Below are 70,391 nucleotides of genomic sequence, written 5' to 3'. Positions count from 1 at the left end.
TATCCGAAGAAACTAGAAACACTGATCAGAAAGGATATATGCACCCCTATGTTCATAGCAGCACAATCTACAATAGCTAGGATTTGGAAACAGCCTAGGTGCCCGTCAGCATATGATTGGGTCAAAAAACTATGGTACATCTACACAGTGGAATTCAAAGCTGCAATAAAAAAGAAGAAATTCTCAGCATTTGCAGCAACCTGGATGGAATTGGAGAACATCATGCTGAGTGAAATAAGCCAATCAATGAAAGAGAAACACCACATGACCTCACTCATTTATGGATAATAAAGAACATTATACACTGGTGAACTGAAAGATAGATATAGAGACAGTAAAGCAACAAGCAGACTGTCAAACTACAGCAGGGAGGGTAGGGAGATCTGGAAGAGATAAGAGATCAACCAAAGGACTTGTATACATGCATATAAGTGCAACCAATTGACACAAAATTGTATGGTAAGATATGTACACAGATAATAATTTAATTTAAAAAATAAGGAAAAAATAAAAAAAAATTTTTTAAAAGCAAAAGAGATAATACAGAATTGGATATATCATTTGTCCAATCTCTCTGATAAATCCAATTTAAAATATTTATTTACTAGAGGTCTGGTGCACAAAATTCGTGCACTTGTGATATGGGGGTCCCTCAACCTGGTCTGAACATTCTCGAAATCCAGGAGCCTTCAGGGGATGTCTGACTGCCAGCTGAGGCCCTCTCTCTGTGGGGAGCAGGGCCTAAGCCATCAGTAAGACATCCTTAGCACTGCTGCAGAGGTGGGAGAGACTCCTACCACCACTGCTGTGCTCACCAGCTAGGAGCCCGGCTTCTGGCTGAGCAGTGCTCCCACTGTGGCATTGGGCCAAAACTGGCTCTCTGATATTCCCTGAGGGGTCCCAGATTCCAAGAGGGAGTAGGCCAGACCGAGGGACCCCACCTGTGCATGGTCAGGGCCACTGGAGATCAGCATGCTGTTCTGCTCTGGGAGGCCACGCCAGACCAGCAGGGCTCTCCTGGGCACAAGTAAGCCATCAATTCAGTGTCCCTGCTTCTGAGCTTCGGGCGTGACAGGCAAGGCCCATCTCTCTCCTGTGGCCCATGGTGGTCAGTGCATGTCACAGTGAGCAGTTGAGTGACCTTGACAGGGCTGGGCTTTCGGTGTGTGTGTGTGTGTGTGTGTGTGTGTGTGAATAAAGTTCAGCAGATAAGAAACAGGAAGATGTGTGTGTTCCCAGGTCACACAGCTAGTTTGCAGGGAACTGCATGTGGAGACTGGTGCCAGCTACCTGAATGGCTGTTAACCCCTCACAGGAACATGTGGAAGAGGCAGCCCCATGCCAAAGGCAGAGCCGGTGGGTCCCTTAGAGGCCATGCAGAGCTAAAGGATGCTTGTCTCAAAGATGCTGGGAGGGAAGGAGAGAAAGGTGAAACCGTGCCCAAAAAACAGATGTAAAAGCACAAAGATGTCATCACGCTGTGTGCTGGAAAACAAATCAGTTTCACTAAAACAGAGATGTTGACAGAAAGCCAGGAAGGCTGGTCAACAACCGTAATTGCTCTAACCTTTAGTTGAGATATTGTTAGCTGAAGCAGAAGCTACCTTGTTTGTCCTGTGAAAGTTTCTATTATTTCCTGCCTAAGGGCTACATGTAAATTTCTGTTTATGTTGCTTAAGATGTCTTCCCCAAAGCCTCAATAAAAGGGATGGCAGGGCCAGAGCAAGAGTAGTTCTCCCACTAGAGTTGGACTACCACCTGGCCTCCCATATCGCCAAATTGAATTTCTTCAAGTCTCCTTTCATTTGTGTGCGGCCCTTCTCCAGAACCCGAACCCTGGATTGGAACTCTTTCTAAGCGGCCGTGAGAGAGAGTCCTACATCTGGCGCCTTCACCGCGGGACTCTGGGGAGAAGGTATTTTTCTCCTAAGAGCAAAGGAAGGAAGAAAATCACACCGGAAAAAGGTGTGGAAGATTCACCGGAAAAAAAAGGTGAGGGAAATTCACTGCACTCAAAGCCCACGGCCAGCTGCAGAGTCACGAACTGTAAGGTGGGAATGTCTTTTTCAGTCAGGCTAATGGGGAAGAATTAGGTTATAAAGTAAAATTTATTATTAGAATTTTTGAATGCTTAAGGAATTAAAAAATTTTCAGAAAGTATCTCTTATAATTTTTGTTATAGAACATAACCCTTGGTTTTAGACCTTGAGTATTTGGCAAAAAGTTGGTAAAAACAACAAAACTGTTTCCCCATGGGCAACATAATATTGCGTTTGCTAGAGCCTTTGAGAGAGGCGGAGGAGGAGCTTCCTCCCCTGGTTTCCTCTGTTCCCCCCAGAGACGAACAGGAAGAAAAATTAAAGGAATGGCCTTCATGGCCCCCTCCACCTCCATGTCCTCGTCCTGAAACATTTAATTCACCAATAGAATCCTCTTTACAGAAAGTCATCAGAGAAGGAATGAGGGACATGTAGGTGGAAGAAAGGCTTGCTTTTCCATTTATACAAGTAGCTGACCCACAGTACCCAAATCAGATAATAAGATGCCATGAAAAAATTGATTTTAAAATGATAAAAGCTTTGCGAGAAAGCATTGTTCAAAATGGTCCAATGGCTCCTTTTACAGGAGAAATCATGAATAATATTTCTGATGCATTCTTAACTCCTTCTGATTGGTATACTCTGGTTCGTGCAACTCTGGATGGAGGAGATTATTTACTATGGAAGGGAGAATACTTGGAGAAATGTCAAGAGCAAGCCCACGCAAACAGAGGGCCGAATGCTCAAATAACTTATGAAATGCTAGCAGGACTGGGACAGTATATGGAAGTACAAAATCAGTTACATTATGTGTAACAGGCATGTGAGCAAATTAGACTTTGTGGAAGGAAAACCTGGTATGCTTTACCAACAAAAGGGGACCCTCGGATCTTTTAGTAAATGTATGCAGGGACCTACAGAGTCATTTTCTGATTTTGTGGCTCGTCTCACTCGAGCAGTGAGACACAGATTCAACATGAGGCAGCAGGAGATATTTTAATTCAGCAATTAGCTTATGAGAATGCCAATGCTGATTGTAAAAAATGCCTGACGCCTCTGAGAAGAAATACTACCATTATAGAGATGATTCGAGCGTGTCAGAATGTGAGATCAGGCACTTTTCAAGCAAATTTACTCGCTGCTGCAGTAACAGGTAGAAATAATAGGTGTTTTAAGTGTGGAAAAATAGGACATTTCCAAAAGGAATGTAGGCAACTGAGAAGGACACAAGGTAATGCTCTAGGAAGAGTCTTGAACACTCCGCCTCAAGATTTAAGCATTTCTCGATGTCCTAGATGTCAGAAAGGGGACCACTGGGCCAGTTCTTGTAAATCAAAATTTCATAGAAATGGGCAGCTGCTAGATCAAGATAGATGGCAAGGTCAATTGCCGGGAAATTGCCAAAGGGGTACCCCCTAGCCCCGTCATCAATAGGGGAAATCTGCCCTCCAAGGCCCACAGTGGATTCTCTCATCCAAGCAACTCCAGGAAGCGCGGGCCTGGATCTTAACAGCACTATAGCAGTCACCCTGACCCCCGATATGGCTCAGCAAGCTATTCCTACAGGAATTTGGGGACCTGTGCCACCAGGAACTTTAGGATTAATCTTAGGGAGGAGTGGAAACACTCTAAAAGGACTAACTGTCCTGACTGGTGTCATTGACTCAGACTGTGAAGAAGTTAAAGTTATACTAGAATGTAATCATATTATGCAGATTACTCCAGGACAAAGAATTGCTCAGATACTACTTCTACCTTATGTTCAACAAAGTGAGACTACAAAAAGGAAAAGAGGAATGCAAGGATTTGGAAGCTCAGACATCTATTGGATACATGAAATTAGCAAAACCCATCCCATGATTAATTTAAGAATAGAGGAAAAATAATTTAGGCGTCTGGTGGACACTGGAGTGGATGTTAGTGTTATAAGTAAAGAATTCTGCCTTCCAAGTTGGTCCACAGTAGAAGCTATGGGCTCAGTTGAAGGGATAGGAGTTCCTAATGACACATAATGTAGTGCTGCAGTGTTAAGATGGCAAGATGAGGAAGGACAGACAGGATGGTTTCAGCCCTATGTCATCTCTGGAATTGCAGTCAATTTATGGGGCCGAGACATTTTAGAAGGTTTACAGGCATGTTACCGGCAAAGGAAAGCAGTTAACAACTCAGATAGGATATCAACCTTTTTAGGAGTGGCCACTGCTCAGTCTCCTCACCCTCATGCTGATCCTGTCCGATGGAAAGATGATAGACCTGCATGGGTGGATCAGTGGCCATTAACCAAGGAGAAATTAAGTCATATTCGTGAATTAATACAAGAGCAAATAGAGGCTGGCCACACAGAACCTTACAATGGTCCTTGGAATATGCCTGTATTTACAATCCCTAAAAAGGCAACAGGAAAATGGCGATTGTTACATGATCTTAGAGCAGTTAATGCTACTATGCATACCATGGGAGCTTTATAACCTGGACTTCCAGCGCCTTCACAAATCCCTTTAAATTGGTTCCTCATAGTAGTAGATCTTAAGGATTGTTTTTTCACCATTCCTTTAGCACCTCAAGATAAAAAAAATTTGCATTTTCAGTACCATCTATTAATAATATAGAGCCTATGAAAAGATACCAATGGAAGGTTTTACCTCAAGGAATGGCCAATAGCCCTACTCTAAATATGTCAAAAATATGTGGCGCAAGCTGTTCAGCCTTTAAGGGACAAATACTCCCAATGTTACATTATTCATTACATGGATGACTTGCTCTTAGCAAGCCCATGGGAGGAACAGACCTTGGCCATGTTTTCCCAATTAGAAGAGGAGCTCCCTAAATGGGGCGTAAGCATCGCTCCAGAGAAGGTACAGAAAGAAACCTTTCCAATATCTGGGAACCAGAATTGAAAACCAATGCATTAGGCCTCAGAAGGTGGAGATAAAAGATTGTCTTAAAACTTTAAATGACTTTCAGAAATTATTAGGGAACATTAACTGGTTGAGGTCTTATCTGAAGATCTCTACAGGAGAAATGACAAATCTATTTAGTTTACTTAGAGGTGACTCTACTCTTTCTTCTCCCCAAACATTAACTGATGAAGCTAGGAATGAGATGCTAAGGGTTGAGCAGGCAATTTCCTCAGCTCAAGTAGCATGGGTACAGCCCGAATTACCTTTATTGGGACAAATTAACCCACTGCAAATAGTCCCACTGGAGTCATCTTTCAAAAATAAAAATTCTCCTGTCATTATTGAATGGGTCTACTTAGGACATCAATCCTCTAAAACTGAGGTTACATATGAAGAACTGTTAGCCCAATTATTATTTTAAATTAAGAAACAGCTTAGAGGGGAAGAGACCCAGTGTATCTACCTCCCCCTCACTGGGAAGCAATTAGAAATGTTATTTCAAACTGATATAAATTGGCAAATTGGGTTAAGTGGATATTCAGGGGAACTTAGCTGTCACCTATTAAAACATAAATCACTACAGTTTTTTATATAATACCGCCATCATTATACCAAAAAATACTAGGCAGGAACCTATTCCTGGAGCTTTAATTGTTTTTACTATGGATCATCAAATGGGAAAGCTGCCTATCATACAATAAATTTAGACTGAGTCATACTGACCAGTCATACTTCTGTACAGAGAATTGAACTAGAAGCTATTAAGGCTGCATTGCAGAATTCCAAGAGCCTCTTAATATAATCTCTGATTCCTTTTATGCTGCGAACTTAGTGAATAGAATTGAAACTGCCCGGTTGAAATGGCTTAATGACCAAAGTTTATTTTTACTATTCAAACAAGTTCAGCAGATTGTACAACAGAGACAATATCCTTTTTATATCACTCATATCAGGGCTCATAGTGTTTTGCCTGGTCCTTTAACCAAAGGAAATGCACAGGCTGATCACCTGGTTGCTTTATTAAAAGAAGCCTTAGAATCTCATCAGCTTTTACATCAGCCTGCCAAAATGTTGTCTAAACAATTCTCAATCACTCGACAACAGGCAAAACAGATTATTAAGGAGTGTCCAACTTGCATGTTACATCTACCTCAAGGGCCTAACACAGGAGTCAACCCCAGAGGATTGTTGAGAGATCATATCTGGCAAATGGATGTAACGCATTATAATTCCTTTGGATGCCTCGGGGCATTACATGTCTCCGTAGATACCTTTTCAAAAGGTATCCTATGGGCTACTGCATCTACAGGAGAAATGGCAAAACAGGTCATTAATCATTGCCTAGCTGCTTTTGCTATCATGGGAATTCCAAAAATTATTAAAACTGATAATGGGCCTGTTTTCACAAGCCGTCAATTCCAGGAATTTTGTAAAAGGTGGAAAATTCAGCACATTACAGGAATACCATATAATTCCCAAGAACAGGCCATTATTGAACAACAGCATCAGCGGCTCAAATCCCAACTTGAAAAACAAAAAGGGATGATGGAAAAATCACCTGCAGGTAGGCTGCACCAAGCCTTAATTACTTTAAACTTTTCACTTGTGCCGAAGCTGATTTGGCTCAGTGGTAGAGCATCGGTCTGCGGACTGAAAGGTCCCAGGTTCGATTCCGGTCAAGAGCATGTATTAATACATTGGTTGCGGGTATATTCCCGGTAGGGGGTGTGCAGGAGGCAGCTGGTCGATGTTTCTCTCTCATCGACGTTTCTAGCTCTCTATCCCTCTCCCTTTCTCTCTGTAAAAAAATCAATAAAATATATCAATATATAAAAAAAAAAACTTTTTCACTTGTAATGATAAAGGTAGGACACCTATGGAACTACATTGGCATCAGAATAAAACAAAAGAAAATGGTCTAGTAAAATGGAAGGATCCCAAATCTGGTTTATGGAAGGGACCTGATCCATTGTTAACGTTTGGCAGAGGGTATGCTTGTATATTCCCAAAGAATTTTTCCAAACCAGTGTGGATTCCTGCTAGAAATATTAAACTGCAACAGGGATCCAAGGGAGAAACTAGCCAGACTAATGAGGACCTTGAACCTGGAGCAACACCAGGCAGCTGCAGACAATCAACTACCTCAGCCACAGAGAGCAGTAACTCCAATGAGTCCACTGAAGATGAGAAGTAAGAGAAGGATGAGCCAGACAACAAACAGCCCGGAGACCACCTGGCGCATGGTAAAGAAGACAGTACAGACTCCTAACGCCCAAGAACATCTTTCCTGCCATGCCAACAGTAATCATCTGTACGGTAATATTACCTGGGACAAATGTGGAAGTATTTCATATGTATGCTCCTGACCCTTCATGGGTAAGAACTCTTACATGGGCTGATCCCCCACCTATTGTAGTATCCAAGAGGAACATGGATGGGGCAAAGAAGTAGGGGACTAGCACTACTTTCTCCTGGGAGAGGTACAGAAAATGTAACTAAGACCTTATCTATTCGGAAAAAAAATTGACAGCCAGTTTAAAATTGAATTTCCATGGCCTTCAGTAAAGAATATCCTTACATGATATTATTCTACAATGTTATTATAATTTTTGACATTTTACACCAGCATATACCAAACAAACTTACAAACTAATTCTTTGAATATTTGGCAGCAATTTAAAAGCATATAAAAGGATTTAATCTCTTCCACTGTGTGGAAGGGTCCCTGGGAAGGCACTTGAACATTCTATATTGGCCCTTCTTGCTCTTTTTGCCAAAGGGGACAAACTTCTCACAATTCGATTACTCACAGCTGTTGCCTGAGTTTTCAATTTATCCTGAGGTTGAAGCCTCATGGTGTCTGGTACCATTGAGCTGTCTCTGGCATAAGCTGAACCCTCCCTGGAGAAGAAAACTGGGTTCCCCAAGATATCAATGCCAGGGCCCCACCAGCAGGCAAGGGGATCCCAAGGCAGGTATTGGGCATGGAGGCCATAGGGGCATAAGCTACCAAGAAGACAGAACTAAACCTCACATCACCCTGCTCGGCCCCAGAGGATGGCTGGTTAGCCAATGACGGGTAAGATTCCTCAAGGGAGGGATGACCTAAGACAGGCACAGTTGCAGAGGGGCCATCAGGAGAGGACTTGGGGCCAACAGAGGCGGGGCACAGATCCTCACCTCCCCGCACCCCTTCTGAGGGAGGTCTCCTGCCCCATGGCTGCTTTGTGCTTCTCATGCCCAGCTCAGATCGGGACCCAGGCAACAGAGACTTGGCCAACAACAGCTGCCCTATATCTAAATCTAGTCTAATACCAAGAATGTTTAGAGCCTTCTCAAGGATGCAAATAATCCTTTGCATTAATATTTACCGGGTAATCTAAAAATTATTGTTAGAATATTAAAATTTACAATAAAATAATAGTCAAGTTTTCAGATTAACTTAAATTGGCTAATTGAAATAAGTAAATATTCAAGAAAATTTCATTGTACAAAAAGCTATTTCTAAAGTATTAACTAAAACTTCTATTGGTAGTTCATTTTTGGTAAAATTGCTTAACAAAAAATTAAAATTTGAAAACTACATTATAAAAATTTCCCAAAAGCCTCCTAATATTTAAATCAAAAAGGAGGGAGAGTGGGAAAATATTATGTAAGAAAACATATTCAGAAAAATTTTCTTTAAAAAACTAATTAAGAGCAGGATGAAAAACACACATGGTGTCAGAATAAGCCAAAGGAAAATCGTTTGGGCAAAAAATTAAAAGGATCCCAAATAAAATTTATAGAAAAGATTCCATTATTAACTTTTGGTCGAGGATATGTTTGTATATTTTCAGAAAACAACTCCAAGACCATGTGGATTTCTGCAACAAAGAAGAATTGACAGGAATATTCTAGCCATAAGGACAAGAGGAGAGACAATCCAGAGATGGAAGATGCTGATGACGCCTTGCCATACTAGCAGTCAGCAGATGTGCATCACTGCAGGTTGCCCAGGAACAAACCAGCGGTCGGACCTGCATGGCCACCATTTGTCCACCATCCGGATACCATTGCTGACATGGACTCAGAATTGTTGGACTCGGAACTTTTGGACATTGAAATTTGGACTCAAAAAACTGTTGGACATTGAATCTGGAATTCAAAAACTGTTGGCCCAGAAAGAAACATACTGCAGACTGATTTCATTTGACTCTCAGCATAGCCATTGTTGCTTGTTTCATTTTTTGTTTATTTCTAGTCTGCATATGCAAAATTTTTTTTAAGGAAAGAAAACGGGGGAGATGCTGGAAAACAAATCAGTTTCACTAAAACAGAGATGGTGACAGGAAGCCAGGAAGGCTGGTCAACAACGTTAATTGCTCTAACCTTTAGTTGAGATTATGTTAGCTGAAGCAGAATCTACCTTGTCCGTGAAAGTTTCCGTTATTTCTGGCCTAAGGGCTACATGTAAATTTCTGTTTATGTTGCCTAAGATGTCTTCCCCAAAGCCTCAATAAAAGGGGATGGCAGGGCCAGAGCAGGAGTAGTTCTCCACTAGAGTTGGACTACCGCTTGGCCCCCATATCGCCAAGTTGAATTTTTTCAAGTCTCAAGTCTCTTCATTTGTGTGCGGCCCTTCTCCAGAACCCGAACCCTGAATTGGAACTCTTTCCACGGGGGCCATGAAAGAGAGTCCTATAGCTGTGCTTCTGTTATCTCCCAGGCAGCGAGCGCTCCCGGCCTGCTCAGTGAGCACCAAGACAGAATTCTAACTGCGGTTCCCTGTTAGTGTCTGGTACTGAATGTAAACCATCTTTACCAGCAGGTGGCAGGAGAGGGTCCATGAAGAAGGGCCTGGGAGGCAGCCTCTTCCTGACGGGAGCTGGGGCCCAGCCGGCACACGTGAGCCCAGGTGCGTGGCGGCAGGCTCGCCTATGGCCTCCTTGCTCCTTCGGAAACCTAAGAGCTCAGCCCTGGCGCTGAGGGCATGTTTGCTGTGGGCGCTGTCCCGGGCCATGGACGAAGCTCCAGCTGAGCCCTGCCTCTAGCACACCCTCCCCAGGACAATCAGAAATGTGTCCCGACATCCCAAATGTCCCCGTGTGTGTGTGTGTGTGTGTGTGTGTGTGTGTGTGTGTGTGTGTGTGTGTGTGTTTCCCAGGTCACACAGCTTGTTTCCAGGGAACTGCATGTGGAAACGTGCCGACCACCCTGGACGGTCATTAACCCCTCAGCCATCCCCGTTTGAGAATATTGTTCTGGATGGAAGCACAGGTAGCTTCTGACTCCTTTTCCTTCTTTCCCTGAATGTAGTTCTCTCCTTCCCCCTAACCTACGCCGCCGGTCCCCCCGGGCTCCCTGACTGGTTAGGGTTGGAATCTGCTCCTGACACACTCACAGGAGTGCCTCGCGCCTGCACCAGACCGGACTCTTCCTCATTCTCTCCCCCCTCCCACCAGCCCAGACTGCCCAGGGTGCTTAATGGAATGGGCCTGTTCTCCCAGAGCCACCCATAGGAGCCGGGGCTTTGCACTTGTATATGCTAATTAGGTTATCATAAAGGATCATCTTTGGCAACGTTGGGAGGGGGAAGAGCAGTCCACAGCCCTGGATTGGGTTCTCAGATAGTTCCCAAAGTTTGAACCACAGAGTCGGATTGGTAAGATTTAACAATGAAAATGAGGAAAGAGCCCCCTGGGCTGTCACTGTCACATATTAAAGCCGCTTGCAGGCGCTAGCGGGCTGCCTGCCGCTGGCTTCCTCCTGCGGCTTTGCCAGGGGGCTAACGAGTGGCCCTGAGCTGCACACAGGGCCGGGGGCCGTGGGGCCAGACCAAGGGGGACAGTGGAGGTGGGTCACAGGCCGGCACTGAGCCAGGTGTGGGGACAGCTTTCACCCTGCAGCAGTAGCCCACTCAGAACCAGGGAGAAACCAATTTGCAAAATAGTTGCTTTAATTTGCAGAATAAGAAATGGACTGAGTTGAAATACTAATTTGGGTGGCCTGCTGTTTGGCCTCTTCCTGCCCATCACTCCCGCCTGCCCCTGCCCACCAGCGTGGACAGCCCCTCTAGGGCAGAACGCTGCCAGGTAACCCAGTGCAGCCCAGGCACTGACTTCTTCACATGTTCTAAATATCGGAGCCAGAGGGTATGCGCACGTTAAGTGGTCCAGACCCTTCATTTTCTAGGTCAGTGAAATAGGATGAGTTCAAATTCTAAGCAAGGTTACAGGCAGAGCTTACTTTTTTTTTTTTTTTTTTTTTTTTTTTTATTAAAGAGCCAGCCCTATGTGCACTTAGTGGTTATCTCGATGCTGGCCTTGAAAAACAATGCAATTCTATCCAATTGAGAAGGTGCACCTGGCATGGTATTGAGATTGTGGGCATATCTGGTCTATGGCCTGCAAGGTCAGACAGCTAAGTTTATCTTCATCATTCTTCAAAAGGGCTAAAGCAAACTAGAAAGCAACATTTTATCTAGGAAGAACAGCAAAAGATTCCAAACAACAGTTTGTTGCAAAATAGGGGTTTTCCTTCTCAGAACCTTTAAAAATAACTACCTGCCCCCAAAGCGGTGCAGTTGTGTAGGGTCCGCCTGCGTGTGGTGCTCTTGTGGCTGTCCTGGCCAGATATTTCAATCTGCCTGCTTTTTTTAATAAATCATCAGCCTCCAGTGGTCTTATTTTGAACCCAGGGTTTGACCCCACAACATTTGGAGGCCCCCAGCGAGATACCCAAAAGAGAGGAGAGAGGGACCCCCCAAAAGGGGCAGGAGGCTTGTCCTCCACAGGAGGCTCTCCCTCCTTTTGGGGGCCTTAGCCGGAGACAGAAGCCGCAAGGATTTATTGAAATCAGGAAGACCGGTCTTAGGAGGTAAGGCGCCCAGGTTATGGTTGAGATCTCAAAAGGGTAAGGGTCCTTGGAGGGCTGGACGCGGCTTAACCTCCAGGCTCTGGCAGGAGGACACGATGGTGTCCTCAGCCCGGGAGGACACGATGGTGTGTGTCCTCGGCCCCAGGTGTCCAGACGGGTTGTCTTGTGTTTTGTGGTGTTTGTGTCAGGCCTATTTGTTTTGTGTTTTGGTCTCCATCAAAATGTTCAAGGTTCGTTTATGTCTCTGTGTTCCCCTCTACAATGGTTTTTGAAAAATTTCCAGGACTTCAAGAAACGGGCAGACGACTACGGCTCTGATGTTAATGCTTTTGATTTAACCACTTTTTTTCCCAGGTCAACGCTGGTCTGTAGGATAACTTTCCCCTCACCGGTCCTAGAGTATTAGTCTTATTTATTTTGTCCAACATGAGTGCCATTTCTGTTTTGCTGAAACATTGTAATAGTACTTGTTTACTGAAAGGGTATAAGTACTGACCTTTGTTTGATGTTTTGTTTGTCTGCTTGGGTATAATTATTTGTTCATGTAAGTGTGAAAATCTGTGAAAAAGAAAAAGGGAGGGAGGGAGGGAGGGAGGGAGGGAGGGAGGGAGGGAGAGAGAGAGAGAGAGAGAGAGAGAGAGAGAGAGAGACCTTTAATTTGTTTAAAGCTGAGTGCTCTGACGGCTAGCAAACCGCCCTGAGTGGCCACTGGGATTCCTTTTTCCCAGGGGTGTTTTGCTTTCTGTCAGAGGGGAATTGGCCCTCCTAACAAGATTTATATGTTTGTTAATTTGAAGGTATGAAGTTGTAACAATTGTGGTACAAAAAGTTAAAAGCAGAAACCAAATTCTAAAGTTAACTATTTACAAGAAGGAAGCTTGGGCTGGGAAAGTCGCCAAGTCTGCCCAGCAAGCTCAAAAAACTAAGTGAATCTTATTTCTGCCGCCACCCAGTCTTGATCAGTGGTGGAGGAAAGGTCTCAGAACTGTTTGTTTCAATTGGCCATCTAAGTTTAATCTGATTAGTGATTACAGTATATTGTAAAATCTTTAAAAGAAAAGGAAAATATTTGAGGGCAGCTTGGTCCTTGTGTGTGTGTGTCAACTCTTAAGTTATAGTTTTAAAATCAGTGATATTAATGGAAACACGCGCAGAGGAGCTTTTCAGAAAGCTCAGGGAGTCTGATTGCAGTGTGGGGGTCACCGGTTCCCCCAGGGCACCTTCGCTAGCAGGAGGCAAGCGTTTTTTCCCAGTGGGAGCAGAGTGGACCGCCAGATGAAAACGCCCTGGGACCCTCGGTTGTTTAGAATAGCTGGAGGTGGCGGCTACAGTGAGGAGAGAAATTCCTTTGTGATCCCCTGCACCTCAATGAAACTCCCAGTGACTGCTTGGATACTTTTCTCCATGTTCTGTTAGGGGGCTTAAAGGCACAGTTATAAATTCCCCCATTCCCCTTTTCAGGCTTATCAGAATCTGAGATCTGTATCTGTAGAAAAATGTGGCAGTTTAAATTTCAAGCGGCTAGAGGCCTGGGAACAGGGTGCTGGGCCTGCTCCCTCCTCCCTCTGCCTTTCCTAAATATTTTAAATAAGGGGAGGTTTGAGGCATGGTTATGCATTTTTGAAGAACATAGAAAAAATGTTTGAAGGTTAATGTAAGATAGTGAAAGTTTTTATGAAGGTTGTGTATGTGATGAGAAGGAGAAGCAGGGAGAGAAGGAAACAGCAGAAGTAGAGGTCTAGAGAGACAGAGAGGGAAAGAACAAGACAGAGACTTAAGAAAGAGACTCTCAGAGTCCGAGAGGAAAGGATTTAGACAGAAACAGAAACAAAGATTGGGAGAGAAAGTGATATGGGTGTATGAGTATGAGCATGTGTATAAGGGAGGGAGAGAGACATGAGTAAGAGACGGGAAGGGATAGAGATTAGAGAGAAAGAGGACTGACAGGACCCGGGCTCCTTTCCATTAAGCCCCACGGGTAACCTTACAAGTGAGAGGCAAAGCTATTAATTTCCTGGTGGATACAGGGGCAGTTTATTCAGTCTTGACAGAGCTGATGGGACCTCTAAGAAGATATCAGTCCAGGGAGCCACCGGACAAACTGCCTATTTTCTTGGACATCATCAAGGACTATGGACCTAGGAAGAAACATGTACTAGGGGAACACAACTGCTAAACTGGACCAAAGTGGAACAACGGGCCTTTGAGGAGCTAAAGAAGGCTCTCATCTCAGCACCTGCTCTAGCCTTGCCAGATGTCACAAAGTGAGTGAGGTAAGGGGCATTGCCAAAGGGGTTCTCACTCAGACTCTAGGTACCTGGAAGAGACCTGTTGCCTATCTGTCTAAGAGGCTAGACCCTGTGGCAGCAGGGTGGCCAGTGTGCCTCTGGGCAGTGGCCACCACAGCATTACTGGTGAAAGAGGCAGATAAGCAGACTCTAGGCCAGGAGCTCGCCCCGACAACACCCCATGCCATTGAGACCCTCCTTCGAGGTGTTCCAGAGAGATGGATGTCAAACACCAGAATCACCAAGTGCCAAGCTCTTCTCCTAGACCAGCCCTGCATCCGGTTCCATAAGACACTGGCCATCAACCCTGCCAGCCTGCTTCCAGATGATCCAGAGGAACCCACTCATGACTGCATAGAGGTAACAGACACAGTACTGACAGATATCCTGCTGTCATCATCAGATGAGGTACTGTACACTGATGGGAGCAGTTACGTTCAGGGTGGGATCTGATATACCATGGACCACACCATTTGGGCACAGTTCCTGAACTTTTGGCCTTAATCCAGGCCCTTTGATGGGGACACAGTGCCATCCCCCGGGAAAGAGGGTTACCAACTCCAGCCAGAAAGGACATTATTTTAGCCTTATTTGAGGCCATCTGACTCCCAAAGGCAGTGCAATAGTGCACTGCAAAGGACATCAGAAAGGGGAGGCAATTGAAGTCAGAGGAAATAGAGCCGCAGTCCAAACTGCTAAGGAAGATGCCCAAAAACCAGTGGGGCCTTTACAAGTCTTAGTAAACCCCGACCTACACCAAACAAGAGGAGGAATTGGTTGAGTTGAACAGAAGCAAGTCATCAAAGGACCAGATGGTTGGTGGCCCCTACCAGATGACAGACTGCTGGTCCCAGAGGCTCTAGGTTGGACGTTAGTTGCCCAGTTACACCAGGTTACCCACTTAGGTGTCACCAAGACTTCTGAACTTCTGTGAGGCAGATACTACCAAGCTTAGATAAGGTAATTAAAAGCATAGTCACTAGAAATACTGTCTGTGGACAAGCAAATGCTAAGGTAAGGGGGTCTCCCTGGGAATTTGGGCCCCAGAGAAATTCCCCAGGAGAGCATTAGGAGGTGGATTTTGCAGAGATTAAGCCACCAGCATTGAGGTACAAGTACATGCTAGTTTTTATAGACACCTTCTCAGGTTAGGTTGAAGCATACCCCACTAAGACAGGAACTGCCTCTATAATAGTCAAGAAATTACTCCAGGAGATTATACTTAAGTTCACATTCAGGCTGCCAGTAGTCATAGGATCAGATAACAGCCCCACCTTTGTAGCAAGGTTTCTCAAAGTATAGCTCAAGCCTTAGGACAGGCATGAGCAGGACTCTAAAAAGTTTAATTACATTTGTCCTAGAAAATGGTGAAAATTGGACCAACCCCCTGCCCTTCACCCTCTTATGGGCCAGGTGTACCCTCTACCAGGAGAGATCCCCTCCCCTTTTTTTTGAGATCATGTATGGTAGACCTCCCACCATCCTTCCCGGGGTCAGGAAGAAACTGAAATCTGGAATTCATAACCCTTCCCTTGCTCAAATTCTTACAGGCTCTGCAATTTATCCAGAGAGCCATGCATAAGCTTGTTCCAGATGCACTGCCAGTGCCCACCGTGGACCCTATATACCCCATCCAGCCCGGAGACTCTGTGTGGTTCACTGTCCAAGGACTCATCCCAACCTAAAACGGACGCTACACTGTTACCCTGAGCACGCCCACGGCTGTTGAAGTAGACGGCACCCAGACCTGGCTACACCACTCCCAGCTCCTGCACAGAAAACGGCCTGGATCCTGGCAACCAGCGGCCTCACCCGAGAGATCCCTAGCCTGGGCTCCACACAGGCCAGGAGGAGACTTGACGCCTGTAGGAGGGGATCTGGACTTCAGTGAGGACAGTACTGATGGGAACTGTGGTACTAAGGGTTTTGGTGACTGTAAGAACTTTTGTGTTTTTTTTGTTTGTTTGTTTTGTTTTTTTGCTAGCCAGTGAGAAAATCCGAGGCCAAGTAAGGCTAAATGTAGGAGCAGAAATTAGATCAACAAATAGACCAGGAGTTAAGTACTCTAGAGAAATCTGTAGGGAAATTAGAAGAATCGGTCGGGTCCCTAGCAGAAGTAGTTTTACAGAACAGAAGAGGCTTAGATCTGTTGTTCCTAAAGCAAGGGGGACTTTGCCTAGCTCTAGGAGAAACCTGCTGTTTCTACACCAATCATCCCGGGGTCATAAGGGAAAGGGTAGTTAGTTGAGAAAGAGGCTAGCTGACAGAGAGGAAGCTCAGAAGACTGCAGGAAACTGGTATAGGAACTTGTACTCGTGGTCCCTTTGGCTCACCATAGCAGGCCCACTATTACTATTACTTATAGGCTTAATCTTTGGGCCATACCTCATAAAATGCTTAGTTAATTTTGTACAGGATAGAATACAGGCAGTGAAACTAATGGTCTTACATACTCAGTATTCTCCACTAATAGATACTAGTAATGAATGTAAGGTTTAGATTCATTCCCAGAAGACCAGTAGGGAATGAAATAGGATGAATTCAAATTCTAAGCAAGGTTACAGGCAGAACTTCATTTATTTACCTTTATTTATTTATTTATTTATTATTAAAGAGCCAGCCCTATGTGCACTTAGTGGTTATCTCAATGCTCGCCTTGAAAAACAATGCTGTTCTATCCAATTGAGAAGGTGCACCTGGCATGGTATTAAGATTGTGGGCATATCTGGTCTCTGGTCTACAAGGTCAAACAGCTAAGTTTATCTTCAACATTCTTCAAACGGCTAAAGCAGACTAGAAAGCAACATTTTATCTAGGAAGAACAGCAGAGAATTCCAAACAGTTTGTTGCAAAATAGGGGTTTTCCTTCTCAGAATCTTTAAAAATAACTACCTGCCCCTAAAGCCTCGCAGTCGTGTAGAGTCCGCCTGTGTGTGGTGCTCTTGCGGCTGTCCTGGCCAGATATTTCAATCTTTGCCTGCTTTTTTTTTTTTTTTTTTTTTTTTTAATAAATCATCAGCCTCCGGTGGTCTTATTTTGAACCCAGGGTTCAACCCCACAACAGTCAGGAAGTCATCCCCCACCGTGATGAAGTCACATCAGCTCTGGGATGCTGAGCAAAGTCAGTCTGCTGCTACCTTTTAGTCTTCCACCCAGCACCCTCCCTGCCCCGCCTGCCTCCCTAAAGAAACCCCCAAAACTAAAAAGTCCCACTTTCTACGCACCAGAGGGAAGGGGCGCCGGGGATAAAGCCAGGGCGGAGCTGGCGGGTTTGAGGGTCTGGCACGCACCTGCACGGGATCGGGCTCCGGCGCGGGGTGCACGCTCCGGGTCCTCCAGCGGCCCAGCCGCCGGCGCGCGGCCCGGTAGACGCGGGCGTACACGAACAGCACCACGGCCAGCGGCAGGTAGAAGGCGCTGAGAGTGGACACCACGGCGTAGGCGGGCTGGCGGCTCACCTGGCAGGCCTCGCGGCGCTCCGAGTAGATCTCCCCCCAGCCGAACAGCAGCGGCGCCAGCGAGATGGCCGCGGACAGCGCCCACGTCAGCGCGATCAGCAGGTTGGAGACGCGCTGCCGCGTGCCGCGCGTGTACGCCACGTGACGCGTGATGGACCAGTAGCGGTCCAGGGCGACGGCCGTCACGCTCCAGATGCTGGCCGTGCAGCACAGCACGTCACACGCCACCCACAGCTGGCACAGCCGCGCGCCCAGGCGCCAGCGCCGCCCGGCCAGCTCGTGCGCCAGGCTCAGTGGCATGACCAGTACGGCCACCAGCACGTCCGAGGCGGCCATGGAGCCCACCAGGTTGTACGGCGGGCGGTGGAAGGCGCGCACGTGCGCGATCGTCAGCAGCACCAGCGCGTTCCAGGCGAACGTGGCTGCAACCAGACAACCCAGCAAGGATAACAGGAACACGCCCGGAGCAGTGAGGCGCAGCGCGCTGGGGTGCGGGTCTTCCGTGCCCAGGCTGAGGTTGGTCGTGAGGTTCCCAGGGAAATCCATCCTGAGTCCGAAGACCAGCCAGGGAGGGCGCAGAGGGCTTTCCGGAGGACACGGAGCCCCTCCAGCTGTTTGCGGTGTCTGGGCAGCGGCAGGGCGGCTGGACCGGCTGCAGCGACCATCTGTGGCAGATGGCGTGGCGGAGAAGCGCGGGGCTACAAGCAGAGGCAGGCTGAGCCCCTCGGGGACTAGAGAAGCGGAGCCTGGGAGCCGCGTCTCAGCTGGGCCGGCTCAGCCGCCGCCCGCCAGGGCTCGCCGCCTTGGTGGAGGCAGCGGCATGCTGACCCGTAGCCGGGCATCTCCCCAGCAGGGCGGACGCTGGCGGAAAGCGTGCGTCAGCGCAGAACTCCCAGGCGCTGCCCGCCCCTCGCCACAGGCAGCAGCTGCAGCGGGGACTGACTGCAGCGGGGCCTTTTCAGGGACCTGCCTCCCTTGCCCCTGCCCCACCCGGTCTGGGGCTGGGCTCTGGACTGGGGATCCCAGCGCGCCCACCGGACCTGCTGTATCAGACGGGATCCAGATTACATCAGAAGTCAGCTGACCACGTCACCCCTCCCCATCTCTCACCCCAGCTGCAGCGCGGTCGCTATCCATGGTCCTGCCGCTTCTCTGCACCTAACATTTTCATCTCATTTGGTTCTGCCTGTGGTTCTGTGGCTTTTCCCTGAAATAAGTTCCTGAGAGGAGCAAATGTACCAATGAAGGCAGCCAGTCAATGATTCTCTCTCATCACTGATGTTTCTATCTCTCTCTGTCCTTCTTCCTTCCTCTCTGAAATCAATTGAATATATATATATATATATATATATATATATATATATATATATATATTTATTTTTTTTTTTAAAAGAACACTCCTCCAATTGTGAGCTCTTAGTTTCTGTGCAGCTGGGTTTTCTTCATAAACTTAAACCAGAATAACACAGATGGATGCGGAGAAAGACATAAGACATGAGGTTCCGCTGTCTGGAAGAGATTTGCAGATATTAAACAATGCCACTCAGACATTTTTTGAAAATGCTTGTTTTGATAGGAAACCAAGATGGCAGCGTAGGTGAACAGCTGGTCTGCCTCTCGCACAACAATTTTAAAAAATTAAAACTCATACAAAGGACATCTATCATCCAAAACCACGGGAAAGCTGGCTGAAAGAGAGGGCAGCGCAATTGCTGAAAAGCTGAGGAGCTAGGTATGGAGGCACGCGAATTGGGCTGGTGGCAGGCGACTGGGCGGGCGGCGTGGCTTTTCTTTTCAACCTGAAAGGAAACAAGCTCCCTATCACTTTGAAATCCAGTTTCTGGGGTCACGTAGGGGACCCAGATGCCTACGGGGAGAAGCTGGTCTGTCGGCCATCGGGTCCAAAGTGAAGGTGACTCTTGCAGAGGTTCGCGCAGCAATCATTGTTTACTGCACTGGATCGCTGGGAAGCGGGGACTTGGAAAAAACAGAAGGGCAGGGACAGTTGAGGGCAGCCATCGCTGTTAGCCTCATCCCAACCTAGTGACGTCCTGAGACCCCGCCCCACTCTGAGACCCTGCCCTGGGGCCCCACCTGCAAATTCTACAGACCTGCCCAGGCACCACAAAGCTACTTTTACATATGAATGGCCTGTATTGAGGCAGCTTAACCAGATATAAACTGCAGCTCCAGCAACAAAATCGCCAAGTCCCAAGCAAACAGGAGAAAACTGTAGTTTTGCTATAGCTCCTGCAGGGTGGCTTCAGACAGTACCTGAACTGAATCCCATTGGAGATCCAGAAGCCAGTGTTCCTAGTGGTCAATTTCAACCACTCACACCCATAAGTGACCCATTCGGGAGACGGATTCAGTGAGCACCTAAGCCCCACTGAAACAAAGTGTGTCTCCAGCGCAGTAGTTCTTCCTTTATAGACAGAGCGGGTCCCCACAGACAATTGGCCTAGAGATCAATCCTCCCAGAGTACCAACAGCAAACAAAGCTTAATTATACCAAGACTTTGCACTCAGCCCACAAAGGGATGTACCAAAAGCAATCACCCCGGTGATTGGGGAAGCTGATAGGTTACCTACCACACAAAGCCACTCCATCAACACAGGGAGGAGACATAGAAACATGTCATGAATGGGAGAGATGGAGGAAAGTAAACTACTGGATGACACAGAGTTCATAATCACATTTATAAGATTACTCAAGAATCTTCTAAAAACCTTTGAGAAACTTGATGAGACCTCCAAGAAGCTTGGTAAGACCTTCAAGGACCTTAAAGAGAATACCAAAAAAATGGAAAAGGACCAGTCAGAAATTAAGCATACAATCTCTGAAATAAAGAATATTCAGAAACTCAACTATAGATCAACGTACCCCAAGAATCAAACCAAAGATCTGGAATATAAGGAAGAAAAAATCATCCAACCAGAGAGGCAGAAAGAAAGAAGAATCTAAAAGTGTGAGGATAGTGTAAGGAGCCTCTGGGACTGCTTAAAACACACCAACATCCGGATTTTTGGGGTTCCAGAGGAGAGCGAGCAGGATATTGAAGGACTATTGAAAGAAATAACGATAGAAAACTTTCCCTACCTGGTAAAAGAAATAGACTTACAAGTTCAGGAAGCATACAGAATCCCAAACAAGAGGAATCCAAAGAGGAACATACCAAGACACATCATAATTAAAATGCCAAGGGCAAAAGACAAAGAGAGAATCCTACAAGCAGCAAGAGAAAAACAGCTAGTTACCTACAAGGGAGTACCCATACGACTGTCAGCTGATTTCTAAACAGAAACTATGCAGGCCAGAAGGGAGTGGCAAGAAATATTCAAAATGATGTACAATAAGAACCTAAAACCAAGATTACTCTACCCAGCAAAGCTATCATTCAGAATTGAAGGTCAGATAAAGAGCTTCACAGACAAGAAAATGTTAAAGGAGTTCATCAACACCAACCCAGGATTACATGAAATGCTGAAGGGTATTCTTTAAGGAGAGGAAGAAGAAGAAGAAAAGTAAGGGTAAAAATTATAAACAACAAAAAGACATAACATACACACCTACCAACAAGTGAATCTAAAAATCAAGTGAATAAATAATCTGAAGAACAGAATGGACTGGTGAACATAATGGAATCAGGGACATAGAAATAGATTGGACTAACAATTCTTGGGGGGTGGGGAGTCTGAGGGGTGAGGGAAGAGATTGGACAAAAATCTTACACCTATGGATGAAGACAGTAGCCGGGGGTAAGGGCATGGGGTGGAGTTGGGAATCAGGTGGACGGGAGTTATGGGGGAAGAGGGGAGGAAAGAGGAACACCTGTAATAATCTGAACAATAAAGATTTATTATAAAATAGCCGAAACCGGTTTGGCTCAATGGCTAGAGCGTCAGCTTGGGGACTGAAGGGGCTCAGGTTCGATTCCGGTCAAGGGCATGTACCTTGGTTGCAGGCATATCCCCAGTAGGGGGTGTGCAAGAGGCAGCTGATCGATGACTCTCTCTCATTGATGTTTCTAACTATCTCCCTTCCTCTCTGTACAAAAATCAATAAAATATATTAAAAAAAAAGATTTATTATAAAATAAATAAATTAATTAATTAAAGAAAGAAGAAAAAATGCTTGTTTTTTCACAAAGACATCACATATAAACATGTAATGGGTTTACTTGTTTGTATGTTTATTTTTGGTTAATCCTCACCTGAGGCTATTTTCCCCCACTGTTTTTCAGAGGGGGGCTTGTGTTTGTCCGGCAGGAAGGAGTGGGTGGAACCTGTGCCCTCCCAGGCTCCTTGTTTTCCTGTGAAACCCCTTGTTGGATTGGAGAATAAATAGATGAACAGAGTGGCTCAGGAGGAGTGGCTCTGTCTCTCCAGCAGAGGAGGTCAGCTGCCCTCCCAGCTCCCAGCTTAAAATCTATCTCTGTGTCTTCTCTCTTTATTTCTATTATTTCTTAATCCCTGGCCACCTCCACTTAGAACCAGTTCATTCATCTCTCTTTCCGTGCGGGATGAAGAAAAGGGAGATCCCAGCCACGTCAGGCCCTTGCAGTTGTCCTTGGCCAACTCCACCTTCTTCACGTCTCCTATCTTAGCATAAAGAATAACACTGAACTAAGCATAAAGAATAACACTGAACTAAGAGACAGCCAAGGAGGAAGAATTGGGAAGAAAGTATGGAGAAAGGGGGAAAAGAAGATTCTTGAGCCGAAACTGGTGGCTCAAGAATCTTGGCTCAGTGGATAGAGCATCAGCCTGTGGACTGAAGAGTTCCAGGTTTGATTCCAGTCAAGGGCATGTACCTTGGTTGCGGGCACATCCCCAGTAGGGGGTGTGCAGGAGACAGCTGATCGATGACTCTCTCTCATCAATGTTTCTAGCTCTCTATCTCTCTTCCTTCCTCTCTGTAAAAAATCAATTTTATATATATATATATATATATATATATATATATATATATATATATATATAATTGAGATATATATATAATTGAGATATATATATAATTGATATATATATATAATTGATATATATATAATTGATATATATAATTGATATATATATATATATATATATATATATATATATATATATATATATAAAATAAAAGATTTTGACATAGGTCAGCTCAAGATCCTGACAGCCCTGGTCAGTGTGGCTCAGTTGGTTGAGCATAGTCCCATATACTGAGGGTTCACTAATTCAATTCCCAGTCACGGCCCAGGCACAGGTTTTAGGCTTGATACCCAGTATGGGGAGTGCAGGAGACAGCAGATCTATATTTCTCTCTCTAAAAATCAACAAAAACAAATGATGGGGGGAAAAGGATCCTGACAAAGTAGGGGGTGTGCAAGAGGCAGCTGATGGATGATTCTCTCTCATTAATGTTTCTAACTCTCTGTCCCTCTCTCTTCCTCTCTGTAAAAAATCAATAAAATATATATTTTTAAAATCCCTCAATAAATCTCTCCCAATAGCTTTAAAAAAGAAAGAAAGTTAGTTCTCATGGCTGCTGCCAATTCTCCCCCTTGGAAATGTATTAGGATTACCTGGAACTCTATTACATCATGTAATCACTGAAATGGCTGCCAGGTAAAGTGCTATAAAAATACATTGTTTGTGTTCATGGAGCTTGTTTTTCTGCTTTTCAAGGTCTTCTTTCCTTTCTCCGCAGGCTGGAGCAGGCTGTTTATTCCACGTGAGCGTGAGAGTGACCCAGAAGAAAGACGAACACCTTTGCCCTTACATTCACCCTGAAGAGTTTTCCTGATATTGCAATTGAAGTAGCAGAAAGTCAAGCCTACCCAATCAAAGCACGCCCATGCCTTCTTTCCTGCGAGGTCCTATTGGTTCACCCGAGAGCCTCCATGTTCCCAGCTTTGTCTTTCTAAGGGGCAGTGTTTTTAAGTTAAAAAAAAAAAAAGAACTGATTTATAACGGAGGAAAGAATGACTCGTGAACCTTACTCTGAAAATAAGAGCATTAGGCCCTGGCCAGGCGGCTCAGGTGGTGCAGTGTCGTCCTCATACACCAAAAGGCTGTGGCTCCCATCCCTGGTCAGGGTGTGTATGGGAGACAACCAATTGATCTCTCTCTCTCTCTCTCTCTCTCTCTCCCCCCCCCCCTCCTTTCTCTCTCTCTCTCTCATAATAAAAACATATCCTTGAGTAAGGATTTTTTAAAATTATATTTTAGTATCTTAGAAACTGTGTCTTCAGAAAGGTCTCTAACTTCGGAAGGGCTGTCACTGCAGCTCAATCCCCAGAAAGGGCGTGGAGGACACAGGCCATCTAAGTTTCTCTCTCCTCTCCTCCCTCTCTCAAAATCAAAACATATCCTAGGGTGAGGGTTTAAACAAAAAGACAACAAAAAACTTACCTCTTCTCATGAAGTTGCTGCTTTGCGACTGTTGCACTTCATTTCACAGATGGGGAAGCAGGTGGGGAGACGCTGAGTCAGGGGCAGTAAACTCATTCTGTGAAGGGCCAGAGCGAGGATATTCCGGCAGCGCGGTGCAAAGGTCTCTGACTTCTGAAGGGCTGTTGCAGCCTCAACAGAGCCTGTTGGTGTGCACACCGCCCAGCAGAACTTCATTTACACAAAAGGCCCTGGTTTGCTGACTCAGGGCCTCCAGGGTCACAGATTCAAGCGTGGAAGAAACCAAGACTAACCCAACAGGTGTTAGCGAACCCGGCCTCCGACCCCAGGGGCACTCCTCCTCCTTCGCTGCGATAACTCTGGTCCCCCAGGCCCTCCGAGTGCTGGACCGGCAGGAAGACGGGGATTAGGGCTAATTAATTAGTCCAGACTTTGAAATCCAGAGAGAATACGGCCTCATATTAAGTGCAAACAACCATCCTAAGTAACATGTTTGTGGCACTTTCATTAAAATTTCCCGCAAACCTTGGAAAGTAGGGATCTCCTGGCTGCCAACATTTTCACCTCGTGTAATTATGAAGCATCCCCAAATAGTCATCCTTCAGCTTGCGATGCGCAGTGGGGCCTGGCGCCAGCTGCCGAGTCTTGGTGGAACTGTCTAATTTGAGACTTGTTAGCACGGCACAGGTGAAAATGAATAGTCTTAGCACCACTGGTTGTGGTATAGCAAATGTAAATGCCTATTGTGAAGTGATCTTCATGGAAAAGAAGATTAGCTTCAATCTGAAAAAACTAAAACAAGCCAGAATCTATTGAAATAAATACAGGGATTTAGAAACATATTCCCAAAATATTAATAAAAACCTTTTCTACTACAAAAAAAGAGAGAGACATTTCAACATGCAGGAACCTTTCCTGTGAACATTTCACAGCAGAAAATGGTTGCAAAATTAAGTCTGTGGTTTCTTAAGTAAGTGCAAATAATTTTTTTTTTTTTTTTTTTTTTTGTCTTCTACATGACCAAGAATTTTGAACTTGAACTTTAGAACAAATTTAGGGACTGTGGACCTAAAAGGGTGTCACTCATTTCACAAAAGGGCCCTGGTTTGCTGACTCTGTAAAACATATCCTCTGGTAGGGATTTTTTTAAAAATTATATTTTAGTATCTTAAAAAATGTGTCTTCTGAAAGGTCTCTACTTCTGAAGGGCTGTCACTGTGGCTCAATCTTTTTTCCATGAAGATCACTACACCGCGCTGCCGGAATATCCTCGCTCTGGCCCTTCACAGAATGAGTTTACTGCCCCTGACTCAGCGTCTCCCCACCTGCTTCCCCATCTGTGAAATGAAGTGCAACAGTCGCAAAGCAGCAACTTCATGAGAAGAGGTGAGTTTTTTGTTCTCTTTTTGTTTAAACCCTCTCCCTAGGATATGTTTTGATTTTGAGAGGGAGAGGAGGGGAGAGAGAAACTTAGATGGCCTGTGTCCTCCACGCCCCTTCTGGGGATTGAGCCACCCTCTGGACATGTGCCTGACGGGAATCAGATGGGCGACCCCGGGAGCACGGGAGGGAGGGAGGACCTCAATGGACTGAGCCACACCCGGGAGGGCGAGGGCGGCTCTGGTATTTAAATATAAATACTGGCAGGAAGAAAAGCGGCCACACTTCAGGCTCCCTCCAGCCCTGATCGCTCCCTTTGCCTGGAAAAAACGGTACCCAGGTGCCTCACACGGGCCGTGAGATTGGTTTGAGATGGACACTCTCACAGTTGGGTGCTCAGTCATCCTGGACCCATGCCATATAAATTGTTTATAGCCATAAATAGAATAGACCAGAGAAATTCTCTCAACGTACTAGAGAAGTTTCACAAAATGGGCATTAGAGCTTGGGCAAAGGGAGAGGAGAACAGACCTGGGCAGGCTGCTACGCGAGAGAGCGTTCCCGGGGTGACAGCCAGGCTGGCCGAGCCCTGGAGGTGAGGACAGCTGGGCTGTGTGATGAAAGCCAAGTGCCCGGTTCGGTGGGAAGAGCATGGACGGAGGGCCGTGGCAGGATGAGTCTGGGGTGGGGTGTGTGGCAGAGTGGCAGGAGGTCATGGAGCTCACAGACGGCTGATTGGATTGAACCTGCTTCTGCAGGCAGAGAGAAGCTTCTGGAACTGTGGGCGAGGGCAGTAAGCATTGCTGGCTTGTATAGGCTACTGGGTCCTGCAGAACTAGGACTACTTTGCCTGCTACAGATTGGTGAGGGGGCCAACATTTTCCAAAGGATCAAATGAAAGTCCAGCTTCTACAGCCTCAATTGCAGCCTGTACATTCCTTCCTACTGTCTAAGTGGGTAATTTCTTTATTTCTACTTTTCAATTGCAGTTGACGTTCAATGTTATTGTGACTGTTTTCAGGGGAATAGCATAGTGATTAGACATTTATACACCTTACAGAGTGATTCCCCGATGTGAGAATAAACAAGTCCATCTTTTCTGTCGAAGAACAGTTTATATGGCCGCCATTTTGGACTGTGTGACTTGGTAGCTGCCATGTTGGCCACATGGCTTGCAGCTCCCTTGGGGGTTGCCATCTTGAAACAGCAATGGCCAACCCCTCCCTTTGAATTAGCCAATCGAGAAAGACTGTGCACCTGAGCTCCAATCAAGACCAAGGGACAAGTCATCTGCATAAGGGATTATAAACCCAAGCAGTCTGCCTGTTTGGTGTGGACATGCTTCCAGGCCATGTGTGTGCACCCTTCTATGTAGAAGTAAAGATGTTTGCCTTGCTGCCTGGCTCCCGAGTGTTTTGTATTCTACCAGAACCCCTGACTTGGGGGGGCTCGCCTTATTTCTAACACCTGATAGCCCTTGTCCCCACCTGGCATCACCCATAGTTATTACAACACCATTGAACCTATTCCCTGTGATGAACTTTCCGTCCCTGGGACTATCCTGTAACTGCCACTCTGTCCTTCTCAACTCCTCCACCTTTTCACCCAGTCCCCTCTCAGCCTATAAGTTTGGTGATAGGAATTTATCATAGACAGACTCTATGAGGATTATGGGTGGTTATTGTTTCTTCCTACATAGCTTTCCTCTGAAGGTTTTCCACCTTTCTGTCTGCCACATCTCCCCCCACAGCCTCTCCCTGGGGGAGGAGTCATTCTTAGTCCCGCCTCCCCCACCTTCACTCCTGGCCCAGGGGAACTCAGGCTGCTCCTCCAAGGGCCATGGGCATCCCCTCCTCCTGTGACCTCAGGGCCCTTTCAGGACTCACTCCTCAAAGAGGCCCACCCTTCTCACCCACGTCCTGTGTTGAGATCCACCCCCTATAAACCCGTGCTGGCATTCCACCTGCGCCTGGAGGGGGCTCAGCCACTCCACGGTGCGTCTGGCGCATTATCTCCCTCCCTCCCATCTTTTCACGCTCTCTAAAAAAAATCAATGGAAAAAAATATCCTCAGATGAGGATTAACAAAATAAATAAGTAAATAAAGGACATATCCATTGAGTTCTAATCTGATAAAAATGATTGAATCCCAACCCAGTGTTCACATCCCATGTTTTAACGAGCGGGAAATAGTCTTTTGCGTGCCTGTATCTGACTTCTCACCTGAAGTTCCCTTCAGTCTGGCCTGTTCCGGGCTCTGGTCAGAAAGCAGTACATGAACAACCTGGCACTATCCCTTGTCATAAGCTTTCTAATTATTGAAAATTAACTAACTCCCCACAGAAGAGAAATCATTAAGTATATAGTAAATAATGAGGTTAATTAACTTAACCCTTCTAATTAGAAAACTAATTAAATCAGAAAATTAAAACTGACACAAGACATTAAAACCAGGAAGTTCTGAACTGAGATCTAAAAATCATCTCTTGGCCTTTGACGGATTCCAAAAGAGAAATAGCTACAAAAATATCAAGCTGTGGACTCTTTCACTTATACGAGGTTACATTTTCCATTCCATAAATGTTATTTTCAGAGCTTACCTTTTCATATGAAATTAAATTGTTCATTTTAATTTTGGGGAAGGAGTAGTTGTCAGTTTATGCTTCATTAAATTTTATTTTTTCAATTACAGTTTACATTCAATATTACTTTTTATTAGTTTCAGGTGTAAGCAGTGGTTAGACACCTTTTATTTTATTATTTTATTTTTTTAAGAATGAATGAAGGTAAGTCCAAAAAGATGGATTTAGCCAAAATTCTGCTGGTCTTTGACTTTTCTGGGCCTGTGTGCTCATTCGCAGTCATTCTGTGAGAGGATTGAGTCTGACTCAATGTCTTACAGGTACAAACAGACCAGGAAGTTGGAGGTGGGCACTGTCCAGGTCTTTGTCAGTCTGACACCCTCTAGACCCAGGCCCCAGCTCAGGATCTTCATTCATTAGCTGGCGAACTACCTGAGATCCAATTAAGGACATATTTTGCAAAGAAGCCAATTCTTTTACAACCCCAGATTGTGATGCCTGTCAACATTTGCTTTGGATATACATTTCTTTCCTCTGGGAAAAGTCTCAGAGTGACCACGAATAGAGAGTAAGGTTGCCACGCTGTGTGCCTTTGGCGATGGTGGTTCTAAGCTTTAAAATATCTAAGCAGGCATCCTGCTAGAAGTTTTCGGCCCTTCCAACTTTTTCGAGTTGTTCCCACTCTCCGTGCAGTGGACAAGAGCCTGGGCACCGTGGCAAGCCCTCTGTGTCCACTTTGGGCAGGAGAGCCAACGTGGGCTCCCAAAACTCAGCACAGAAATCATTTGCTAAAGAGATCTCTGATAGACATTGACCTCACCTGCGGAAAGGTGAGCAGCCCCAAGTTTCAGGGCGCATGCTCTGTGAGGGACATCCGGTACCTGCGTAGGTGAGCACTGGCAGGTGAGTGTGGCCAGCCTGATCCTGTGGTACACAGCCAGCAGGGGCTGCTGGGCACCATTTCACCCCCCAAGTTGGAATGCTTGACTCCACAAACAAAGGTACTCTGATTCCTTGGCCTGTTAAGACTGCCGGGTGCTCAACATACAACTGTCAGTGTAATTCCTAATGATGATCTTATTTTCACCGCTTCCAAGGCCACAAAGGCAGCCACAGGCCAGCCATGGGATCCGCTAAGCTCTTTCCCTCCAATGACCACAGCCATAGGGTTATTCTACACTCAGACCCAACAGCCACTCTGCTGGATGCCTGGAGTCGTATGCCGGCCCGCACAGACCTTCTCTAAGCCTCTGCTGTGTTAGGACCCATTCCCCAGGCTTAGGCTTGTGTATCCACATATCGGTTAGTCTTTCGAGAGCAGACATGATATCTTATTTCAGAGGAAACAGTTCTCAATGTCCCCACTACGTCCCATGTCCAGTAGGTCAGTGAGGCCACCAGTGGAGCAATGCATTCGAATCAGGACCATCTGAGAGAGTGGCGTGTGAAGGGGCGGCTGACAGAGGCGTGGCAGGATGCCTGGCCTGGGCCCGAGGGGTGAGAGGAAGGAGGAGCAGAACCTGGAAGGCAAGAGAGAGCTGCACAAAATAGGTGACTTAGACAGCTCAAGGCAAGCTGGTAGGAACTGGGAAATAAACGCCCTTCTCCTTCCTCACCTCTCCACTCTGCTGAGGTTCCCCATCCACTAAACTCAACCTGAAGCCTGAGTACAAGGGAGTCTGTTTATATAAGCCAGGCTGGACACATAGGAAGACTACATTTCCCAGAGTCCCTTGCAGTTTATGTTGGCATCATGAGACTAGGTTCTAGCCAATGGAAGTGCCTGACAGGGACATATGCCATTCTTATAGACTTGGCTGAGAACTTCCAGAACGGTACTTCCCAGTGCTTTCTCCCCGTGTGTACAGCTGGAAGAAAATGGCTCTAGGACAGAAGCCCTAAGTGCCCATTAGAGGAGAGCTGAGCAAGCCACCAAGTTGTGTGCAAGGAAGTTTCAATGTTTTAATCCAATGAAGGTGTAGTTTGTCCCAACATCACCTTAAACCAGGTTTCTCAGCAGCAGTACTGGTGACATTTTGCAAAGGGTACATGGTGTGGGGGTGGCCTCAACTAGGTGCTACCCTGTTTCCCCGAAAATAAGACAGTGTCTTACATTAATTTTTTCTCCCAAAGTTGCTCTAGGTCTTATTTTCAGGGGATGTCTTATTTTCGGGGAAACACGGGATTAGCACCCTCTCACCTCCAGTTATGACAACCAATGTCTCCTGATGTTGCCAATCACCCCTGGGAGGCAAAACTGCCCATAGTGAGAGCCACTGATGTGAGCCTTCTGGATAGTGTGCCAGGTGGGGGATAGGCCTGGGGCAGTTCACCTTAGAGCATGGAACTGTACAATGCATTACAGAAGTGCTTGTTTTAAGATGACTGCTTCATTGCAGCACTGTAACTGCTAACCTGGAAACAGCAAGGTGTAACAAGACAGAATTGATTGAATTAAGGTACAGTAAAGATGGAGCATTCTGTACCCATTAAGTGATATAGACCTAACATATGGAAGGACATTCGTGTTTATTATGCAGCAACAGAAGAGTGTGTGTGGTATAACTTCTTTTAAAAAAATGTTTTCATTGATTTTAGAGAGACATGGAGGAGAGAAACAAAACATCAATCAGCTGCCTCTTGTACATACCCCACCAGGGGATTGAACCCGAAACCTGGGCACGTGCCCTGACCAGAATCAAACCAGTGACCTTTCTGCAAGAGGGATGATGCTCCAGCCGACTGTGCCACATCCACCTGGGCTAACCTCAGGCTTGCTTGTGCCTCTGAGTGAGGTGTTCTTCCCTTTCATGAAAAGGTTAAATACTGTAGTCTATAAACTCAAACCAAAGGTTTACGAAACATAGAGCATGTCTCTCTCTCCGGGATGTGTGACTCGCTGAATGGAACACATGAGAACAAGACTGAGATGGTTACACACAATATAGAGATGTTTTTTAGAAAGGCCTTTGGGAATACCTAAATAACTGCCCAAATTCCCACCAGGTGGTACAATTTAGGTTAATAGTCTCAACTCTACTTTTACTTTTTCTAATTTCACACTCTAACCCCCCCCCCCCCAGCCTTGGATTATCTACTTCTGCAATACAAAATAAGAAATGTATTACCCCATTTACCAGATTAGCATTAAGCAAGCGTAGGCTGTTTATCCTTGGAAGGCTGATTATCCACAAAATGATTATACTTTGAACTCAGGTGGAGGAAGTGTGAAAATAGAAATCTCAGTGTGTCGTATTTGGTAGTATAAGCATCAAAGTTAAAGAAACGCAGAGCTTCTATTTAATGAACTGATACTATTATTACCCTAACTTGGGTCAACTTCTAAAACATCATTGATGAGAAACACCGACTTATTCGCGAGTCATATACAGCAGTCTCAGTGTGGTACTTTTTCCTGTAACGCTGTGAAAGGCAGTTCAGATAACAGATGTGGACCTGTGCTGACAATGATCTTTATGAGTTGTGGTGTGATATAAAATACCGAATTGCCATCTTTAAGCCTCCTGGTGAGTGGGTAATTCATGTCATGATGTTCTGAGCAGGCTTCCTCAGAACACCCATTCTGCACATGGAATTCTTCACTTTAATGTGCTTATTTTTCATCTCTGGCAAAGTTGCTGTGTACCATAACCCTATGGAATGTTTTCTTGGTGTGAATCTGCCCCAGGCCTTCCTGGTGCGGTGCCGGGAGGCAACCATGTTCCACACCATCCCTGCCCAGTTCAATGGGGCTTTCTGACAGTGACAAGTTGATGAAATTTTATCTTATTTTTTATTAATTCTCACCCGAGAGTATTGTTTTCCATTGATATTCAGAAAGAGTGGAGGGGAGGGAGGGGGAGAGAGAGGAAAGGAGAGAAATAGCCATGTGAGAGAGACATCAATTGGTTGCCTCCCACTCCTGCAATGTAGGTATATGCCATTGATAGGGAATCGAACCCAAGACCCTTCAGTTCGCAGGCTGACGCTCTAACCACGGAGACCACTGGATTGATGAGATTAGACAGCAGATTTCTTGCCCCAGAATCTGCTTTACTGAGTTATCAGAAGTCACAGCAGGGTGAATTTGTCCTGCTGTAAGTTATGAGTTTCTTTTTAACTAACAAAATACCAGTTGAGGTCTGTTTTAAGAAGTTTTTAATATAAACTTACATGCTTAGTTCATGTTTAACCAAGGAAGCAAAGGGCTAAACAAGTGCTCTGACACAGGCCAACTAATTTCAGTTCTGTATTTAGAACTAATTTGTCCTGGCGGATGTGACTCAGTAGGACAGGTGGAAACTGGTGCACCAAGAGATCTCAGGTTCGACTCAGGGCACATGGTGGGTGAGTAGGAGGCAGCTGATTGATGCTTCTGTTTCATCAATGTTTCTCTCCCTCTCCCTTCCTCTCTCCAAGAAAATCAATAAAAGCATGTTGTTGGTTTTTTTTAAAGAACAAATTTATTACAGCCGTTTTTAAACACTGAATGTGAAATATTACAATGGTTAATACCAAATATATTCTTGTGTATTCAAAGGAAGGACAGTCAATTCTTATTCAGGCATGCACTCAATATTTTAACTATCTTTAGAAGAAATGTGTTAGCTTTTGAACAATGCTTTTTTACACTGTACAAAAGACAAAAAATTAGAATAAGACATAACTGTAATTAAAGGCTCACTTTCGGCCGATACAAAACCACTCCTTCCACACACAACGGAAAGGGCGATCACAGCCTCCCTCACCTGGTGAAGGGCCAGTGCACCCAGATGGCTGAACCACCACACACACCACCTTTGCTCTCGGAACTTCTGCGTGATCACAGACTGATAATGATAATGAATTAATGCCATGAGAGTGCCATAGTAACTCTCTTGGAATATTATTTTCCTTTTTCTTAAAAACATATTTTTATTGACTTCAGAGAGGGAGGGAGAAACATCAGTGATGAGACTCATTAACGCTGCCTGCTGCACGCCGCACACAGGGATCTAGCCGCACCCCGGCAGGTGCCCTGACCGGGGTCCAGCCGTGACCTCCGGGCTCCTAGGCCCACGCTGAGCCTCTGAGCACGCCGCTGCCGGGCGGGGAAGATTTTTATAAAAAGTTTCACTGACAGTTACTTAAAAACATCCTCCTGCTTAGCAGGTAAGCGCAGCAGGGGGTGAAGCCTAGGGCAGCTGGGGAAGAAGGGCTCCCTCGGACCCGTGCTCAGGCGCCTCGGGCCCAGGCGGGGAGGGAGGCCCCAGGACGCGGGGACCCGGATAGGATGGAGGGTGCGGGCGCCTCTCCGTCCTCTCCGGCGACAGGATGACGTCAGAGCGGGACCGCGTCACCGCCGCGTCGTCAGTGGCTCCGCGGGGAGCGGAGCGGGCTCGGCCCACAGCGCGGTCCCGGCGGGGAGACGCCCAACGGCTGGGCCAGGGAAGCTGGCACCTCGGTCAGCGGCGGGGACCCGACTTGTCCCGCTCCCGGCCAGGACCGGCCCTCCTCGGCCGCAGGTGCGAGACGTCCCCCCGGGAGTCCGAGCGTGCGGCCACCGACGAAGCTCAGCTGCTCGGTGCACGGTGCTGAAACGCCGAAGCTCCGAGATCCGCGGCCGCCGGCCTTCGCCCCGCCCCCGCCGCGGCCCCGCCCCCGCCTCTCGCCCCGCCCCGTCCCCCGCCGTGCGCACGCCCCGCCCAGGGGCCGCGCGTGCTGCCGGGAGGGGCAGCGTGCCCTCTCTCCAGGGCCGGCCCACTCCGGCCGCGCGTGGGGGGCGCTCGTTTCCCCGCGTGCCCCCCGCCCTCTCGTGAGGGAGCGGCAGCCATAACAGCCCTTGTTTCTGGAGCGGGCTGCGCTCGAGCCGAATCCCGGGGCCCGCGGGCCGCAGCGGAGGCGCCGGGCGGTGCCGGCTGCCTGCCCGCCCTCGGCGTTCCCCCCGGCATCCCGCGGATGGTGCGTCCCGCAGCGCGAGCGAGGCTCCCGCGCTTGGGTCGTTCGGCGCGGGCGGGGCGGGGCGCGGGGGGCGGGGGAGCGGGCCGGACTCACAGCACCGGGCCGGGCCGACCCGTAGGGCACTTTGCCCCGCGGGCCCCGGGCGGGAGCCGCCGCGACCATGGCGGACCAGGCGCCGCAAGTTCCCGAGGACTTGTTCAGGGAGGTCAAGTACTACGCGGTGGGCGACATCGACCCGCAGGTACCGCGCCGCCCCCGCCGCGCGTCTCCGGCCCGCCCCGTCCCCGCCGCGGGCGCGCGCTCGGACGAGGAAAGTCGGGACCCCACCGCCCGGTCCCCGCCGGCCCGGCCGCGCGGAGGCTGGGCCGCCCGGCGCCGAGCAGGCCTGGGGCGGGCGCCCGGGGAGGCAAGAGGGGGCCGGGGGCGGCTGCGGGACCCCGGAGGGCTCGGGGCGGCTGCGGGACCCTGGGGCAAGCCAGACCGAAGAGGGCAGAGCACGTGGGTGGGTCGGCCCCTGAGTTCCTGTTGCTCAGTGTCCCCGAGTCCTAGCTCGGCCTAGCGCAGCTTGCCGAGCTGACCGTCCTCCGCCTGGCGTGGCCGGGCGTCCGGCCGTGTGGCTGTAAGCCCCGGGCCCGACCCCGCGGCCGCCTCCGGAAGCGCACGGCCCCTCTTTCCAGGCCGGATCGGGACAGGTGCCTGCTGTGCCGGCTGCGGTGTCGGCTCCCGCGCGAGGGGCTGCTAGCTGGCCCGGCCGGGGTGGCAGCCGCCCAGCTGTCATCTGTGCGCACCCGAGAAGCGCTCGCTTCACCAGCGAATTTGGATTTCTGGGTTTTCCTAATTGGGTATTGGGTGAGTTATAGAGTAAATGTAGAAAAGACCCACTTAGCACCATCCACATTCACCCTTTAAAACTTTCTAGTGTGGCCTCGTGCGAAAGGTTATTGAGGCTTTTCCTAAGCTTTTTCTCAGTGATACATCCGTTTAAATGCAGTGGGAGCCAGTCTTAGTTGAATAACCTCTTCCGGTTAATCTTCTTCTCCCTTTCATTATGCAGTTGTGTGGCCCAGGATCTCATCCCCAGTGAGTGCCCAGCCGGGAGGAAGGCGTGGGAGCGGGAGGAGTACAGACGGGGGTTAGCGAAGGCTGGTGTAGAAGGAAAGGTGTGGAAGGCGCCGTGGTTGGCATTCTGGAGGTTTGTGCTTGGTGTCCTATTAACCAGACTCCCCAGGGTGTCCCCAGGTGATACTTCCCTGCCCCTTTAGGGTGAAGAGACTCTAGCTTTGAATGTAAACATAAACGGGCTCTGCACCCAGCGTGATTATGTGAGCCTGTGAGGATGTTAGCTTTTTCCAGTGCTGGTAACTCCCCTTTCTTTCACCCCCCATCTCATTTAGGACTTGAACCCCATGCTACTTAAAACTTGGAGCAACTTATGTTGAACCATATTTGCTCAACAGTGTTAAGTCAAATCTAAGTGCTTAAAGTTTTCACAAACCACTTGGATCTGCAACAGTTTACTTTCTAAAAAGTATAGAGCTGGATCACCTGATTCTCTGGGTCCTATAAGTACGGACTCAGAAAGTTGACGCATTGAACATCAGTGCACGTCAGGCATGGCACTGGGTCTGGGTGTAACAGAAAGATGGGTCTTATGGGTGGCAAGGGCGGGTGGCACACCTGAGGGTGTTAGCATAGGGTGCTGGGTGCAGGGGTGCCTAGGGGAAGGCACCACTGAAATGCTCCCGAGTACGTCCTTTCCATGGGTCCTTCACTCAGGTTCGGTGGGACATGTGCCAGGAGAGGAGGCATCCGTGTGTTTGGGAGACGCCGGCTGATGGGTGGACCCTGAGCAGAGGGGCAGAGGTGCCTGCAGGCCGTGGTGGGCAGTGTGGAGACGGGACAGGCTGGTGGCTTGGGCATCTTCAGAGTCCCTTGGGCCTGCAGGCGTCGGCAGTGAGGCTGTTGGCAGATGCTGGGCAGCAGTGAGGGTGTGAAACCCAAAAGGCTGCCTATTGTTTCAAGAGATGAGACATGGCAAGGCAGCAGCGAAGGGCCAGGGCAGGGGCTGTGTCTGTGCATGTGCATGTACACACGACGTGGCCACTTGGAACTTTGTAGGCCGCGGGGAGAGGGTGAAGTTTCCAGACTCTTAGAAAAGGCAGTAGGATTCGGAGCCGATGGAGGCATTTTCCGTGAGACGAGCTGAGCGCATGTGAAGCTGAAGATGCTTGGAGGTCAGGGGAGAAGGAAAGTGAGCTGGTTTGTGTCTGGTGACCATGGTGCTCTCATTCGTGAGACAAATACTGGCATCTGTTCCAGTCCTGTGGATGGGCGGGAACGTCCTAAAGAGGTTGTCCCTCTCCTGGGTAAACTCAGGAGCTCTGGCTGCCATCTCACTAATCTAAACTTCCTTCTTTTCCGGTTCCCACCCGCCTGTGTGCTCGCCCTCTGTGCTGGTCTGTGCTTCCCAGCACTTCATCCTTTCCTCCTGTGCCTACACCCCTTGCAGTCACCAGTCAGTATGTCCTGCTAGTTCTCTCACAGGTCTCTTCCTCCCCCTTCCTTAGGTCATGTGCCTGCCCCGTCACCTGGTTATTGCAGCCACTCCTCCCAGGTCACCTGGCCCATCCTGGAGCCAACCCAGTCCATTCTTTGAACTGACTGTCAATCTTTCTAGAAAATCTGATCATGACTTACCTGCTCCCAGCCCTCCTGCCTTCCCTGAGAATAAAGTTGCGTAGCACTGAAGAACGTGTGTGCAGTGCATTTGTGCTCCCTGACCCATGAGAACATGGCTCTCCCCACAGCGCAGCATTGTCCTTGCCTCGTTAATTGTTTTACATTCACAAGGATTCCGCTCATGTCCAGTGAGTCCTCAGCTTCGTCAGTAGGTTCTTGGACCTGCAGCAAAAGGACATGTCACAAAGCCAGGTTTAGCACAGGCCCAGGGACAGAAACCAGAGTTCGCGTCCTGCAGTGTCCGGTCAGGGACCTGCTGTGTCCCTTCCCGGGCCTTTGCCTTTGGCGGTGAACACCCATTGCCAAGCCAGACCAGATCTCGGGCACACGGGGTTGTGCGCTTGGTGTCTGTCAGTCCTCTGTCTTCAGCGCTGACACCTGTGGCACCTGCTCAGAGTACCTCCCTGCTCACTTGTCAGTGAACCAAGAGTTACTGCTTTTCATTGTCCCCTAATGTTTCATTGACTATGACAGAGTACAAGGGGTGTATGGAGAACAAGGTGTGTTTTTAATTTAGAATGTTCATGTTCAGGCTAATTTGTACACCAAGAGTGCAATGTGGAGTTTTAATGTGTGTGGTTTCTTTAAAGGTTATTCAGCTTCTGAAGGCTGGGAAAGCTAAGGAAGTGTCCTACAACGCACTGGCCTCGCACATCATTTCTGAGGACGGGGACAACCCGGAGGTCGGGGAGGCCCGGGAAGTCTTTGATTTACCTGTTGTGAAGGTCAGTAGCAAATATTTTGTAATACCCTGGAGTGAGATTTGTATGTAGGTAACACCCCATGGTTTGTAATGTATGTGTGCATTGGGCCCAGCGACACCCAGGCTGGAGGAAGCAGGCAGGCCGCCACCTGCAGATCCCTGTGACTGTGACCGCAGACTGTGTCGAAAGGAGTCCTTTCCAGAGAGTCGGCTTTCTTCCGCGGCCCTTCCTGCAGCCTGAGGACACCCCTTCACAGTTGTCCCTCTCCCCTGTCCACCATTGCCCACGAAGTCCTGGTACCCTGCATTGCCCCATGGCTCTGAGCAGCCTCAGGACACATCAGAGGAATTCCTAGAAACTGGGTCTGAGCAGACCTGAGGCGCCCTGGGTGCTGCTGCTGAGAATGCCCAGCTCATACGAAGGCGTTCTGAATGCAAGAGGGTCAGAGCAGGGTCGCCGATGTAGTTCCTGTTCCAGCTTAGCTGAAGTCCGAGAGTTTGATAGAGTCAGCTGATGTGAAGATACGCTAGCTACGTGCTTTCTTAGAGCCAGTCTCCATTTCATAAAATGGTTCATGTTCCTGCACTCTGTCTGCAGAAGATAAACTTACGCTGAAAGGTTGTTGGCGTTACCTAAAAAAGGATGAGGGGAACTTACCTTTCCAAAGTTCTTTTTAAAAAAAAAAATTTTTTTTATTGATTTCAGAGAGTGAGGGAGAGAGAGAGAGAAACATCAATGATGAGAGAGAATCATTGATCGGCTGCCTCCTGCACACCCCCTACTGGGAATCGAGCCCACAACCTGGACATGTGCTCTGACTGTCCTCCAGGCTCACAGGTTGACACTCAACCACTGAGCCAGGCCAGCTGGACTCCAAAGTTCTTTTAAGGTAGGACAGACACAGTGCAGAGCATTAGCGAGGATGCTGCCGATGAGAAGATTGCACTTCCGTGTTGGTGTTGTGGCTGGTGCCTGCACCGTCTGTGCACCCAGGAGAATCTCAGTAAACAGCGTGGGAGCTGATGCGGGAGTGTGTGCGTGTGTCAGCTGGTGAAGTCCTAGAGTCGGCAGGCTAAACCGGGCATCACTGGATTTTTACTTAGTGATTTCGTGAAGCAGAGCTATCAGTATAGTGATTCATGTACTTCTTAAAATTAAATATAAAAAATAAAAGGTAACATAATTTAAAAATATATGAAGTACCCCCCAAAGGTAGTGATTGACTTACGGTTTTATAATTAACCTGAGTTTTAGAATTTATAAAAAGTTATCTTGTACAGTGTACTGACATCATGTCTATTTGGCTTCACAGTTCTCACCTTATTTGATCAGGATCAAGAAGGACTTAGGAGGGGCCAGGACAGGTTGGATAGGAGGCAGGGGTCCTCAGTTGGCAGGACAGTTTCAAGCAGTAACGCGTGGAATTAAATTTTTATACATAATTTTAAGCTTTCTCCTTGGGCACTCACAGCGAGCCTTTGACCCTGGTGTTCCTGCTACGTGAACACCATCGCCGCAGTGTGGGTGCTTCGTGGTCAGTTATAACCGAGCCTTAGTGCCTAGGAGACACTGGTAGAGTGTGCCACTTTGTAAGTTGAAACACCCTTTGATTGAGTCCTGTTTTCTTTTGCAGCCGTCCTGGGTGGTTCTGTCTGTGCAGTGTGGAGTGCTCCTGCCGTATCCTTTTTGGGGGAAGAGAAGGGGTGAGAGCATTGACGCCTGATGTGGGAATTGCTGGGTGAGAAGTGGGTTCCACTGTGAACTGTGTTGTGTCCATCCTGTGTCCTGACGTGTGGCAAAGGTGAGCGGTCGAGTGGACACAGCTTCAGGCTCCAGTAACGCTGTTAACACTTTAGGGCCGGGACGGAGGTGACGTCCTGCGGCCCCCTCTCTTCTGCTGTGGGCCAGGCTGTTCCTGCAGACGCCTTTATTTCTGTTGGATTGGTGCTGACAGCGAGCATCTCATTGCATTAAGTATTTACAGGGACCTCAAATAAACAGGTAGTATCCCTTTATACTCAGTTCTTGGATGATATGCAGAACTTGAGCAAGTCCGGCCCATTGTAAAGAGTTAAAGGAGCCCCAGCTGGCTTGGCTTAGTGGATAGTGTGTCGGCCTGCGGACTGAAAGATCCTGGGTTCGATTCCAGTCCAGGCCATGTGCCTGGGTTGCAGGCTTGATCCCCCAGTAGGGGATGTGCAGGAGGCAGCTGATCAATGATTCTCTTTCATCATTGATGTTTCTATCTCCCTCTCCCTTTCTCTCTGAAATCAATAACAAAACAAAAACAACTGAGTGAAGAATTTTAAAAAGAGAGAGATAAAGGAAATGGGTTTTGGTTGTATTTGGGGGAGGGGGTGTTTTTATGAACACAGAAAACAGACTGGGAGTGGGGGTACCTCTGCAGATGAGAAGTTAGTGCTGCATGGGTCGGGCACCCTCCTCACTCAGAAGGCCATCCTCCAGCCACCACTTGCCATCCCGGAGAAGCTCCAGGGTCTGAGGGCACGCGGGTCTCTCGGACCACATCTTCCAGCTTTCCCTTGTTCCTGCTTTGCCAAGTGTTGGCCAGCCGAGGGGCTCAGTGAAGGCAGGAGTACGGCGATAGGGCTGGCGGCACGGGGTTGGGGTGTACAGGGCCCTGCTCGCTGCAGGCTCGGGTTAGCGGTTCTCGGTGTGCCTGGGGAGGAGACGTCACAGTGAGTAGGTTTCCAGTCTGACAGTTCTCTGTGTTCACCCAGCTCGATAGGGGAACTTTCTCCTGTAGGGCAGGATTTCAGGAACTCCACAGTCTTCAGAAGAGGCGTGTGAGCTCAGGCCAGGCTGGCTGTGGGCATCTGAGCCCAGAGCCTGCGCAGGGACAGCTGTGTCCTGCTGGCTCACAGACGCTCTTGAGGCAGGATTGTGAGTGAATTTTAAAGTCAGCTTTAGAAGAGCGTTGCTGGCTCTAGTGTTAGCAAAGGGGGAGCTGAAGCTCGGGTCCGACCTGTTCTCACAGAAGTGTAGCTCAGGCCCTTTCATGAGGCCTTTATTGCTGCACAGCGACAGGGATAACACTCGAGACTGGACTTGCTCTGAGAAGCCGCTCTGCCCTGTGTATGGGCATGGGCACGCGTGTGCTGGCTCTCGGGCCAGGCGCTTGCTCACTGGCTTTGGGAGCGCCCTCACAGCAAACCTCTGCTCTCTGTGCTGTCGCCTCCTCTCCCAGTCCCCTGTGCTCGGGTCACCTTCGGTCTGTGTCTTCCTGTGGTGGGTGAGTGAGTGTGAGTGTGCGTGCACGTGCACTGCAGGTGGCACTGCTCTCATTGCATTGGAATCTTAACTCTCCATCAGAGTCAACGGATTTTCTCCCGAGTCCTGCCAGACCTTTTTTGGAGTCATAGCCTGCCTGTCCCAGGTGAGCACACCCGCGGTCACTCTCGTGTTATCGTGTTTGTGCACAAGCGTTGCTGAGCTGCGTGCTCCGTGGGGCACAGCAGTGTAGACAGTCATGCTTCATTTCCAGATGTGGGTGATGAGAGAAGGAATAATTAATGTTTTCTATTGTATTCTGTCCTCTCAACCCCCAGCAGAAAACACCTTCTAGCTATAAAAGATGATTATAAAAAAATCAACTTGCTATTAAACTTATTTAAAATTACATAGAGAAATTTATCTCGAATTACTAGTCAGTGCACAGTGCCTGGGCACGTTGCCCTTCTGTGTGTGCTCATGATCCCGTTCCGTGATCTGGGCCTCAGTGTTTTGGGGAAAGTGTTTAGTCCCATCTTGGGACAAGCCTTTGAGAGAGGGTACGTCAGGATGTTAGGTGAGATGAAAATAAATTTAGATTGTAGTCTTGCTTTTTAAAAAATGCCTTTTTAATAGAGGATTATGGAACCAGTAATATTTATCTTGAAATTGATAGGTTATTGGCCATAATTTCATTGCAACGATCTCAGCCATCTAAGCAATAAGTAAGCTTAATTATGGTTATTATGGTTTTGTTTGTATCTTGTAAATTCTGGAAGCTCTGGAAGATTATAAAATCCCTTAGTTTTGTTTTTGTTGCATCCACTTAATACACATCCTTGAAAATTTGACTTTTTTTCCCCCCAGGAATAGGAATTTTATTGGTATTTGCATCTTAATGTTTTTCACATTAGTGCTATAGATGCATATTTACATGGTGATTTTTAAATGAAAGCCCTTTAATGATAGTTACTGTGGTCACATGTACTTTTTGTTATTTCCTTATACTTCTCTGTATGTTCCAGATTTAGAATAAACATCAGAAAACTTAAAAGTGAAAAAATTTTTAATATCGCTCATCATGCATAAATACAATGTTCTCTGGCTAAAATGTGCATTTCACATGTAGTTGTATTTGTCTTGCCTGGATTTCTGGGTTCAGAGCTTCAGAGCCCACTGTCCCGAGGCTCGAACTGAATGAGAAAGTGGGAGGAAGAGGCTGGGCAGGGAGACTAGGATGTCAGGGGCCAGGCCACAGTAATGTGGGTTTAGCAAGGCTGACTTGGGAAAATAAAGAAGCAAAGGTCGTTAGAATTACACAATTATTATGTAGTCATTATTAGTTGAGTGCTAGAGAACATTTTTAGTCTTGAGAGGAAAAACTTAATAGCTGCATTTAACGAAGGTCATGTATGTAGTGGATTATTACATAACTAGAGGCCCAGTGCATGGATTCATTCACCAGTGGGGTCCCTCGGCTTGGCCTGTGCCCTCCTGCAGTCCAGGACCCCTCGGGGGATGTAGTACTGCCAGTTTCGGCCAGATCCCCGCAGGCCATGCCCGAAACAGCAGTCTGAGATCCCTCGAGGGATGTAGTAGTGCCGGAGGAGCTTGATCCCAAGCCTGGGCCGGGCGCCACACTGCTCCTGCTCGTCCTGCCGCCGCTCTGCTCGGTAGTGCAAGCAGAGGCAGGAGAGGCTTGCACTGCTCAGCCGTGCTCACCAGCCCCGAGCCCGGCTGGCTTCCGGTGCCCCTTGATCAGCTGAGTGGCGCTCCCCTGTGGGAGTGCACTGACCACCAGGAGGCAGTTCCTGCTTTGAGCATCTGTCCCCTGGTGATCAGTGCACATCATAGCCTCCGGTCAGACAGTCTAGGCCAGACAGTCTAACGGTTGAACAGTTGCTCAGGGTTTTAGGTTATAGATACACATGACATGGAGGGTGGCTGTGGGTGTAAACATCTGTGCCTGAGTCCCGGGTCAGGTGGCACAGGTGCTGACCTCTGAGCTCAAAAGGAGGCAGCAGTTAGACTCCAGTTAGGACCCTTGGTGGAGGATGTCAGATTGAGTGGGCCTGAAAGAATGGGCAGAATTGGAGTAAAAGTGGGGCAGGGAGAGGGCTTCCCAAATAGAGCAGGTGGGAGGGGCAGCGAGGCCTGGCAGCCTGTGCAGGGTGTGTGGGAATGGGCCTGAGTCAGGGGTCCGAGTCCGAACCTGGTGAAGGAGCTGGCGGAGGGGGCTGCGTTATGTTTCATTTTGGATTACAAATGTTTCCTAGGACATTTGGAAAGCACAGGACAAGCAAACAAAATCAAACCCCTGAAATCTTGTAGATGACACTGGTCTGGGGCTGTTAGCTGACTGAGGCGGGGAAGGATGGGAGTTTATGGGAGGGACCAGTCCAGTCTTTAGACCAGACAAAGGTTTGGATTGGGCTCAGCCCTGTGGGTGGAGACGCCGCACTGAGGCACTGACCACACTGAGGCACTGACCATGGAGCCAGGTGGGGCCTCAGGTACGGGAGAGGCTGCGCCTACCCTGTGGGAGGTGCTTCCTCCTAAAACCAGGGTCAGAACCCCCGCCCCCTCTCCAGTGCTCTGGTTGGTGGTCCATGGCTGCTGGGTGTGAAGCAGGAGCTGGGTTCTGAGGGCAGGGGAGGAAGCCGGTGTGAAACGCTGTACACACCTGGAGGAACGGCGGGCCATTTTTACTGCCTCCCACAGAGGGGCGTAGAGGGCAGATGACAGCAGCCGAGCTGGGCTAGCACAGAGGAGCTGGAGGAGGAGGATAGGATTTTGGGGAGCCAAAGTGAGTCAGACATACTGACTTTGCTTTTTTTGCTGGGAAACAGCGCCCAGGTAAAGGCGAGGAGTGTTCATTGGCAGCAGACAGTTATCCTGCGGCCCCAGACAGTGACCCAGGGCTGCCGATGGCCTCGGGGGCCTAGTCCAGGCTGGGGGTCTAAGTAGACCTCTGTTCTGGGCTGAGAAGACAAAGGTGTGGTAATGGCGGTGTTGGGGGGGGCCATGGGAAGCTGGCCTCGGTCTCCTAGGTGCACAATGTCATTGCCCCGGGCCGGGGGTCTGGGGAGTGGCCCAGCTGCTGCGAGTATCGAGGTCCGAGGTGCATTCTGGGGTGTGGCTGGGTCTGGGGTGGACAAGGTGAATTTAGCAAGACCTTGGACAGGATTTTAAATCTTCTGAGCAAATGCAATCGGAGTCCAGGCTCCATGTCAGGACCTCTGGGATACTACTGTGTTCTCAGTTTCTCACTTATGGTGAGTGACTAACTTCCCAGTATGCATTGGGCCAGTGATGGAGACCTGTGCCCAAGTGCAGGGAGATGGCACACATGAGGGGAGGGGTAGAGGCTCTGGCTGCTGGTCGTCGGTGTGAAGAAGTGCTGGTGAAAAGCATGCTGGGACTGGTGTCCAAGGTGGCGGAAAACCCAGTTTTGAGCTGTGTTAAGCTCATGCAGCTGGTTGCCAACTTCCTTTGGGACAGGAGCAGTGCCCAGGAGCCAAGCGAATGAGAGATTCCCTCGCTCAGTGAGTCAAGGGTGCAGACCTGTGAACTCGCACCGCGTGTAACATGTGCCAGTGTCAGGTGTGGCATGGTCTGGGTCTGCACGAGGAGAGACCCTGCTGTCTGCTCCTCTTGGAACCAGGAGGGCTGCACCTCTGTGAAGGACTGTGCTGGCGGCTCGGGGCTTGTACAGCTAAGCTCGATTGGAGTCCTCCCGCGCTCTCTGGGGACAGCAGGGAAGGGTACTGAGCAGTGGAAGTTGGGGTGCTGGTGCAGGCTGAGGTCTGTTGTCGGGTGCTGGGTAGGTTTCCGGGAAGAGGCCTAGACAGGTGGGGAGCCTGGTCAGGGCCGTGGTTTAAATCTGGAGACAGAAAATAAAAGCCCTTTCATTCTGGATCAGACTGCCTGCCCATGGCCTCACTGTCCTCGGTCCTGTGAAAGACACCAAGGCCTCTAATAAGTGGATTCTAGTTGGTAATCATGGCTGGCAAGGAGCTTTCATGGGCTAGAGCCAGGAAGCATTTGAGGTGTGAGCTCAGGGAGAAGCTGGGAAGGGCAGCACTTACTAGTTCAGGGCTGCAGGTGAGTCAGCATCCTCTGCTTTAAGCTTAGTGGCTGGGGGGGGCGGGGGTAGATAAGCACGTGGGTTCCTGTGAGCAGCTTGCTGTGGGGCCGAGCACCTCCTCCAGGGGTGAGAGGGGTGAGAGTGGTGGGGGGGCGGTACCAAGAGGAAGAGGCCCTTGCAGCCAGACAGGTCAGGAAGGGCCGGAGACACGTGTTCACCTTTTTTGAATTGTAGCCGGAAGGCACTGAGCAGACACCCAGCTTCATTAGTGGCGATGGTAGATTTGAGTTTAGAAAGTTGCTTTAAAAATAAAAGTACTTTTCCCCAGTTATAAAATTTGGAAAATTCAGAAAAGTGTAAGAAATAAAAATGTCCCCATAATCCGTTCCCGCTAGTGTGAACATTTTGGTGGGAAAAGAAAGCCTTCTTCGTTACAAGCACGCGGACTCAGATGTGTGAATGCTCAGATGTGTGAATGCGCCGTGGGGCTTGAGGTCCTTTCGCTGTAACTCTGGCTGGAGAGGTTGCTCACCGGGCTTGTCCCATTGACAGGGTGGTTTCTGAGGCCGTGTCTGAGCAGTCTCCCTCCTCCCACGGCCCTTTCCCAGCATGCCACTGCTTCCTGCGAGGCCACGCGAGGCCAGGCACAGGACGAGGGCCAAGCAGGGCAGGGGTTAGAATTACTGCTTTCACACAACAGAAGTAATACCTCACGAGGCCATGTGTGACCCAGACTTTGTAGTAAAGGCACATCTAGGTTATGTTTTTAATTTTACTTAATAAAGATTATGTAATGATTCAGGAGTAACCTCTGTTGTCATATAATTAAATCTTACTCTCCAAGATGTTTTTGTGAGAACCTCTAATGAAAATAATCTTTTTATCCAATTTTCTGAAATGTCACATTGGTTTACTAAATTAAACAGATGCAAAAGAATGGTTCTATAAAATTGATGAGTTCTTGGCATATTCACAGAGCAGTGTGGAGTGTAAAATAATTTCTAGACTTATTTGTAAAATGGATGAGAGTAAATATAGAATATTAGATTTTTGTCAAGCTAAGTAATAACAATTAAAAGGAAAAAATGCAGTTTACCAATACTTTTTAAAAATTAATTTGAGACAGTTCGGAATTCTTAATCGTAATCTTCAATTTATTCTTTTAAAAAAATATATATTTTATTGATTTTTTTACAGAGAGGAAGAGAGAGGGATAGAGAGCTAGAAATATCGATGAGAGAGAACATGGATCAGCTGCCTCCTGCACACCCCCTACTGGGGATGTGCCCACAACCAAGGTACATGCCCTTGACCGGAATCGAACCTGGGACCTTTCAGTCCGCAGGTTGAAGCTCTGTCCACTGAGCCAAACCGGTTTTGGCGATAATCCTCAATTTATAACAAATTATCTAGAAAAGGTTGAAGTGGTCAGTGATACTTTAGAATTAATACCAACACCTTTATTTTTCTTAAACGTTTGTCTTTCAGACTCTGAAGTTTTAATTTTTAAAGATTATTTTTGGCAGTAACTGCCCTTAGAGAAAGAAGCCCACAGAGCAGTGGAAAAAGGTTGTCTGGGCTCAGACAGACGGGGCGTCAGAGCCAGCTTTTCCGATTATTGGCTGATTATCGGCTGCCAGCTTTTGTGACTTTGTTTCCTTACCTGCTTCTCTCGGCCGGGAGGGTTAGGGGCCCACAGGCAGCGCTCGGGTGCTGGTGCATGGTGGCAGGCAGGGAAGGGAGCTGCCTGTTGTCCGCGGGGCCTGTTCACAGCACCAGCCTCGAGCCTGAGCCTGCTTCCCCCACAGAAGCATGGCTCTGTCTCTGAGGCTGGTCTTGTTTCTCTTTCTGTGCTAAATAGAATTCATGTTTCCCCTGTGTTTGCAAACCACTGTGTTTGTGTCTTTATTTTATCCATTTCATAATTAGCTTTTGTTACCCGTTGTGTCTGAGGAGCGTCTTGAATATGATGTTGACACTGCTCTTATTTAAATGCTTTGCAAGTGACTCAGATGGTGGGATGCGGACTAGTGTTTTCTTATTCATTTGGTGACAAGGCAGACAAAGTGATGTCTGTAAAACTGTGATGTAGGACTGCAGCTTCTTACCACCAAGAACAAATAGCAAAAAGCTTGTCGGGTTATTTCACTTAAGGGAGAAATGTAGATAAAGCGGAGCTGTTATTTGTCACCATGTAAACAGACATGCCAAGACCAAATGTGTGACACGAGCCCTGTTTCGGATTCCCCAGGTGTCACCTGAAGACAGGAGCGCCCTGTGGGCCCTGCTGACCTTCTACGGGGGGGCCTGCCAGCTGAGCCTCAACAAGAGGTGCACCCACCTGGTCGTGCCAGAGCCGAAGGGGGTAAGCGCTTCCTGTACGTGTGCCTTTCTGTGTCCCCTCAGCCTCCCTCATCAGCGCTGACTCGGTTAGCTTACGTTGTTTATGCCCAGCTTTATTCCACAAAGGAGGTGAGGGGATTGTAAGTTTCATTTGGAGCCAGATGTGACTTCTGCTTACAAAGAAATTTGGGTTATTTCAGGGAGCAAATAGGAAAGTGTTTTGAATCTCTGGAGTTTCCTTTCAAGTCCAATAAAATGTAAGTTCATTGCCATTTGTGAAAATATGTACAGGGTGTCCCCCAAAACAGCTGGTAGCTCTCAATTGATGTCTCTTTCTTTTCAGAATAACCCATTGGAATTATAATTGGCAGCCTGAGTGTGTGTACATTTTTTGGGGGACACCCTGTATTTTAGTCCTTGTCACAGTTTTTAAAATGTGACAAGTGTAATTGTCTCAATGTAATTACCAGCACACATTTAATGATTTTTCGAATATGATCGAGAAGATGTGAGGCTGTGTTTATCTTGGAAAGCACAGGGTTCTCATCCCTAAACTCTGGTGGGGCCCCAGGTCACCCCACGTCCGCAGCAGTGGCCTCCTTGGGGACTTGTGGGAATGCAGACTTGCCCGGCCTGGCCCTTTAAAGAGAGCCTGGCGAGGACGCCTGCGACCTGCTGGGCCCCCTCCCTGGGAGCCGGCACACTGACCCCAGTGCTGCTCTGCTGTGGAACTCACACCTGTCCTCCGGGCACGGCGGCGTGTGGCCGAGAATCCAGTGCAGGGTTCCTAGCAGACCAGTCACACACCACCCTTCCTCAGTCCTATGCCTCCGTGATTCATCCGAGTGCCTCCGCAGGACGCAGAGCCCGGAGCGCAGGGGTCCCTGTCACCTCTGCACCGTTTGTGGCCTGCCAGTGTCCTGTGAGAAAAGGAACTGGACACCAGCCACACAATCCAAGAAGAAACCTTTTCTGTGAAAATTCAACATATGAATCTTAAAATCTAAGTAAAAACTTGTATTTTATGTAAAAATTTAAGAGGAAAGCATGCTTTGGTTAAATAGTGGGGGATTCTTTTTGTATTAGAATGATTTTTAGCTTAGAATAAATCACTTTATTTTTTAAAATATATTTTATTGATTTTTTATGGAGAGAAAGGGAGAGAGATATAGAGTTAGAAACATCGATGAGAGAGAGACATCGATCAGCTGCCTCTTGCACCCCTCCCACCAGGAATGTCCCCACAACCAATGTACATGCCCTTGACTGGAATCGAACCTGGGACCTTTCAGTCCGCAGACTGACGCTCTATCCACTGAGCCAAACCGGTTTTGGCCAAATCACTTTATTTTTGTCTTTAGAAGCAGGCAGGTGAGATGCTAGTTAACTGTGTCTTTAAAGACTGGGCACATTGCTCTTGTTTAAATGTCCACTTCCTTCCTCTGTCCTCTGGTCATTGTGCACCTGGCCAGTCGGAGAGCCCTCTGCTGCCCCCGCCCCCACGGGCTCCTCAGCCGGGGTTTGCCTCTGACTGCAGTCTGATGCCCTGCCCTCTTAGACCCCGTATAATCCTGCCTGTGCTGCTCAGCACTGGGGGCGCTGCCTTCTCATCAGGCAGAGCCCTGCATCCTCTGGGACTCAGATGGTGAGCTCGCGAAGCACTGGAGAACAGTGAGCCGAATGTTCCGGATCCTGGTGTCCTGCAGACAGCCCCGCAGTCATGGGCTTGTGCCAGTGACACTAGATTAGATGGCAGACATTCATTTCCTTCATGACAGTGTCCGTAGGATTCCTAGCTCTGCCTTGTATCTAAAACACCCTTTATAATAAACACAGTCTTGGATGAGACTGTTCTGGTTGCCGAGTCAGGGTTTGCTGGGGCTCAGCCCCTGCGGGAGAGGAGTGGGGCTCTCAGTGCTGAGCGGGAGTGCAGGGCGGGCTGTGATGCTGCTGACCGCTGTCTGTGCTGCTCTCTGTCCTAGGAGAAGTACGAGTGCGCCCTGCGGAGAGCAAATATCAAAATTGTGACCCCCGACTGGGTCCTGGATTGCATATCTGAGAAAACCAAAAAGGATGAAGCATTTTATCACCCGCGCCTAATCGTTTATGAAGAGGAGGAGGAGGAGGAAGAGGAGGAGGAGGAAGTAGACCATGAGGAGCACGGCTCCCCGAACGAGGGCAGTACAGATGACAAGTCGAGCCCTGTCAGTTCTCAGGAAGGGTCCCCTTCAAGGGACCAGCAGTTCTCTCCTAAGTCAAACCCTGAGAAAGCTAAGGGGGAGCTGATGTTTGACGATTCCTCAGACTCGTCCCCTGAGAAGCAAGAGAGAAACCTGAACTGGACCCCCGCGGAGGTCCCCCAGGTGTCGGCGGCGAAGCGCAGGCTGCCTACGGGCAAGGAGCCCGGCCTGATCAACCTGTGTGCCAACGTGCCGCCTGCCCCCGGGGGCATCCTGCCTCCCGACAGCCGTGGGGGCCTGATGACCTCGGGACCGAATCTCCAGGGCACGGAGAGGTCGGACATGCTGGCCGCCTGGAGCCCCGCCGTGCGGACGCTGAGGAGCATCCCTGGCAGCGCCGACGGTCAGCAGGTGAGCAGGCCGTCCAGCGTGGCCCACGTGAGTCTTCAAGTTCATTCACTCACTTTTTCACCCACAGTTACTTCTACTGTTACTTTGTATGGGCTTCCGGTGCACAGCACAGGGTCAGGCTGTGTTTTACCTAGTACCCCGATATTCCTGCTCCCCGGCATCCCAGTTACCACACATTGCTGACTGCACTCCTGTGACTGTCCCTGCGCCTGTCCGCAACCACCATTCTGTCCCTCTCGTCCGTCACCTCCCACCCCTGACCCTCCCTCTGCAGCCTTTAGTCTGTTCTCGGTGTCTGAGGTTATCATTTGTTTTTTAAAAACTTAACTTTATTGTGGAAGGTATTAGAGTCCCCTTCCACCCCCCATTGACCCCTCCATGTTTGTTTTGTTCTTCAGATTCCACACAAGTGAAATTATACGGTATTTGTCTTTCACTGTCTGACTTATATAAATCACTCCTTTAAAACAAGAATGTAAACCTGGGATTTTCTAATTGGATCTCAGTCTGTTGCAGTGTCATTTATTAGTTTGCTTTTTCAGAACAATTGACACACTTGCAGCGTGTACTTGTGTGAGAACTTGAGTCTGGTGTGTGTGTGTGTGTGTGTGTGTGTGTGTGTGTGTGTTTCAGTGTCAGGCATGCGGGGAGGCGAAGGCGCCACCCAGCTGACAGGACCAGGCTCAGGTGCCCGCTCTCCTGCAGAAAGGTCTCCTCGTGTTTGGCTTGAGGTTAGCTGGACTCAGAAGGGGCACTCTGCCAGCTGCTCTCCACTTGCTTGTGATGAGCTTCCCCTGGGTAAGCGTCCTCCCATCCACTCCTCGGAGGGCCTTCATCTCTTCAGTTCTGTGATCGGAGCTTCTTGGTGCAGACTGGACCTTAAGAGTTTGAGCAGATGTTTTCCAGTTTCACACGGTGGTAGCAGGGAGGTAGAGCAGGCCTGCTTGCATTTCTGTGAGCACAGAGACAAATGGTGAACAAGAGACAATTCCCTGCTCTTGTTTTAGGTGAAGACAGAAGACAGCAGACAGCTCTGAGCAGAAGGGCTTCCGACGGGTGTGGGTGTGGGACAGGAAGGGGCCACACTGACAGCCTGGGAGGAAGGCTGTTACGGGTGTGGTGGTCAGGGGTAAGCAGGGCTTCAGCCCCGGGAGCCCGAGGAGAGAGCATTCCCACAAGGACCCGCGCCTGTGAGGATGGAAGGACCATGGTTCCCTGGGTTGTAAGAGAAGGAAGTCAGGGAAACTGGAACTCGGTGACATGAGCGAGTGCGTGGGTTCTGTGTGGGTCTGACTGGCCCACGTGAGGAGTGCGCTGTGCCTGAGGAGGCCTGGGCTTGGTTTAGTGGCCAGATACACGCTTCCTGTTAGAAATCACAGGGCCACGACTGTGATAGTGGGGGTGGGTTGTAAGTCTGTCTTGGTTAGACATGCATTGAAAAATGTCCTTTCCCTCCCTCCCTCCCTCCGTCCCTCCCTGGGGTTGAGCAGTGAGCAATGGATAGTGCGTGATTCTCGGGGCGCTGGGAGGCGAGCAGGTATGTTCAGAGCTCGTGTGTTCCACTGGCAGTTTTGGAGGTTTGGTGACTTTGCTGGCAGGTCACACTCTGCCTGACACCTTTAGTTTGGTCCAAACAGTTTTTAAGAAATGCTATTTATTTGTCCAAATCATGAACTTCTCCCTGAAGAGGGGCATCCGGGCCTGTCTGGACAGCAATGGGATGAGCTGCATGGCGGTACACTGGCTGTTGGCATCCTCCTGGCTGAGCAGCTGCTGCCCTTTCGGACCCGGAGCTCCTGCGGTGCGGTTCCCATGCTCCGTCTGTTCCTGCCCGCTGTCCCATCCCACCATCCCATCCCACCTGGGCACCTGCCTGAGCCCTGGGCTCTGGAGGGTGACTGAGTGAGCGGCTAGGGGACAGGAGTAGGGCCCACTGTCCCGATGGGCTGAGCTGGGAGTGAAGGGCATGGGACATTGGGAAAGCCCCGGAGCAACTGGGCACAGGGGTTTGGGGAGAGCAGAGTGGTGGCCAGAGGCAGCCTGGGGGTGGGGGACGAGTGATGGGGGGGAGGCTGGGGGCTGGGCTGGAGAGGCTCCTTTTGTCCCAGTGGACTTGTCCCGAGGCCAGCAGTGCAGGATGTGCCCGAGGGTGTCCTCAGGGCTGGTGTGGGAGCTGGGAGAGCGTGTGGTCCCCTGGCGCTAAGTGCCCCTTTCTACCCTTCAGGGAGGGATTCAGAAGGGACGTAGGCTGTGAAGTTGAGCAGATAATGTGATTTCACAGGCGGTGGGTCCCAAGTTCCCCACATTTATATTTGGACGTAGAGAAAAAGGTGTCATTTAATGATGAGTTTGGGCACATCTCTGCGGTAGGATGTTAAGGGTCGGCTCGCCGGCTGGGTACCTTCCCTAAGGGCACCCGTTCAGGCTGCGAGAGGGTTTGATCACCTGACGCCAGTGGCAGAAATGTTGAGTCTCTCAGCAATGTAGAAATATTAGGTCATTTTGCTGCTGGATGTGAAGAAAATGAATTTCTGACATGTTAGAGATACAAGACATATTTAATATAAAATTGGATCAGGAGTTGAGGAAACATGGCTAACCATCAAAATCCTGTTTAAATTGCACATTTTTAATGGTGAGGAGCCATGTGGCATGTATCATAATGCCTTCTGTATTAAGTGACTTAATAAAGACTGGCAGTTACTTACGGAAAGCTCTTGACGTTATTAAGATTGTTGGCAGCGTGGCAGGTGATATCAAGCAGTGAAATCTTCTTTCCTCGGTTCCTCGGGACTGGCGTGTCCGCCCGAGTCGGGTGGGGGATGGGATCTGTGAGTACAGAGTGTGCTCAGCAGCGTCTGTCACCCCTGGCCCACCCGTGCCCGCTCCAACGCCTCTGCACCCCCTCCGAGCTCGCTCTCACCTCCAGCCTCCTCAGCCCCTCCTCGTGGGCCCCACCTGCCCGTCCTGCTCTGGGAAGTCCGAGCTGAGCAGGGACCAGCCTCTGGCGCTGGCATCCAGCTGGCCCTCCTAACAAGCTCCATTCCGAAGGCCCACTTAGGTCTGGGGTGCCGGTGGCGGGTGGCAACCCGCTGTTTCAGTCCTTTCCGTTGTGCCAGACAGTGTTCATTTCCTTGTTAACCATCAGTTACCCAACGTGGGTGTCATTTCTGAGGGCGAAACACATGTGCCAAATAAAAACCTCCAAGGTACCAAAGTCTGCAGAACGACAAACCCCCAGGATGTGGCCACTGCCCTGACCAGTGGTGTGGGCACTCCTGCTGATCTGCAGGGACACAGCGGGGGTCCCTCCACGCTGCATGCCTTCCCGTGGCGCTGCTGCTCATGCCCGTCACGGCTGAGTGTCGGTGATGCCTGTGCACACGGAGGAGACGGCGGTCCTGCTTCTACATCCTGTTCATGGTTCTCTGTTGAGAGCTCAGCAGAAATTATTTTTTATTGAATATTTTTAAATTGATTTCAGGGAGAAAGGACGAGGGAGAGATAGAAACATCAATGATGAAAGTGAGTCATTGATCCGCTGCTTTCTGCATGCCCCTTACTGGGGATGGAGCCCACATCCCGGGCATGTGCCCTGACCGGGAATTGAACCTTGACCACCTGGTTCATAGGTGGACATTCAGCCACTGAGCACCACTGGCTGGGCAGGCAGGGACGTGTTTGAAGCACCAAGTGAGGTGATTTCCAAACACAGGTCCCCGCTCTGAAGTCGGACTTATTTCTGGTTTAAATGTAATGGTCTCATCACTAAATCCAGAGCTGCCACCCTTGCAAGTTACAGAACTTGATGTTTGGAGTCTGTTAAGTGGGAGATACGTGCTGAAACCAGTTGTCATTTTCGTGGCGTTCCGGTTACTGGTTCCCATTGACCACGAGAAGCTGAGCATATTGGGACAGCCCATGAGTGATGTGTTTCTTTCGTTCTGTTCGGCACTGGGAGGACACCAGTCACCTGCCCGCCACTGGCTGGGGGCCGCTCCTACCCAAGTCCCCTCCCCCCGCCCCGGTGTATCCTGTGCCCTCAGCTGGCTCCTGTCAGTACTAGGCAGCATGAACCTGAGAGGTGGCCCAGCCTGGGGGTGGCTCGGCCTGGGGGTTCCCTCTGGTCAGGAGCATTCGGCCATCCCAGAGCTCCAGGGCGTTGGGGAAGGCTGGCCATTAAACAAGCTGCCGTGTTCTCTGTCCCGCAGAGCAGTGGCCGCAGGTGAGAGGCTGGCATCCCGATGGGGCTGCCCCTGGGGAGGCTCATGCGGTGCTCTCACGGGGGAGGTGTCCTCACGTCTGACTCTTCACGGGACCCCTTCTTTGTCGGTAGCTGTGGGAAGGAGGTGTGATGTGGGGAGGAGTGTGAGGGAGCTGAGTCTGGCTGGGGTGCCTGAGCCTTGCTTGGTGGGAAGGTCTGGGGCGGCCTGCCACAGGCAGGCCGAGAAGGAAGCAGGCAGAGCACCACTTCCCCTCTGTCTGGTGTTTGCTGCCCTCAGGCTGGTCTCTGCAAACACATCTGCCAGGTGGGGCTTAGGTTGTCAGCTTCAGTTCTGTGGCTTATTCCTTTACTTACTCGGTTTTAGCTCTTGGTGACTTACTTCACTTACCGTATTTTTTTTCTTGTATAAGACACTTCTTTCCTGAAATTGTTAGACTGAAAATTAAGGGGCGGCTTATACATGGAAGTCAGCCGAGGAGGGAGCCGTGAGGGTGCACAGCTGCCCAGACCTTGTCAAACAGGCTTCCTCCAATCACAAGCCTTATTGTTACTGATGTCAGCTGATGCTGTAATTGGAGGTGGAGAGTGTTCTGGGCCCATACAGATGTCAAAAGATAAAAAGGTAAATACTGGGAAACGATTGTCTTACTCTGCAAAATTCAAACTGAATGTGATCAGCTATGCAAAAGAGCATGGAAATAGAGCTGCAGAGAGACAATGTGGACCTCCTCCCACTGAGGGTATGATCAGACAGTGGAGAAAACAGGAAGAATAACTAACTCCATAAGATGCCAAAAAGGAAGACCTTAAGAGGAAAACCAGCAAAATGTTTAAAATATTGATTTAATTTTGGGTTGGAAAGGGGTGGGGCATCTTATATATGGGTGTGTCTTATACAAGGAAAAATACGGTATTTGCTTTATTGAAGTTGATGATGTGTGTTTGTTTGTTTGTTTGTTTTTTAATAAATACAAAGGAAAAGGCTGTGTTCCTGAGACTTCCACTGGTTTGCAGCTTGTTGCCAGTTAGGTGACTATTAAAGGGCCATGCAAATAAATACATTGTCATTCTTAGTTGAGGTTATATGTTTCAGGAACGGTGGGTGACTTTGCCTTATTCTTGTTTTCTAGATCTTACAGTCCCTTTCAGCTCCTACAAAACACATGGAGCAGCAAGGGAATCACAGCCAACAGGGCCACGCGAACAACGCAGTGCTCTTCAGCCAAGTGAAAGTGCCTCAGGAGCCACAGCTGTCCCAGCAGCCGGCGCAGCACCCCGTCCTGCACCTGCCGCCCCAGCAGATCATGCAGCTCCAGCAGCCGCCGCAGATCCCACAGCAGCCGCCACACTCGTTCCCGCAGCCCCAGCCAGGCCCTCCCCACCAGTTCCCACAGCCGCAGCCTCACCGTCCGCAGCAGCTCCAGCCCCTGCAGCAGCAGCATGCTCTGCATCACCAGCTGCACCAGCTGCAGCAGCAACAGCTGGCACAGTTACAGCAGCAGCAGCTGCAGCGCCTGCACCACCAGCAGCAGATGCAGACGCACGCAGCACAGCACCTGAGTCAGACGCCGCAGGTGCTACAGCACCAGGCTTCACAGCACCAGGCTCCACCCCTGCAGCCCCAGCAGCCGCACCTGCCCCAGCAGCCGCACCTGCCCCAGCAGCCTCATCTGCCCCAACAGCCTCACCTGCCCCAGCAGCCGCATCTACCCCAACAGCCTCATCTAACCCAACAGCCTCACCTGCCCCAACAGCCTCACCTGCCCCAGCAGCCTCACCTGCCCCAGCAGCCGCACCTGCCCCAGCAGCCGCACCTGCCCCAGCAGCCGCACCTGTCCCAGCAGCCGCTCTTCGGACACGACCCAGCAGTGGAGAGTTAGTAATGTCGATGTGTTTCTTTCTTTCTCCTGACCGTCTTGCACTTGCATAATTGCTTGGAGAGTGCTTGAGGGTGGGTAAGGATTCACATCAAAATAATTCTCTCGAAATGGGGTCGTGCCTTGGCCCTGACAAAAGATAGAGCTGGTGGTGGAGCGGCACACTGTCTCTGTAGTCGAGACGTCAGAACGCACGTGAACGTTTTGTCCTTAGAGTGCCAGGCTGCCCCTGGGACTGCCTCAGAGTGTTCAGGGCCCGGGTAAACTGTCCAGGTCATCGAGACGCACTTCACAGTTTCAAGTTGAACTCAGCAAGACGGGCTTCTTACGTTTCTGTGCAGACGTGTTCCTGGGCTTTAATTGTGTTTTTCCCGTACAATTCTATTCTAGTTCCAGAAGAAGGCTTCTTGCTGGGGTGTGTGTTTGCCATTGCGGATTACCCAGAGCAGATGTCCGATAAACAGCTGCTGGCCACCTGGAAAAGGGTGAGGCTGTGCCTGGGAGAAGCGAGCTTTGCACCAGAAGGTGCTCCCTCCCCAGCGTCCTTCCTCTGGCCGCCCTCACTGAGAGCTCCTGCTGTGCTCCCAGTGTGTTTTGGGCTTTATCATTCGCATTCTCGGCCTCGGGCAGGTTACTTTCTGGGCTTCAGCTTGCTTAGCTGTAAGGGGATTGCTGGCCTTCTCACTCCTAGAGTCTTTTCAACTTTGGGACCTTAAGGGGCAGACTTGCCTCTGTAACGGGGGGTGTGGGACGAAGGTCAGGTTTTGGTGACATGGGATAGGGCCTGTCAGCCTCTCCGCCTTGCTCACTTCCATCAGCAGGGGCGCTAGAAAACCCTGGCTCTGGGCGCGGCGGGTGCTGCGTGTTGTATGTGTTGCACGTGTTGGAGCGCATTGGTCATTGTCAGTGTGACGTGGTGCTATGCGTGGGAAACGGTTTCCTCTCATGTGCCTTACTAAGCTGGGCTGCAGCCCATTGATTGTGTTGGACAGTGGCCTTTAAAGAAGAGGCCACAGATCAGTTGTGCTGAAAGTTTTTGAAAGATGAGTTAAGTGGCTCCAGAAATATGTTTCATTTGCTCCCCGTAAGCATGGGGTGCTTGGGCCCTGCCATGTCCCAGGCATGTGGCAGGACCTAGGGGATGCTGATGAACAAACAGCGAGGAAACGAACGCGGTTGCAGAGAGCCACATTTACAGCCCGAGAGGAGGTGCGGGAGGGGCACGGCGGGGGCGGGCAGCAGCACAGGCAGGCCTACAGCTGCAGAGAGGGAGGGACGGGACGGCCGTAGGAAAGTGCAGTCCTCAGGGTGGGCTTCCAGGAGGAAAAGGGGGGATGAGCGGGGAGGGGCTGCCAAGGCCAGGGCACATCTTCTTATCCCCGTGCTACGACACAAGTTTTAAGCTTCCAAGATTGTCCGAGAGGTCCACTGTGAAATAAGAGCAGCTTGGAGGTGAGGGCAAGAACACGGTTAAAAAATATAGCTCACAACTGGGGAGCGTGTCTCCAGATGAAGGAGAGGAGAAAGCTGTGGAGCAGTGGGAGGTGAAGCAGGGAGTGCTTTGGACAGACCGAGTGGGGGGATCAGAGGGCGCTGCCAGGAGACGGGCGGTTTCCAGTCTGGAGCAGTGCAGGTTGGCCAGTCGAAGGGACAGTGGGATAAGGTGTACTCAGACCTCCCAGTCAAACAGCATACCTCCCACGTGCTTGATTTAGGAAGACGGGCAGCCGGGAATGGGGCCTGACTGGGTGGGAAGGGGTCCCAGGTAGACTAGCCAGATGGGGACACAGGACAGGATGGCGATACAGGAGCACAGCACCAGTGAGGACGGTGCGAGGAGATGACGCTGCTCCTGGCTGTCACCTGGACGGAGGCGGAGCCAGGTGTCCTCGCTTCATCAGGAGTCCCACGGTCAGCTCCACGCTGGCTGCGGGAACCAGGTCCACGTTGGAAAGAGCGAGTGGGGACATATTTAAAACCATCCCCATACCTTTGATGAGTTGGCATGAAGGAGGAACTAAGAGGCAAGTGGGAGGGCAAGGCGTCAGCAGCTGCTGCAGGGGGAAACCCGGCGCCACAGAGGGACTCCGCTCGGGAGTGGGCGGTGAGGAGATGGGCATAGGTGGTCGATCGGCAGGTGACGTCTGACACAGGATACAGCACAAGCCCTATTAGAGCGCATTGGTCATTGTCAGTGTGACATGGGGCTGTGCAGGGGAAACAGGCTTTCTGTCACGTGCCCTATTGAACTACGTGAATTGATATAAAAAATAACTAAATTTCAGAAATAGGAAGTGAAACAGTGTTCTGTGGGGCAGCCCTCTTAGCATACAGCAGCTCTTTGAGTTTTAACAAAAGCCGAGGACCACGTAACCACCACAGCCACGGTACAGAGCAGTTTCCTCGTCCCAAAAGCTGTATCTGTTTTTAAACATAAAGTTTGGTGCCCGGCTGGTATGGCTCAGTCATTGAGCTTCGTCCCATGGACCAAGAGGTCCTGGGTTTGATTCCCGGTCAGGGCGCATGCCCGGGCTGCAGGCTTGATCCCCCGGAGCGGGCGTGCAGGAGGCAGCTGATTGGTGTGCCCCTATCAGCAATGTTTTTCTCTCTCCCTCTCCCTTTCTCTCTACCAAAAAAGCAATTTAAAAAGATTAAATAAATAACGAAATAGGTTTTGGTACTACTCTCTGATTCCGTCCCTACTCTTTAGACACTTGGCAGCATCTGCAAACATTTTTTGTTTTGTTAATCCTCACCTGAGGATTTTTTAAATTGATTTTTAGAGAGGGTGAAACGGGGGGAAGAAACACCAACCTGAGAGAAACACATTGATTGGTTGCCTCCCACACATGCCCCAACTAGGAATCAAACCTGCAACCCAGGTACATGCCCTTGACCGGGAGTTGAACCTGTGATCCTTTGGTCCGAGGGCCGGTGTTCCAACCATTGAACAGTGTTGACCAGGGCTCTGTAGACATTTTTAGCTATCACAATTGGGGAATACTGTTGGTACCCCATGGGTAGAGGTAGGGGTGCCACTAACCCCTACCGTGCACAGGGCAGCCCCACGGCAGAATGAGCTTGTTGGTATGTCTGTGGGGAGCATCAGAGCAAGAGACATTCCCTCTTCTTCGTCCCTCTGGGAAGTCAGATGAACTGAGCGTGGAGTCCGTTTCCGTGTCCTTGGGCTCGGTGGAAAGGGCCATGAATGTAATTGACACGGACCTTTATACTCTGCGGTGGTCCTTTGAAGAGCAGTGTGGTGTGAATTACAACTTCCTGTTCTGCATGTGACGCTGACTGTGCCTGGTCTTGTGCAGATCATCCAGGCGCACGGCGGCACAGTGGACCCCACGCTCTCCAGCCGCTGCACGCACCTGCTCTGCGAGAGCCAGGTCAGCGGGATGTTCGCGCAGGTGAGCCCGCAATCCCCCCCCACCTCCGGGGCCCGGGGAGGACTTCTCTACCTCTAAGGATAACGCTCGTGCCCTTTGTGCCCTAGAGAGAGAGGAGGCTCAGGGTGGTAAGAGTGGGCGGGCCCGTGAGCCGCACAGCACAGCATGAGCATGTGGTGGGTGGCACCACGGCGCCCTCCTCCTGAGGGACTGTCCCCAGGGTCTCCCATAGCTTCCCTCTTTCCTGAAAGAGGCCCTTGTTTGTACCAGACCCACAGTACTGCGTCCGTGACAGTGACCTCCAGCAGGCCGTTCTGAAGAGGAGAGCCATGTCCTGATCACCCCCCTCACCCCTCCACCCATGGGGACTTTGCTTGGGGTCTTGTTAGACAGCAGTCCCATTTTTCTTACGTTGTACGTGGGGTTGTGTGTTCTTGTGGGGAATTAATTTCCATGATCATCAATGTTCCTCATTCTATGACGTTAGCCCCCAGGTGTGATGAGATTTGTAGCTTTCACCCCCATGGCAGGTGCTCAGGTTTGTTGTCATCCTTTCGAGTGGCATTAAAATTAATTCTTTTAGTGAACTGAGAGGTAAACATCATGGGATTCTGTTCTTTCCAGGGGGCTGTAGCTTTGCCACCTCGGTTAGTGTAGCCAAGTAGTGACAGCCACTGCCCCCTGTTCCTGTCCCAGGCCCTCAGGGAGCGGAAGCGGTGCGTCACGGCACACTGGCTCAACTCCGTGCTCAAGAGGAAGAAGATGCTGCCCCCACGCCGCGCCCTGCACTTCCCCGTGGCCTTCCCCCCCGGGGGCAGGCCCTGCTCCCAGCACGTAAGGCAGCGTCTGTCTGTGAGCCTTGGGTCAGGCTCGGGCCCCGTCAGCGTCTCCCTCACGTAGGGGATGTCTGCCTGGTTCTGCAGAATCTCTGCACTGATTGCAATTCCTAAATCCCATGTCTTGCGCAAGAAGTGACCACTGTTGGGCAGGACTTTATCAAAAGTTGTACGTTCTCCACCCAAATCATCAGAACGGGTCAGTAGGGGTGTAAAGAACTGATAGTCACATGCCCTGGTATCTCCCGTAATTCCAAAGAAAGAGTGCAGACACGTATGTCCACATAAATCAACTGAAATGTAGAAAAAGTTCTCGAGTTAAATGGTGTTTACCGCGTTTGCTTTTCCCCGCAGATTATTTCTGTGACGGGGTTTGTTGACGGTGACAGAGATGACCTGAAGCTAATGGCCTACCTGGCAGGGGCCAAATACACGGGCTACCTGTGCCGCAGCAACACGGTCCTCATCTGTAAAGAGTAAGCGCGCCGGGAGCCCATGACGGGGACCTCTGTGGTTCCGGTTTTGGGGAACGTGAGAGTGGAGGTCAGAGTGTGGTGGGAGAGTGACAGGGACTCGCAGGATCGTGTGTGCAGGTGCAGGGGAGCCCCTGAGCAGAGTGGGCGGCCAGTGAGCTGCACAGCACACGGAGATGTGGGACGGGGTGATGTCCATGGCCCAGGGCACGCTAACGGACGTGACACCTGATAGCCAACGGGGCTCCCTCAACTTTGCTGAGATGTCCCTGCCCTTCCTGACAAATGAGGCGTTCTCGCCGGCTTTCATTGAAAATAGTCATTTGAACAGTAGACAGCTGTAACACTTAATCAGTGTGTTCTCTCCACCAAAAAAGGCCAGCTGGTTTAAAGTATGAAAAAGCCAAAGAGTGGAGGATCCCCTGCGTGAACGCGCAGTGGCTCGGGGACATTCTGCTGGGGAACTTCGAGGCCCTGCGGCAGGTCCAGTGCAGCCGCTACACGGCGTTCAATCTGCCCGACCCCTTCGCCCCCAGCCCGCACCTCGTGGTCAATCTGCTGGGTGAGTGGCCTGTGTGCACCCTCCTCCGTCCAGTCAGCCCTGTTGCTGTCTCCTCCGCGCTCCCACCCCCCAGAGGCCCTTCCAGACGGGAAGACAGCAGGAGCCTGGCTGGCCGTCTCAGGCGGTAGTGTGTCCTGAGAGACTCCAGCCCTGACACGTGCCCTGTGTCACGTGTTGAGTCCACATCTGCCGTGTCGTCGCTCGGGCTGACTTGGTTGTATCAGGTCGGGGTGCACGCTTGCTGCTCCTCGGCCCCTGGTGGGGACCCCTCCTCAGTGGTCATGCCCCAGTGTTACCACATCACTGAACTGAACTCAGAGAAACGGGCTCTCTGCTCTGGGCGCTGGCTCGCCACGTGCCGCGTGCCGCGCTCAGCACCTTCACAGGCACAGTTCTCCAGCCCTCCTCTGCCTCCGTGACTTCCGCTGTGAGGACTGCGGCCCTTCCTGCTGGTGCCCGAGCGCAGCACCGTGCAGGACCCTGGCACAGGCGTCTGTTAGGGTGGGTGGGTGCGCGCTCTGACAGCTGTGCCGAGGCCTCATGGCCTCGTGCTGGACTCGCACCGCGGGCTGGACAGCAAGCGCTGTCCTGGAGCCAGCCCTCGTCCCCGCAGGAAAGCCTTGCTGTCTCCCAGTCCTTCCAGTCTCCGTGTCTGCTGCACCCCTGAGGGTCTGGGATCGCCACCTCAGAACCCCCTTCCAGAGGCTCTGCTGTTTGCACAGCGTCCGGTGGTAACAGAACGTGTTTCTTCTTTAGATGCGTGGAGAGTCCCGCTGAAGGTTTCGCCTGAGCTGTTGACGGTAGGTCACGTGGGGCCTCCCTGGCTGCCACGCAGCATGAGGTGCAGGAGGTTTGCCTTTGCAGGTTACACTCTCGGCAGCTTGTCTGACAACCAGGGAAGGCTGTCTTCTCGCCTGTCAGGAGCGTGCAGTGTCCCTGGCTCTGCTTTCTCACTGCTGGTGGCACCATCGGGCACCCTGTGCTGCAGCGAGCACCTCGGTGGCACCAGGGATGGGAGGAGAGGCGTGTGTGGGCGGGGCTTTAGCGAGACCCCCGGGGCCAGCCTCATGGCTGCAGGGCGGCTCCGTCTTCTCACTCCAGGCGGTCCTCCGGGGTTGGGGTCTCTGATGCGCTGCTGTAGGGTGGGCAGCCCTGTCGTGTGGGCCTGTCCTTGCCGGGCAGGCCATGCGGGGTAGGCACTGGTGTCTGCAGACCGTTACCCACAGGCCATTGTAATCCCACCACTGTCGCTTCTCTGCGGGGGCGGGGGGCAGGGAGCACTGCTCATGCCTGAGGTGGGGCAGTCTCCTGTTCTCTGTAGAAGTATGATGGAAAGGTTGAGGCTTACAGACATGTTAGCATGTCCATCCCTCGTGTCTTCCTCACGGATGTCGTGTCCTTTCTGATTCCTACCGTGACTGTCGGTGCAGAGATGAGCGTTTGGGCCATGTCACCCACTAACAGAAGACAGAGCTCTTGGCAGGACACGTGGTGCCGCCGGGCCTGCTTGTGGGTGTCGGTGCTACGACGTGATCTGAGGGAGCCTGGGTTGCTGGCTGCTCCCTCCTGCTCTGACCACCTGCTAGTCACGTGACGTTCGTAACACCGACCAGCTCTGATGTTCAGCAAAAGCAGACGCTCCGCGTTCAGGCGGGTGGAAGAAAGGTTATAGAGGCGTTTACGGTGAACACAGTCCCTGCAGCCCCACCCAGACCTCTCAGCCTGGGCTCTGAGATGGCGTCGGCCCCGGTCCTTAGTGGCTTCATCAGGGTTAAGGCTGAGCACCGCGGAGGTCACTGTGCTGTGGGTCCCTGGTCTGTCTCTGTCCGTGCCACTAGCAAGTGGAGTTTGGAGATTAAATTTGACCTTGGGGAGTAGAGAGTAGGGTCAGTGTTTTCTAAGGAGTCGAGTCTTCCTGCAGGTTCCTCATCTGGAACGCCTAGGAGGTTCCAGGTCTTTCCAGGAGCTCTGCGTGTTTTCGGTGGGTCAGATCCTTCACCTGTGTGGAGGTGCAGCGTGCGGGACTGAGCGTGATCAGCAAGGTCAAGGGCAGAGGTCGGGACCACGTGTGGGAAGTGCAGCTGTGGTTAGTGAGGTGATGTTCAGAGTGTTTTTAAAAGGAGCCCTGCATTTTAGACATGAAGAAGGGGTGATGGGACCATGTACCGACACGGCTGCCACCAGGGCCTCCTCTCCCTTGTCAGTGCTGCTTGCCAGGCCAGGGACTGGCGGTTCTGGCCCGCTAGCCCATCAGGAATGCCGCTCTGGTGATTGTCCTGCAATCTCGATGAGCCCTCAGAGGGGCATTTCACATTCTGGGATACTAGATCTTTAAAAAATGATGTGTGATTGCATTGAGTATGTTTTCTAAATCCCCAATGGGATGCAAGATGAAATACTTAAGATGAAAACAGGAGTTCTGAGAAGTAATAGCAGGTGACAGGTTTAGGTTTTTGGTGTCTCCTGATGCTGCTAGCCCAGGGCACCCCGTCTGCGCTGCACTCCAGGCCTCCTGTGGGAGGCGGGGCGGGTAGGGGGGCTGTGCCTGATGTACCCAGAGCGCTTGGAAGACACTGCATTATTGGGAAGTTGACCGAAGGAAATTATATTTTAGTTCCAGGTTGTAAGACCTCCCCCCAAACCGAAGCAGAACGAAGTGACGAACATCCAGCCTTCTTCCAAGAGAGCCAGGTACCTCACACCTCCCCCCAGGCCATCGCAGATCAGTCTGTTGTCGTCACCAGTTTCTTTTCCCTGCGCCTCAGTGCTCCCTCTTTCCCGCACATAAACTTAAACTTGTTGTTACCTAGACTGTCTCTGTTAAGTGTGAGCTAAAAAGAGGACTTGGGAAATCTCAGGCAATTAAAAGGCTGAGGTCACTGTAAAGGGCGGGCCTCTTTGTGGCTGCCTCCTGGGAGGTGGGCGAGACTAGCGATGGGACCAGCTGGAACGCACACCTGCTCTTTGGGGCCGGTTTAAAGCCATCTTCAGCTGGGAGGGAGGGCCGGGAGCCGGCGAGGGGGGGGGGGGGGAGCCTGAGCTGTGGGGCCTGCGTGCTGGGCGTCGGGGCAGTGAGCCCGTGGTGGGAAAGGACCGTCCCTGACGGCTTTCCTTGAGGAGAAGCACTCACAGCGGTCCCTCGTCTTTAACAACCTTTCCTTCTGCTTTGTGTTTGTAGGATTGAGGACATACCACCTCCCACTAAAAAGCTAGCGCCCGAGCTGGCGCCTTCCGTGCTGTTCACGGGGTTCGAGCCTGTGCAGGTGCAGCAGTACGTCAAGGTGAGCCGCCTGCGTGCAGGGCCGCACGGGGCCCTTCCTGTCTGCCATGGCGCTCACCCCCTCTCTGCGGGGAGGTGGTTCAGGTGACCGACCGCAGCCATGCGTATGGCCTTGCTGCCAAGGGTCACACGGCCCCCGTGCCAGGGACGTCCTCCCCTCCGGGCCTCTGCACGGGACCTCCATCTACTCGGGGTAGTTCCTGGCTGGAGGCCACGCGGGCCTGCGTGTTTACAAAAATGTCAAATAAACTTTTGAAATAGCCAGGGGCCGTGGCACTGGCTCTCCGGGCTGGTGGGGGACTGGCTAGAGTCTAAGGGGCCTGTGTCGTGATGTGTTCAGTCATTTCACTTGTCTTTTTTTTTAAGGAAAAGAAGCAACTATAAATGCTGTTAAAATGTATAATTTTATCTTTTTTCCTTGGTCCAGTTATTGAGACCATTTTTTATATGTTTGTGTCTTGTCGGTTTTCATGTCATCACTTTTAAAATAGAGATGGTAGCTTACCTGTGCCTCCTGGCCACGCAGTTGAGGGTAGGCAGTCTAGGCATTCACTAGAGAGACTCGTTCATGCCCACAGGGCCATGTGGTTGGGTCCTGGTGTGTGTGTAACCACAGAATGCGCAGGGGCTCCACCTCGCACTTCTGCGAGCTGGGAGCTCCTCTCCTCTCCCACAGGCTGGGGGCCATTCTCCCCTCTCCTCTCCCACAGGCTGGGGGCCATCCTCCCCTCCCCTCCCCTCCCCTCCCCTCCCCTCCCCTCTCACGGGCTGGGGGCCGTCCTCCCCTCTCCTCTCCCACGGGCTGGGGGCCGTCCTCCCCTCTCCTCTCCCATAGGCTGGGGGCCGTCCTCCCCTCCCCTCCCCTCCCCTCCCCTCCCCTCCCCTCCCCTCCCCTCCCCTCTCACGGGCTGGGCCCGTCCTCTCCTCTCCTCCCCCACGGGCTGGGGGCCGTCCTCCCCTCTCCTCTCCCATAGGCTGGGGGCTTGGGGCCGTCCTCTCGCAGGCTGCAGGCAGGGGGGAGGGAGGGGGGTGCTGCGGGCTGGGTGTGTCTGTGTCTGAGTGCTGTACCCTAGGTCTTGTCCTGATGCGTTGCTCTGGGCCACGTGACGCAGCTCCGGCTCTCCCGTCTGTCTGCCTTCAGAAGCTCTACATTCTCGGGGGCGACATTGCGGAGTCTGCGCACAAGTGCACGCACCTGATCGCCAGCAAGGTGACGCGCACGGTCAAGTTCCTGACGGCTGTGTCGGTGGTGAGGCACATCGTGACGCCCGAGTGGCTGGACGAAAGCCTGAAGTGCCAGAAGTTCATTGGTGAGCACCACCGCACCTCAGCCTTAGGGTGTTTGTCCCAATTAAAACAAGCTTCTCCCCTTTCGCACCTCAGGGTCCGCGTCCCAGCTCACACACTCACTCCTCGGAGGTGGCTCTCCAGCCTGGGAGGGGCACGGCGTCATTTGGGCCTGGAATGGACGTTTTAGTGCTTCACTTGGGGCCTCCCAGCACCTGGGCTCGGGCAGGCCCCCGGCAGGCCTCTGTTCCCGGTTACATCATCCTTTTCCTGCCTCCTGTACTTGGACACTGTCTTCCAGCTTGCCTGTCTGCCATTGGCTGCTGGGTTGATTCTGTGTTTCCAGCAGTTGATAAACTTTGTGATTCAGTGGCTCTTGCCATGGGCAAGCAAACTGGTTAAGAGTGGTTGTCGCGTTTTTAAAGCGTTGTTTTAAAAGAGCAATATTTAACCGTGAGCTGCAGGAGATTGTGAAACATGCCGTACTCGACTAGTCAGGGCTCCTGACCCTTTTCCCTTGGATTGTCAGATAAAAAAATGACAACCACCAACACAACAGTAGTGTCCGATGTGAATGCCCTGTTTTACACCATAAATATATAGGCCATATAATAGAGAAACATCTTACTGGTCACCTCACATAAGGTTGTCTGATTGGTTAATTCAGAATTCTTACAAGTATAAGCACCTGATTTTATAAAAAGTCACTTTGGCCCTGGCTGGGTTGCTCAATTGGTTGGAGCGTCCTCCTATACACCAAAAGGTCGTGGGTTTGATTCCTGGTCAGGTCACATACCTAGGTTGCCGTGTGTATAAGAGACAGCCAATCAGTGTTTCTCTCTCCCTTTCCTTTCTCTTAAAAAAAATAAAAACACCCTTAGGTGAGAACTAATAAACTATCCTTTATAAATTGCTATGTGCATCCATGTACTTAAAGGAAATGTGTTTTTGGTAAATCGATACCATTTGACTATTGAGTCTAGTGTCCTCAGGTCACTGTGGCCACATCATGGCAGGGACACGCTGGGTTGGCAGCTGTCACACCCATCTGAGGGTGTGGGGGCGGAGCCGTGGTGCGGGGCGGGGCGGGGCTTTCCCCGGGGTCTGGGAGAGGAGCCGGCTGCCTGTGGCCTGGGTGGACGAGCTCAGCCCTGTTTTCCAGACGAACAGAGCTACCTGCTGCGGGACGCCGAGGCCGAGGTGCTCTTCTCCTTCAGCCTGGAGGAGTCCTTGAAGAGGGCGCACGTGTCTCCACTCTTCAAGGTGACGTGATGGGAGGGAAGCCCCTGTCTGCAGACGGAGGCCTCGGGGAGGCCTGCACCCTGTGGCCGGTCCTCCTGGGTGTGCGCCTGGGTGCTGTCCTGGCTCTCGGGCGTGGTGCAACGCGGAAGGAGCAGACCTGCCGAGACGGGCCTCCTCACGGGCCTGGTTCAGAGGCCGTTCTTGCGTAGCCCAGCTGGCACAAGACATTTCCGCTGGCTTTTCTGCTTGTACAGTAGTTAATTCCATCCCGTCGGATGTGTTGGAGAACGGAGGTGTCTTGTGAAAATATTAACTGACTGCCCCTAAGTAATCCGGGCTGACGGTTTTTAAATATTTGTTAAATAGGGTGTTTGGATATTTTGGAGTTAGAGTGGCTAAGTGAATTAATGAGGATCGTTTGGTTTTTATATTTGTCAAGGAGCCAGCTGGGAAATCGCAATGACTGGCATAGTGAGTTAAGATGCGTCTCACTTAAAATAGTCCGGTTTTTCTAAAGGCTCAGCTTACTTTCCCCACCAGTACTTTACAACAGACTGATTTGCTGTGTGCGCTGAGGAGCAGGTGCTAGGGAGTGAGCTTCACCGCCCGGCACTTCCTGCGTGTTTGGGGTCCATGTGGCGTGTTGCTGATGTCCTGATTGACAGACAATTGTGGATAATACCATGCTGACTAGAATGTTACAGAAATTGGGAAAATGTTATTCTCATTTAGGCCCCAAAGGACGTCGTGTCTTAGGGCCGTGAGTTCTGGTTACTTCCTGTGATCAAAGGTCAGACCCGACCTGAACGTGCATGGGAAAACGTCATGCCGTGTTTTCACTTTTAGGCAAAATACTTTTACATCACTCCTGGCATCTGTCCCAGCCTGTCGACGATGAAAGCGATTGTGGAGTGTGCGGGAGGAAAGGTGCTGTCCAGGCCCCCGTCCTTCCGGAAGCTCCTGGAACACAAGCAGAATAAGGTGGGCCCCGCGGAGCCGCCGCCTCGGCCTGCGCTCCCTCCCCGTCCCCCGTGCAGGCTCCCACTCGCCCTTTTCTCCGCAGAGCCTGTCCGAGATCGTCCTCATCTCCTGCGAGAACGACCTGCACCTGTGCCGGGAGTACTTTGCCCGAGGCCTCGGTACGTGCTGCCCCCTGCCCCCCTCCCCCCACCCCCCACTCCCCACTCCCCACTCACTGCGCTGTTTGCTGCTTTCAGATGTTCACAATGCTGAGTTCGTGCTCACGGGGGTGCTCACACAGACGCTGGACTACGAGTCATATCCTTTGTGAGGCCGGGCAGAGCCCCGAGCTGCTCAGCGGGGTCGGTCCATGCGATAGGGGGTGGCCCAAGTGGGGGGGGCGCAGGGGGGCAGGGACGCGATGCCAGTGATCTGGCCGAGTGCGTCCTGTTTTCAGCGTGCGCATCGGTGCCAGACTCCTCCTCTCACACCCATGTTGGTGAGCCTGTTGTGCTGCCTTCGCTTTCAGAAGGAAGACATGCCTGAAAAGTGGTGTGTGTGTGTGTGTGTGTGTGTGTGTGTTGGAGGGGGGGTTTGACCAGTGGCTCAGTGGTTGGAGTGCCAGCCCTCGCACTGAAGGGTCTTAGGTTCAATTCCCGGTCAAGGACTTGTACCTGGGATGCAAGGTCGAGCCCTGGCCTGTCTGGGTGTGTGCAGGAGGCGTCCTGCTGGTGTGTCTCGCACAGTCTTTCTCTCCCACTCCCTCCCCCCTTCCCTCTCTCTTTAAGAAAAGGTCAGTGGAAAAAATGTCCTCAGGTGAGGATTGGCACAACTGAGTGATTTGGGGGTTTGGTGGTGTCATCTCGGGCCTTTTTATCCGTGGCCCGAACGCAGCCTACGGCACTGTGCCCCTGGGGAGCAGGTGTGGGCTGTGCTCGGTCAGCTGTGTAGCTTCACGGGTCCCCAAGGGGCCGCTGGCAGGCTGGCGCATGTGGGCAGGTGAGCCTGGGGTGGGTCTCCCTTCCCTGGGGGCCGAGCTGGGGCAGGTGAGCCTGGGGCAGGTCTCCCTTCCCTGGGGGCTGAGCTGGGGCAGGTGAGCCTGGGGCAGGTCTCCCTTCTCTGAGGGGCTGAGCTGGGGCAGGTGAGCCTGGGGCGGGTCTCCCTTCCCTGGGGGCCGAGCTGGGGCAGGTGAGCCTGGGGCGGGTCTCCCTTCTCTGGGGGCCGAGCTGGGGCAGGTGAGCCTGGGGCAGGTCTCCCTTCTCTGAGGGGCTGAGCTGGGGCAGGTGAGCCTGGGGCGGGTCTCCCTTCCCTGGGGGCCGAGCTGGGGCAGGTGAGCCTGGGGCGGGTCTCCCTTCTCTGAGGGCCGAGCTGGGGCAGGTGAGCCTGGTGCGGGTCTCCCTTCCCTGAGGGCCGAGCTGGGGCAGGTGAGCCTGGGGCGGGTCTCCCTTCTCTGAGGGCCGAGCTGGGGCAGGTGAGCCTGGGGTGGGTCTCCCTTCGCTGGGGGCCGAGCTGTGGTGAAATGGAAGGTGCCCGCAGGGAGCCCAGGCAGGCCCTGTCTGAAGCGGTTTTCCTCAGCAGCCCACGTATAAGTTCCACTGACACTTCGCCGCGCCGGTGCAGAGCCAGGGTCCTGTGGGCCCGGTCCTGTTGGCCACGCCTCCCTCCCTCCCTCCCTCCCTCCCGCGCTGTCGTTTTCCAGCTGCTGCCGCAGGACCAGCTTAAAGCAGGAGAACAGTCATTATGTGCATCTGTGGAGATGTGTGATTTTACTGAGGAACATATTTTATGTTTTGTATGAAATGATTTTAAGAGCCCCATCAAGGTCATATGATTGACCTTTGTCAGGTTTTTAAACGTTTCGCACTGATGGAGCCTGAGCTGCAGGTCACGGGCTGTAAATAGGACCTGCTGTCTAAATTATGGATTTAAGATGCAAAGTGTTTTGTACTTGGATTGTTTTTACTCCTTACCTGCTGTCCTTTTATACTGAATTCTGCCCACATTTTAAATAAATGTACTTTTGATCTTTACTTAGAACGTAGTGGTCCTTTGTGATTCCATCTTTCTTGCGTAACGTGTGTGATTTCCATGAACCTGGACCAATTTTAACCTCAACCCGCAGTATTTTCTAGTGTTTCCTCCTGGGGAATGTTTCTGGGAGGGACGTTCACAGAAATGGGTAGTCAGTGTCCCCGGCCCCGCCCACTCATGGCCCGGCGCCCTGCACCCTGCACGTCTGCTCGGGTCTCCGGCACAGACAGCGGAGGCCAGAGCCTGGGCCAGCCCTGCGCCGAGCGCCCCAGGGGAAGCGGGGAGTCTGCATGCTGGCGCCGCTGTCTAAGGCCAGCTCGCCGCGTGGTCACTGGTGCCTGAAACCATGCATTTGCTTTAAGTTTCTGAAGCGTCTGCTTCGCATGTTGGGATGTGCCCTCTGCTCAGGAGTCGACGTTTATTGCACAGCCCCCACGACTTCATTCTTGAACAAAACGGGGGGGGGGGGGGGGGCACGTTTCTAGAAATTGTTACGGAACAAGCCCGCACTGGGGAGTTGTCCGTGTCCCTGTGGGGCGGGCGTCGGCGCAGGTGGGACCTTGTTTCTTAGTTCAGGTGTCCCCCCCGCTGAGGGGGGCCATGTGAAGTCACTTCTGCCACATGTTCTGTTGAAAAGGAGGGACCCCTCGCCCTGGCTGGTTTGGCTCTGGACAGAGCATTGGCCCAAAGACTA

At 50.6% G+C, this 70,391-nt stretch overlaps 1 protein-coding gene across 4 annotated transcripts; it reads left to right on the top strand.

The window, feature by feature from the left end:
* The first annotated feature begins 33,884 nt into the window (after positions 1–33,884).
* Positions 33,885–69,694, top strand: PAXIP1 (PAX interacting protein 1). 4 transcript variants are annotated; one of them, XM_045577221.1, is made up of 21 exons: positions 33,885–34,075; positions 37,164–37,298; positions 38,911–38,954; positions 40,611–40,674; positions 46,847–46,960; positions 48,921–49,529; positions 54,885–55,629; positions 56,022–56,116; positions 58,952–59,047; positions 59,723–59,860; positions 60,217–60,338; positions 60,713–60,897; positions 61,654–61,697; positions 63,512–63,588; positions 64,076–64,178; positions 65,319–65,487; positions 66,627–66,727; positions 67,553–67,687; positions 67,770–67,845; positions 67,924–67,984; positions 69,250–69,694. In XM_045577221.1, exons 1-21 carry the CDS (start codon positions 33,995–33,997, stop codon positions 69,263–69,265), a joined length of 3,210 nt encoding a protein of 1,069 aa, XP_045433177.1. In that variant the 5' UTR covers positions 33,885–33,994; the 3' UTR covers positions 69,266–69,694. The 4 variants fall into 4 exon arrangements, with proteins under 4 accessions (XP_045433177.1, XP_045433176.1, XP_045433178.1 ...); XM_045577220.1 differs by having other exon boundaries at positions 48,921–49,556; XM_036425828.2 differs by having other exon boundaries at positions 33,886–34,075; positions 48,921–49,556; positions 63,518–63,588.
* Positions 69,695–70,391: the final 697 nt, after the last annotated feature.

Source organism: Pipistrellus kuhlii, unplaced genomic scaffold, assembly GCF_014108245.1.
Source record: "Pipistrellus kuhlii isolate mPipKuh1 unplaced genomic scaffold, mPipKuh1.p scaffold_m20_p_86, whole genome shotgun sequence".
NCBI lineage: Eukaryota > Metazoa > Chordata > Mammalia > Chiroptera > Vespertilionidae > Pipistrellus > Pipistrellus kuhlii.
Note: the sequence above shows the minus strand (reverse complement) of the source record. Positions and strands in the feature narration are given on the sequence as shown.

Excerpts from the sequence above, each read along its gene's own strand:
- PAXIP1 (XM_045577220.1), top strand. The coding sequence starts at position 33,995 with ATGGCGGACCAGGCGCCGCAAGTTCCCGAGGACTTGTTCAGGGAGGTC. Across the intron at positions 64,179-65,318 it reads AGGTGCAGCAGTACGTCAAG|AAGCTCTACATTCTCGGGGG; the intron begins GTGAGCCGCCTG and ends GTCTGCCTTCAG. Across the intron at positions 67,688-67,769 it reads TGGAACACAAGCAGAATAAG|AGCCTGTCCGAGATCGTCCT; the intron begins GTGGGCCCCGCG and ends TTTTCTCCGCAG.